This window comes from Nelumbo lutea, chromosome 3 (assembly GCF_056320005.1).
Source record: "Nelumbo lutea isolate HS-2025 chromosome 3, American lotus-T2T, whole genome shotgun sequence".
Taxonomy (NCBI): domain Eukaryota; kingdom Viridiplantae; phylum Streptophyta; class Magnoliopsida; order Proteales; family Nelumbonaceae; genus Nelumbo; species Nelumbo lutea.
Window position 1 is genome coordinate 14292738 of NC_142686.1, and position 72089 is coordinate 14364826.

The 72089-nt window shown below is 34.2% G+C and overlaps 3 protein-coding genes and 1 pseudogene across 8 annotated transcripts; 1 reads left to right on the top strand and 3 right to left on the bottom strand.

Annotated features, from left to right (window-relative positions):
• The first annotated feature begins 1928 nt into the window (after positions 1-1928).
• LOC148863093 (uncharacterized protein At5g39865-like) lies at positions 1929-4758 on the top strand. Its single transcript, XM_088975394.1, has one exon. The coding sequence runs from the start codon at positions 3068-3070 to the stop codon at positions 4424-4426; it is 1359 nt and encodes a 452-aa protein (XP_088831520.1). The 5' UTR covers positions 1929-3067; the 3' UTR covers positions 4427-4758.
• Positions 4759-8358: 3600 nt separating this feature from the next.
• SUT2 (sucrose transporter 2) lies at positions 8359-23584 on the bottom strand. Of its 5 annotated transcripts, none has more exons than XM_088979580.1 (14): positions 22564-23584; positions 17261-17326; positions 15250-15348; positions 15090-15154; positions 14845-14929; positions 14447-14480; positions 14276-14375; positions 13756-13831; positions 11325-11651; positions 10991-11134; positions 10545-10778; positions 10382-10445; positions 9413-9456; positions 8359-8924 (listed from the first exon to the last, which is right to left on the bottom strand). In XM_088979580.1, the coding sequence occupies exons 1-14, from the start codon at positions 22834-22836 to the stop codon at positions 8754-8756; spliced, it is 1782 nt and encodes a 593-aa protein (XP_088835706.1). In that variant the 5' UTR covers positions 22837-23584; the 3' UTR covers positions 8359-8753. The 5 variants fall into 5 exon arrangements, with proteins under 5 accessions (XP_088835706.1, XP_088835704.1, XP_088835705.1 ...); XM_088979578.1 differs by having other exon boundaries at positions 10382-10778; positions 22564-23331; positions 23441-23561; XM_088979579.1 differs by having other exon boundaries at positions 10382-10778; positions 22564-23331; positions 23412-23500.
• Positions 23585-28903: 5319 nt separating this feature from the next.
• Positions 28904-37166, bottom strand: LOC148863095 (binding partner of ACD11 1-like; annotated as a pseudogene). Its single transcript, XR_016109713.1, has 5 exons — positions 37015-37166; positions 34946-35108; positions 33872-33927; positions 32813-32946; positions 28904-29440 (listed from the first exon to the last, which is right to left on the bottom strand). The product of XR_016109713.1 is annotated as a binding partner of ACD11 1-like (transcript).
• A 20293-nt stretch (positions 37167-57459) lies between these two features.
• Positions 57460-58603, bottom strand: LOC148863096 (transcription factor ILI6-like). Its single transcript, XM_088975043.1, has 2 exons — positions 58070-58603; positions 57460-57809 (listed from the first exon to the last, which is right to left on the bottom strand). Exons 1-2 carry the CDS (start codon positions 58193-58195, stop codon positions 57657-57659), a joined length of 279 nt encoding a protein of 92 aa, XP_088831169.1. The 5' UTR covers positions 58196-58603; the 3' UTR covers positions 57460-57656.
• Between the last annotated feature and the right edge of the window lie 13486 nt (positions 58604-72089).

Genomic DNA, 72089 nt, shown 5'->3' on the forward strand with positions numbered 1-72089 from the left:
CAGGTCGGGTATGATTACCCTTGTGCTTGTCAATTCGGCCGTCGTCCTTTCTATTGGGACAGAACCGTCCCTGCCTAACCATCTCTCTAACTGGAGATGGCGGTGTTAGTGGCGGTGGCAGGTGGCCGTTTAGAGTGCGGCCGCCAAACGTCAGATCCCAAGTCAGTCAGGTGCGGCGCCCTCAGGCACGGACTTCCTCAGTGTCAGGTTTGGTTTTGGTGCCCAGAAGGTGATGCGGAGTGCTGAGTGAGGCGAAGTCTTGAGCTCGGAGGTATCTATAGGGCAGGTCAGTTCGGTGAGGTGTATCTCGAACTATTACAAGGTTGGCCAGTTCGGCGAGGTGTATCCCGAACTGTTACAAGGTGGCCAGTTCGGCGAGGTGTATCCCGAATTGTTACAAGGTTGGCCAGTTCGGCGAGGTGTATCCCGAACTGTTACAAGGTGGCCAGTTCGGCAAGGTGTATCCCGAGCTGTTACAAAGTTGGCCAGTTCGGGTTACTCTGGTTTTGGGCCAAGGGTGAATTCGGGCCCCCCGTAGGGAGTTCGGTCCGCTAGTGTTCCCTTGTTCACGCCTTAGGCTTGACCCCTTTTGACGAACTGTTGTTTCTGCCATGTGTTGCGTAACAGTGAGGTCGGGCCATATCTTCCTTCATTAGTTTCATTTTTTAAAATGAAGCAGTAGGGGAAAAGGCACCTCTCATCCAACAAAAACACCATCTATTGTCACAAACACTTGTGGAAAGCAGAGCATATGGTCCCGTTACCTCCCAAACTCCCCTTGTTCCTTTCTTTCTCCATATCTCATTCCAGAAGTCCACAGAATGAGCTGATCAGACTCCACGTTTCTTCTCCGAACTGCATGGGCTCTTCAAGACCTTTTCTTCGGAAACTCCTATGGGGTCAAGAGAAATTCGATCTTTCACTAGTTTTGTCAATATTTTGTTCGGGTCGTTTTAAAAACCCTAGGTTTCGAACATAAATATCTGATCTCGTACCGGAGAGTCCAATCGTTGCATCATGCTGGTTTTTGTATGACAGTCAACCTTCTTCTCTGTTTCTGACTAATTTATGAAAACTTGGTTCCGATTAGGCAATTAGGGCCCAGCGCCTGGGGACCCATGGGAGTCATGTCCCCCCTATGGTTCAGAAAATTCCCACTGTAATACAGCTATGTATCTAAATTTTTTCTTTCCCCCATTTTTCATCTCAATGGTTGGCCCTTATAATTCATCCATACTTCATTTATATTTTGGCCCCCTTTATAACAATTTCTTGGCTCCTCCACTAGTTTCGTTCGGAGAATCAAGATTCAAAGTAACCTGGTCCGGTTTTGTTTTCTTCTATAAAGCAGCGATGAAGCTGGGTTTCAACTCTAACATGACCATACCTGCTCTTTTGGTGCTTTCTCTCTACTCGGGGATCTCACTGTCAAAGAAGTAATTTTAACTTTTCGTAGGTAAATTTGATTTGGCCACTAATATTCGACTTCAAAAAACAAAGGGTAGAGGTATTGGCCACCAGTGTTGCCGTTAATGAATTGGAGCTGAGGTTAACGGTCACTGCTTTAATCAACAGCAACGGAAACAATGTCGGTGGAGGAGGTTATCGCTGCCACTAGATTTGCCGCTGTTGAAAGGAAGAAGAGAGTGAAAGAAGAGAAGAAGGGAGAGGGAGAGGGACAAATGGTAAGCTTGGGTTTAAAAAAAAAAGTATACAGTGTCATGTGTGTACTGCTAATATTAACGAATGTTAAGCATAAGGGTAGAATTTGTCAAAATTCAAAAAAGTAAAGGTACTTTAAAACAATAATCAAACAGTACTGATATAGTTAATAAATTTAATTCTTATGGGTATTTTAAAAAATTTGCCCTAATAAATATAATTATATTTGACTGCTTCCCTGCTAAAAAACGTGTAAGCACCCACCCCCGAGAGAGTAGCACCTCACCGGCCCACCCCCCTTCAACCATCGAATCTTTGAGCTTCGAAGCGCGTCGAGATTTTTTTGTTTTGTTTTGTTTTGTTTTTTTTTTTTCATTCGATACATAAAAGGGTTCTTCTGTTTGAGTTGGGGAGGATGAGTAGTTGAGATGAGAATTTCCGCACTTTTTATTCAATTCTGTGCAGCATCCCGCGACCTTCCTATTCTTTCGATTAATTCTTTGGTGGATAGCAGAGCAGACAAAAGGGATAGATTAGAATTTAGAAAGAATTTTCATTTCTCTTTTGATTGATTTGTTCACCATTTCACGATGATTTTGGCGTGATTTCTTCTTATGACTCGTTATCTTCAGACCTTTTAGATATTGCTTTTTGCTTTATCTTTTGTTTGATTTTTAATCGATTCACCAATCGACCGACCCTCCCTTCTTTACTGGTAACTGGTAAGGTCTTCTTCACCTTCATATCATTCGTTGACTCAGGAATTCCTCTCCCCCCTCATCGCCTTGTCTGTTTCCACTCCTCCAACGTTTCCGTCCTGTTTCTAGTTTCTTCTTTCCAATTGACCACTAAGACGATGGCTAATTTACTCTTCCACTCCTATCTATTATCCCAGCAGATCCACGGGGATTCTTAGAGAACGAGAACTATGCATGGAATTTCGTCTGATTATTAGAGGGAGAGGATTCAGGTAAACGTGGATGCAACCAATGTTTCACATGGATTAGATTGTTTTGATTGGTTTTCCACCAGAACTCGCAGGAATTTCTTCCTGTGCCATCTGCTTGATCTCGGTTTTGTGAGGCATTAGTTCCCGGTCGCCATTTTCTTCTCTTGTTTTTTTTTTTTTTTGTCTCAGCGCAAGGACCAAATTCATTATCCTCGTACGTACAATTTGTTGGATTTGTTTTTAAATAAATTTCATTCCTTTAAGTTCTGCATTTCTCATCTAAGTTTCCAATTCCAATAAAACCCCCCATAATTTATCCTGCTTCCAGCTCATGACTGAAATTTATGATCAAAGAATCAAAGAGAGAATGTCCCTAAATACATTTATTCTCCAAACCCACTAGAAATTCAGAACCCGCTCCCCTGTTCTTTTTTCTACAAAAGAAAATCGACAGTAATGGGTTGCGCAAGCTCCAAACAATCTCATTGGCGGTGCCGCCACTGCGGAAGAAGCTCATCGCCTCTCCCCCGTAGCTACTCGGTGCCCAGCCACCAGCCTTCCCAGGGTAGAAGAGAGAGCTATCAAGTCGTCGCCCTCACCTCCCACACACTGGGTTCTCTCAAGCTCGACGACTCCAACCATCCATACCAGGATGCCTACAACGCTACAAGCACTGAGAATTACATCATCAATGACACGAACTACAATAAGGACAGCATTATCGTCAATGGAAATGGCAACATAAACAGAAAAGATATCGACGATGCCATCTACGACGACAACTGCAAAAGTATGGATTTCGCCACGGGTATCACCAAAGCCAAGACCTGGTCAGAAATGATCAATACGAAAATCCCCAAGATCATCCCTAAGACGCCCACTAGAACACCACCCGGCGAACCAGAGACCATCAACACATGGGAATTGATGGAAGGCTTAGAAGACGCAAGTCCACTCCGCCTCCCCCATCTCGTCGACCGTTCCTTCTCTTTCCACGCCGTCCCCGACAAGACCGATTCGCCCGATGTTTCCAGGTCGACAAAGCTACAGGAAAATGGGAAGACGTCGCCGAAACCGTTGTGGCTTCAGTTATCGGAGGATGCCAATTCTGATTCCAATTCAAATTCCGTCATCTCTGATTTCGATCCGGAAATCATATCCACATTCAGGAAAGCCCTCGAAGAGCTGTCCCCGAAGGACCCTTTTGACCTCCGACTGCCGGAGCCCGAGAAGAAGACTTCCTCCTTCCATAATCGACAGTTGCTGCTGTCAGATGGCAAGGTGGTAACGGCCACGGGCGGGTGCCCGCCAGGTGGAGGTGGGGGGGACAAGGTGGTAGTTTACTTCACGAGCCTGAGAGGGGTGAGGAAGACGTACGAGGACTGCTGCCACGTGAGGGTAATCCTGAAGGGTTTCGGGGTTCGAGTGGACGAGAGGGACGTGTCCATGCACTACGGGTTCAGGGAGGAGCTGAAGGAGTTGTTGGGAGATGGCTTCGAGGGTGGGCTGCCGAGGGTGTTCGTAAAGGGCAGGTACATCGGCGGGGTCGACGAGGTACGGCAGATGCACGATGACGGAGTTTTCGAGAAGATTCTACAAGATTGCGAGGTGGTAGGCGACGGTGGTGGTGGTGTATGCGAGGCTTGTGGTGATATAAGGTTCGTGCCATGTGAGAGGTGTTGGGGAAGCTGTAAGATCTACTACGAGCAAGGGATGGGAGATGGGGAGGAAGGAGAATGTGAGTGTGGGTTTCAACGCTGCCCTGATTGTAACGAGAACGGCATCGTACGTTGTCCTGTTTGCTGCTGCTCTTAGTAGTTAGTTCTCTCTCCATCTCTACCTCTCTGCCTCTCTTTTGTATGTTATAGTTTGTTGTACTCAGGAATTTTGAGAACGGAATGCATATAAAAACTAATTAGATCTACTGATACCACAGGAGATGGAAAAAAAAAAAAAGAAATTACAGAGTAGATTGCATTTTAGTATTCAATCCATGGCTGGCTAGTAAGCATAGGTTTTGTGGCAAAGCAGTCTTTTTTTCCTTTTTCGTTTTTATTTTTATTTTTTGGGCTTTTGGTTTTATATATGTTGGATTGTTGAAGAAGATGAATGAAACAGTAGTACAGTATGCAATATCAATCCATAAAGCATATGAACTTAATTCCTGCTTCTTCATTTAAACTTTCTATGGATTTTGAAACCTTCTGATAAGAGGATATATGATGGTTATCCCAATTTGCGATTAAATTTCAAAATAGGAAATGGATCGATAATATATTACAAGGTTCATGTTTATATTAGACCCCCACCCTCTCCTCTCCCTCTAAAGTCTAAAGCATAAAATTTTAGAAATGGTCCACGACTCCCATGCTTATTGTTTGATGGGATTACGATGTTAAGAGGTGACAGAAACTTATTAGGTTCAGGGGCGCAGGGCCAATAATGATGGGTCTGGGTCCATATAACTTGCATTCTATCTTGTGAGGATGATGAGGACCCGCTCGTTAAACGGGACAACAAAAAACAATCCATAATCTTGCAGGAACATGCGTACCTATATCTGAAACAAATAATTAGACTGCAGTCAAATGTTCTGTTGCATTCTTATCTAATTAAATTCTTCGAAAAGCAGAGAGAGAGAGATGCGTGAATCAAATAGTCTAAGGTCAATTTTGATAATGGTGATTTTGCAATCTGTACGGGTCCTCTCTTACGTGGGACCATTCTGATAATAGGTCCTGAAAATCACCTTCCACGTGGTAAAGTGCAACCAACCAGCGGTCCTGTGTTCCCCAGCCATTTTACACATTAAACCATCTCCATCAATCTACTGAAAGTATTGTTTACATTTCAAGTTTCAACCGGCTCTAATTGAGGCAACGCCAACATCCTGTTAGTGTCAAAGGTGGGTAAAGGCTATCAGCTTCCATTACCTACTTTTTCATTTGAATCTATTTTGAATTTCTTCCCCTTCACAAAGGGAGCCATTTGATACGAAGATGATGGAGATTCTTGGCTACTCATCTCAATTATATATGACAGAAAATCTGATCCCAAAAATCGATACAAGCTAAGGTCAAGTGGCACTGTGTTTCGTTTTGTATAAAACGCAGAAAGAGTAATGTCAGATCGATATCAATTTTTCTTTCTCTTAAGTTTCTAGTTTGATCAAACAAAAATCAACATGGGAACCAACACTGCGAAGTGCAAACCAAGGATGATGCAAAGCAAATCTCGATAAAAGTCAAAACATTATATTATATCGTACACTTTCTCCAACGAAAACGAAAAGATGGCAAATCGCAAGTCGGCCGAATTGGGTAATGTATGAGTGGCAGTGGTTGATTGATATTTCGTTGGAATTTTTTATTTCTTTTTTAAATGCTTTTTATTTGTTTCTAGAACACAACGCAGAGTTGTTGTGCTGGACTGCTGGTAGAGTAGAGGATTCGGAGTAGTCCCCTATTTACAGCCCCCATGTCTTCCAGAGAAGACAAGTGACTCTTTTGGTGGTGTTGAGGAGAAAAAGGAAACTGAATGATCAGAGCCACTGACACGATACACCAACTTTTCAACGTTGGTGGAAATAGCAGGATTTGAATCTGCGTCCCAGCCACCCAGCTAACACATTAGTTAATTTTGGAATCATTTTTTTTTTGGGTAGAATGAAATAAGATTTTTTCATCCACAACTTTCCCTTTTACCCTTTTTTTCCCCTAAATTGCTGGTTGCGGGACTTGATGCTGCGTTAAATGCTGGAACAACCCAGCTAACACACCAACGAGCCAGCCCTCAATTGATTTCAAGGAAGACAGCTAATAAGTTCTGGGGTATATATATATATATATAAGAACTCCGGCTCGTTTTAAGCTCAAGACTGTGAGGTGAATATTATCGCAACTTCCCACCAACAACAACTTGTTCAACGATAACATTTCTCCTACGTTCACAGCCAAAACCAAAAGGGATGTTTTTCCTTGATGAAATGTTAATGTTTACGCCTTTTACTGGAGTGGATGGCTGGATGACATGACTAAGACCAGTGACTAACCATGCGAGGATGCTGGTCAGAGGATACCTGCATAAATAGCAAATAGGTGTACTAGCTAGTTTACAAGAATTTTTGGACACCGGCCCCATGCATATCCCCCATCCCATGTGCTCATGATTCAAAATTCATTAGTCATATTACCATATCTCAGATTCCAGCCAGCATGCCCAAAACTTCAATTCAGCATGGTCCGCGTCCATCTCCAGAGGACAGAGATATCTAGAAATTCATTTTCGCTTTCCATGGATTGCTTACACAAAAATGAGAGAAAGATAAAGTTCACCAATGTGAATTATGATGACATATTGATATGTAGTACAACTATTTACTAATTCTCGATATCAACATACCCAACGCAATCGACACCGTCTACCAGTCATCTAATCGACTAACTGATCCATTTGAGTGCATGGACTTAAAAGTTACCACGTGAGGAGGGCATCTCCTATTATGATGATAGGTACAGGCGTACAGCCATTGCCTAGTACGAATATTCTGCATTTGTTTGTGTTACAACTTACAACGCGTTGCTGTAAGGTTTGACATGAACCCAGATAATGGCAATCGTTAGAGTACGTTTTGCCCATCACGTGGACAAATATGGTCAATGCATCACAGGCAAATGCGAATAAAGACCACAGGTAAGGATGCTAAATTGGGCTACTGGCAGTATGCATGACTGTATGAGTTGTGCTTAGTCTTCCATAATAGCGAGAAATATTAGAGTGCTACACTATTATATTATTCTCTATTTCAGGCATTGTCCAAATTTTCAAAATGTGTCAATCCAGTACCAACCATCAATCAGCCATTAAGTGACATGTGAAAGGATACAAATGCTCTTTACCTGTCTTCTTGAATCACTGCTACAGAAAAGACCAAATGTAATTTGAGCTGATTTTTCTCTGGACTTTGAAGAATGGTTTTGCTCTTCTGTGTTCTCTGTTGTAAGGTTTGGCAGGCATGCATTTCGTGCTCTTGTTTGTGCTTTTAAACCTTCTAGATGATCCATTAGATAGGTGATATTGCTGTCATTTTAAACATGTTTAGTGAAACCCTCAGCTTCTGAGACTAAGAATAACTGGTTGGTGGTTGCAAATAGGGAGTTCAGATTTTGTTTCTTGTTGTGTTTTCAAGAGTTTTCGTTTATTGGATTCCTAACAGGTTTGGAGTTGTTCACCATTGCTTTGGTTTAATCTTAATTCCTGAGGAAGAAGATGATGAACAGTATTTCTAAGGATAATTTTAACATTTTCCAAAAAATAAATAAATAAATCACACGTCATCACTCTCACATAATACACATAACTGATGGCTGATTAACGACAGGTACTGGATTGGCACATTTTGAAAATCAGGATACTGAATTGTCAAGGTACTATTACCACTACTACTACTACTACTAATAATAATAATAATCAACATTACCTTGTAAAGCATGCATGCATGCATCATGATTCCCATCTAAGCCTTGTCCCGTGTAAAGCACGCATAAATTAGTTCGTCCTCCAAATTTTGCCAACTCTCAAGGACAATGCTGTATCCAGTTTTTTTGTATCAGAAATTTGATTCTGTCCATTTCTTGGTTTGACGTTATAGATCCAAAATTTCACCACCATCCATCATAATCGAACAACCTATATGATTAAACACGGTACATAAAATGATAAACGAGTTCATGATGGGAGATGGGATGTGATGAACCACCGCAATGTACAATCACTTGATTGTGCTGATGTATTTACTATATAATTCTTCAAAATTATATCACCATCAATTCCATACACTATCAACTTTATAACATGCGAGGAAGTAGAAGCACGTAAAAGTTAAAACAGATACAAGCGCCAGGTTATGAAGCCAGATATCAAAGTTCGAGTGATTATGTTGGGAGTTGCCGGATATCAATATAATGACATAATATACACTGATCTACAAGTGCAGCAGGACAAGAGAAAAGAATGAATGAATTTGAATGGAACACACTGTGTAGGAACTATTCCTTACACAATAAATGGGTTGAACCTGCTGTCATGGTTGCCTGAATCATACAGACTTGAAGCTGGTGTTTGCCTTGTTTGGGCAGGGAAGTCAGCCAAAATGAACACCTGTTGATTTGTAGGAATTTTTTGAAAGTTTTGGCAGTTTAAGAACTGCAACAATACCTGCTGCAAGGGCAAAAATAGAAGCCAGAACAAAGGCAGGTATGTTTCCTCCTCCAAAAAGAGCATCCCATGGACCCGCTCCAAGAGATACAATCATCTGAGAAAAAATTAAAAAAAAAATAGAAATAAGAAAATTGATGTAAACATACACACGACTATTGTCACAAAAGTGTAGCACAAACTACTTGGCATATATCAACATAAACCAGCAGGTACTTGGACAAGAGGAAGACAGAAGATAACATGGATTAAATACCAATCTGTCAAACATACACTTTCACAGTGACATAGACTATGTGAGTGCCAATCTGAGAATTTGTCCACAATAAATAAATAATCTATACTAAGCATGAAAATTAGTGTCAAATCTAATTAAAAATCAAAACCCTAGGTCATCATATGCTATTATACTTAAAATAATCAAGTTTCAAGTAACAGTAAATGAAAATCAAAGCACTTGAGTACCAACTACAAAGAATACCCCACCATGATTCAAATGAATGATTTGTTCCAAAATAAGGTATTATATTTAGAATTTAATTTGGAAAAAAAAATGGATGCTAACGAAAAAGAAGTTGGACATACCTGAGGAACAACAATTGCAAGATTTAGAACTCCAATGGCCAATCCTGCAAAAAACATACATAATTTTCAGAGTTGCAGATGACTATATTGCACCATCATAATTGAACTCAATTCAATTCAACAAAGTCTTGTCCCAACTATATAAGGGATCATCTACATAAATTCTGCTTCATCATTCCACCATCATGGGCAATCTCCATTGTTAAACTGTAAGACCTCAAATAATTTCTCACTACCTCAACTAATGTCCCTTTTGGCCAGCCTCTGGTTGATCTAGACCCTTGAATCTGCATCAGATCATTCCTGTCTGGAGCAGCAGTTGGTCTTCCATGCAAATTTCCAAACCATCTTAGTGACTTCTCCCTCATTTTTTTTCTCCTACAAGGACTACTAGATATCCATGAATATGCTCTTTTCTAACCTATTTTCTAGTTTTGCCACTCATCCATCTCAACATCCACAACTCTACCACACCCAGTATTTAGATATGTTTCTTGACTGCAATTCTGCAAGTGTTGGCCTTGTCTTAAACATGCTAGTCCCAATCCCTGATATGTGTCAGGTTGCAACTGGCATTAAAACATTTTTCTAAACTCTTATCAACATGGATCTTGGATTGTCATTTTGTGCTCATCTTTGGGATATTGACACTGAATAGTGGTATAGCGGAACAGGACTCGTGTAGCCAACCCCATATACTTGGCACAATGATTAGTTGAGTTGAAGTGCTCCTTGACTACTCAACATTCTGCTGCATACAATGTTGTCAGCCTCGTATTCATCTTGTAAAATTTTCTGTTCAGTGTGATTTTCATTCTCCATTCATAAAACACTCTGGATACGTCCATCTCTTTTGTCCACCCTGCTCTAATTCTACAAGTGGCATCCTCTTCAATCTCTTTACCACTCACCATCAGATAATACAACAGACCAAATTAGAGGACAGTCAAAATAAGATTTTATACAAACCTTGGCCACCACCTGTATCGGCAGTCAACTCTGCGGTGACAGAAAAGGGAACACTATAGGTGATCTGTCCAAAAAAATTGAAGTCATTGCTTATAAATTCAACATCACCATGCAGGCATAAATACAAAGGAATTGAAATTACTGTAGAATGTCTGTAACTTACAGAAAGAGGAAAGCCAAGAAGAGCAAATACAACCAGGGCAGCAATCTTAATTTTTTCATTCCCTCCAATGACATGTTGAATTCCTTTGGAGTATTCACTAACAGAAAACAAACTAATGATGGCAGTGCCTGCCATGCAGGCAAACACAATAAAATTGCTCATAGCCCATACTACTTTTGCACCCATCCGTTGGCACATTGGCTCAATAAGAACAGAGCTGACTCCAAGAACAACCTAACCAGACAAAGTATGAGTCAATATTCAGATCCATTTTCAGTTTCCAATCAAAAAAAAAAAAAAATCAGATCCATTTTTCCAGATGGGAACGGAAAATTTTCACAGCTTCCAAGATGTCATTGCTCTAGTGCTCTCCATATTTGGCTTCAACAAATAATGACTTATATCTTGGAAAATAAAGATATAATTGATCAATCTTGAGTTCTTACTGAATTCAATAGCAAACCAAATGCACCTTCTCTGACACCGTCTTCATAAGCTACCACCTGATTGGCATTCCCTTTTGGATCCCCATGGTAAACTTCCCTCCCCATCCAATCCGTATCAAAGAGAAAAAATGGAAACCAAGAGAGCTGCAGGCAATACATGATCACTTAGAGTAGAAGAAACCAAATAGCCCAAAATGAACCACACCACAAAGCAAAACTCTACGTTAACACTCTCAATAACTGAGTGAACAGAATATTGATCCTAATACAAAATTGGCATAACCAAGTAAGTCTATGTGACCAAAACTTAATGAATATCTAACAAAGCACGTACCCAACTGAGAGCCATGACGACAAGCACTGAATGCATTCCATGTGGCAAATGCCTTAAACTTGTCAAGAGATTTACCATCACTGCTCCAGGTCCATCAGGCAAGCTTTCATCAACTTTCAGGTCAATATGCTGTGTATTTCCATCCATAGTTTTACCTTGATCCTCTTTATTTGGGGTAAAGGAATTTGATTTTCTCAGCTCACTCCCAGATTCTGGGACTTCAACCAATAAAGGAGCAGAATCTGATAGGCGATGGGGCTCATTTCTAACTAGTGGCACTTCTTTAGCAAAATACAGCGTCACAATTGTACAGAATGTCAGAAAAACCTGCATGTATAGTTAGCTACCAGATGAGCTATTTTTAATTAAGGAGAAAATGCAGTTGGATTAATAATATTGATGACATATTCCAACATAGGAGCTCATAAAAGAAATTCTGGGTCAGAAAAATGGAACTAGCATGAAAAAAGAAATGATGAAAGTGGGTGAAACAAGATTAAAGTAAATGTAAACCAGAAAAAATGTTTGAAAAGGACAGCAAACCAATAGAGATTTTCAATCATAGCCCTTCAAAGTTAACTGTTGTTTTCCATTGACAGTTATAAATACATGCATAATATACAATTATCAATCAATCAAATAAATAAACACAATACATTTACCAGCAAAGCAGGATGCCTGTGCAAAGAGCTATCTGTCCTAAGAATTTATACATATTTGAAACTCTAGAACAGTTAAAAGTCAATCCATTCTTGGTTGAAGTAAGAATTAATAGTAATGAGTATTTACTTGAGAGTGTCCATCTTAGTTTAACAGTCATAACAGAAAAGAATACAACTCAGCTTATATAGTGACCATAGTCTTATTTTTTACAAAATAGAATATAATTTTTGAAGTTTGCACTGCATGTTATATTATCACTCCAGCATTACAACATTTTTTTATATATGGTGGTTACAATCTCATTGAGGTAGTCATGTAGGACCACCTTCTCTAATAACAACCAGTGTTGTAAGACTTGGACCAGGTCGGCTGGTCAAGGCGTGAATCCCAGGAATCAGAGACCAATCCAGTTTTTTAATACCCCGATTTTTCAGATTTCTGGAAAACTGGTCAAATTGGTCAAAACCCAGTAGAACCATTGAAAACCAGCCAAGTTTCTGCCTTGGTCACTAAATCATTACACACTTAGTCACATGTGTTAATATTCTACAGTTAATCCATCATGTCCGTTGTGATCATTAATACATATATTAATTAAATGCATACACACACACACAGAATAAAATGCAAGCTGTAAGACTTGAACCCCCTGGTCAATTGTATTAAAAAACAGTAGTTTAACCATCTAATTGCCTCTAACACATGTAATGTAAATTACAAAATTTATTACATATTATTTATATGACTCATGGTCAAACCATTTGACCCATGACCAATAAGCATTCCGATTTTGTGTCCAGTTCTAACCTTACAACACTGATACCAACTAATGTACGATACTTAAGGATCAACTGCAAGAATTACAAATTTGTCCTAATAGTACAAGAATGCACAAGGAAAATAGGTCAAAAAATTTTCAATGGAATTTCTTAAGTAGATTTTGAATGGATAATAATAAAAGGGGACCAAGTTTGGCAAGGTTTAAAGTACATATTCCACAAAAGAATGAAAGTTTCCCTTGTGATGAAAACCTGAAAACTACGGCTGAAGTGGCTGAACCGAAAATCTTATTGCTTTGTCTTTAGTGAATAAGTTTTTAAGGAGGTTGTGGACTCTGTAATGGCTGAAGCTGAAGTTCAATAGCTATACCCTTGATTATTTTATTATTTAATTATTTTGTCCACAAAATAATAAGTCATTCAGTTCAACAACTTCAGCTGTTACCAAATGGCCCCTTAGAGATGGAAGGTTGATCTATGGGAGGCATCCGATTATGGAAGCAAACAGAGATGATTTGCCACAAGAAGACAAAAATGGCTGGAATGGGAAGAAAAAAAATATGAATATAAGTTTCAATCCTTTGGGAATGTCAAATGAATGTTTTTTTTATGAAGAATCTATGGCTATTTATGGCTGCAATGGCTGCACACAAAATTAAGAAGACAGAAAGAGATAAAGAAGAGAGAGAAAACCCGAAATCACCCAATAGGGTGCCTAGCAAATCACTATCACTCATAATATAAGCTGTTAAACTCAAAAGAATTCCATTCATTCATCAAATTTTTTCCACTTTATAGACATATACAAACACTATTGAGGCAGGCAATACTACTAAAGCTAAGAAAAACAAAAATTATAGATAACTCCTAAACCAGTTGACCAATGACTATGAAATTTTAAACACAAGTAAACTCTGACCATAACCTGTTTGGAAAACATGGCTTGAAAAGGAAAGGAACACAGAGAATAATAATTATAAGCAACTCACAACTGCAACTAGGAAGGCTGCTTTCAGATTTCCACAGGCTTCACAGCAAGCTCTAGTTGTTAGAAATGGAAACCAACTGCTCAAAAATAAGAAGTTAGATATACATCAGCTAAGATAAATAAAAAATAAAATCAATATCATGAAAGAAGAATGAAAAGTAGAATTTCAATTGAAACAATGATCTCTATCCATTCATGAAGCTATATCTTATTTAGATTTCAAACAATGACATTTCAGAGTGTGTGAGGCCCAGAACAGAAAGCCATGAGTCCACAACAAACAAATTGGTCAAAATGCTAAAGAGGGATGCTAGTCTTACTGTAAAAAAAATTAGGGAAAAAAAAGAGTCAGCACACTTCACTTGCTAAGGTGATGGTGCTATAACAATTTTTATAGGACTACAAGATAACCAAAACAAACTCTATTATCAAATGCAAGACCCAGAACTATTTGTGTTCAATGACTTCAATATACATTTGTATCCAATTCTCATAAGCTTAGATGCCAGGAGACTTTGTACCTGTGCCAATGTCCACTAGCACCAGCAGAAAATCCTAGGATATTCCCAACAGCCATCCATGAGCAAAATATTGCATTAGCAGAATTTCGTTGATCAGGTCCTGTAAAAATAAAGGTCTGAAGATTAAAGTTCACTAATCCTACAGTCATTTAAATGCAGATAAAAACAAACCTGAAAGATCAGCTAAAAGGGCACGAGCTGGTCCCTGTAAACGAAGAGAAATTTTATAATAAGCCCATATGCAACATTCAGCATGGTCTCAAGGATCAAAATATCAATATGCTCAATACAGGGTATTGATGCATATTGATATTGCCCATAGCCTTTGGCTTTTCATTTTTTTATTTTATAAGTATTAGAGGGATGCTTATAACCCCCCCCCCCTCCCAGAAGTTTTAAAACCCCAGAATCATTATTGTATCGGTGTATCCATGCGTTTCAGGGTCCACCAATATGGGTATCGGGCATATCATATCGGTATTTTGATCCTTGCATGGTCTATGAAAGCACAGTGCTCCTAGAAAACTCAAAGAAGAAAAACACTAAGTATCATTTCAGAAAAACCTTACTTGCACTGTATTGTTAGCAAGATCTAGCATCCAAAAACCAATGATGAAGACAATGGCTGCCCTTGTTCGAGTACCCTTATATTTACTGCATTTATAATAGGGAATTTAGCAAAACATTTTATAAAGATATACATACATGCATATGTATATGTATATGAATGTATATATAAACCAACAAAAGCACACAGACATACACACACACACACACACATGTGTGTGTGCACGCGAGAGAGAGAGGCTTTCACCTGCAATGCTCTTTTGTATCCCCTAAAAGGTATCCTATGTCTGCAGAAAACCCAATGATTGTAACCTAATTGAAAGATACCATTCATATAGTCAAAGAAAGTGAAACAAAGAATAATTAATGAAACCTAGCACAAGATTTATCAATAGTTCAACACTCACAGCAATAGAGATCATAAGAGATCCAATAAAAATAAATGGCCGTCGTCTTCCATATTTTGAATGGCATTTATCACTCCAAATACCAACACAGGGCTGAACCTGAGCATCATGAATAAAGAATACACATTTAACTTGAATAATAAGAACACAAGAACTGCCGAATAGGAAGTAGTGCACACAACCCAATCAAGGATCCATGATCAAATTCATCACAAAAGCCAGATAGGGATGATTTACAGAAACTATGGAAGTTATAGTTTTTGCATTCACAATGCAATGGAGACAAAACAATGAATTGTTCCACTAAGAACTAAAAAAATAACCAATAATCATGCTGGATCCAATTCTACAACCAAGCAAGTAAATAGCTCAGTGGCTACTCTACACTGAATTGTCTCAGCAAGATAACCAACACAGTTTAATTCCAGGCCAGTTGTGTGCTGGACATCTTGAGCCAAGCCCCCCAGTCAATCTCCCTGATCAAAGATCCGTCCTTGCTCTTCTACATTTCAACAATTGAAATGTCCATAGGATACATTATTGATAAAAAAAAAAATGTCCATAGGATACATCTTGGGACAGCATGATGATGACAGGTGGCAAGAAAACATGCCAACAGAACCATTAAAAAAACCTAAGTTGATGAAACCCAATATTTTCATATAGAATAATCTGTACAGCATTCATATTTGCAACCAAGAAGCTAAGACAAACGCAAACCCATCATACTTTAACCCCAATTTCATCATATCGTTACAAAAACCTGACAGAACTTACTTGCTACCAGCCTACCACAGGTTCAGACAGAACATTTACAACTAGACTAAATTAGGGCTGACCCTGAAGCTGGTCCATTCCCAGACTGTAGTTATTAATCCTGCAAGCAAGTGTTCTGCAAAAGCCTCCAAAAACCACAGCAGGACATAACATCACCTAGAAATGTCAAGGGGTATCACCGAAAAAAAAAAAGGATTTTTGGCTCTAACAACCCCTAAACTTTGCAAAAAGGCCAATTTTGACCCTAAAGAATTTAAAGGGTCACTTCCAACCCAAGACTTTGGAGAAAAGGCCAACCATAGGCAAAAACAGACGGCATTGACAGACCCATTAGATAACGTTATGTAGCACTACCAAAGTTTGAAGAAGGTCACTTTTGACCCTAAAGTTTGATAATGAACCAATTTAATAAATTTAATTAAGTAAATTACTTCAGAAACACCCATAGAAAGAACAACATTATGTGACACTAAATTTTGAAAAAGGCCACTTTTGATCCTAAAGTTTGAAAATGGGCCAATTTAATAAAGTTAATTAAGTAAATTACTTCAGAAACACCCATAGAAAGAACAATTACTCTTGAGACTTGGGGGTGGAGGAGAGAGGGAGAGTGTGTGTGTGTGTGTGTGAGAGAGAAAGAGAGAGGATGGAAGCAAGGAGGGAAAGGATTTGGGATCCCAATAAATCAAAAGCAAATCTCAAGTCATATCTTTGTGCAAAGTTGAAATGTTACTTGTTAGGGATTTCCTGAACAGCAATGTTAGTCGTAAGTAAGCTGGTGTGGCTTGAAGAGAGTTTTCTTCGTTTTCCACTTCATTTGCCTGACCTCATTCTTAAATCCTTTAAAACAACAAAAAAAAAAAAAAAAAAAGAAGCTACCTAATTCAGGTTGTGCACAATCATTACCATAATTCCTATAGAAAATATTATCAATGAGCTACCTAATATTGACATTGCTAAAAGAAATGCAAACTCATCAACATAAATGTCCTGAGGATCTTCGGAAGGGTGGACTGGTACAGTCCTAACCTTTGGCAGTTTTTGCACAGTTATCACTCTCAGACTTGAACCTGTATTTCCATGCTTAGTTGCTTACCAGCCCGAGATTTTACCATAATACCAAGCAATGGCCCCTAGCTTCAAACAATTATATGACCAGAAAATTTAAGGTAGCAAACCGTAACAGCGTAAATTTGGAGACTGCATTGGAAACAAGATGGCTGTGATAGCTTACCACAAGGCCTGTAATAGGGCCACAAAGCCAAATGAATGAAGAAAAGGCATGCTCTATTCCAAGAGTCTGTACAAAATAGTGGAAAAGCAAAGTACAAAAAGATAACTGTGTCAATATCACTAAAAACAACAGTTAAACGAGAAATATAAGCAAAATAAAAATAAGAGAAAATAATGATATTTGGATAACAAGCTACCAGGCAAAGACCAGTTGCAATATCTATCTAATAAATTTCATTTATAAAATTATAATCTTTTTCTAGGAAATTTAGGTTTAAGCTCGGCCCCACCAGCTTTCTTTCTTGTGCTATTTCTTATAATAAATTGTTCAACTGATTTAAAAAGTTGAAAATAATGGAAGTACATTAGCATAAAATCACCCCAATGCAAATACATTTACTCAGTTTTAAGCATACCATTATTCAAAAACAAAAAGGTTTGTGTATGCAGTTCTATATAGAAAAAGCTAGAGACACAACTAGGAGGGGGCGGGAGGACATATCATTCTAATGTTAGTGGATATATGGATCAGAAGACGAAAGTGTTCACCAAAAAGGTTTTAATCCTAGCATTATAGGATAAACTACACATACTGAAAAGAGAACCTTTCAATAAACTGCTTAGATCTTAATTTGTAATCATTGATCTGCTACCATACCATGACAACTAAATTGGTGGCATTTCAACATACTCAAAAACTGCAAAAAAATTAATAGTATTCTTCATACCACCAATTGAAATAATAATGAAATAGTATCCCTTAGCAGAATTCTCATCATAAAAGTGACAATGAAATAGCTAAAGTTGCCGTGTACTCAGACATCTACTTCAATACATTACCCTACTTTTCGTTCTTCCTACCTTAGTAAAGGCCCAATGTTGGTCCCAGATATCTGGGGTCTTGGGAGAGGTGGACTGGATATGGACATACAGTCCTAACCTTTGCTACTGTTTTTGCACAAAGTGGCCACTCTCAAACTTGAACCCGTGTTCTCACACCTGACAACCCAAGATTTTACCATTACACCAAGTAATGGCCCCTATTCTTCCTACCTTAGTGAAACAACTAAATTGCTGATTTGTTATTTCAAGGTAAAACTGATAATCAACAGATGGGGCCATTGCTCAGTACAAATGGTAATATCTTGGGCTAACAAGCATGAGAGCATGTGCAAAAAATGCTAGGTTGATATCCGCTTTACCCCTCCCAAGACCCCTGATATCTAGGACCATCTTCAGGTGATGGAGAAAGTTGTGTTAGAGATAATCAAATTTTCAGTCTTGAAGCCATTTGGGAGAAAGCTGTACTAAAGGACTAATTTTTGTTATAAGCAACCTAAAAAAACATGTAACTTCAAAATATACTCTAACAGCAAATACTAGTCTCATGGAGGTAGTCTTACCATAAAAGCAACTAGTCAACCAATGGCTTGGGACAACTAAGCATCAACCATATCTAGTAGTGAAACATCAATTTATTTTAATGCTGTATTTGCTTTTGTTTATGCTTATCTATACCAATATAAAACAGTAGGGTCCTGCTTTGAAAGGGTGGTACCTAAAACATTCATAACCAATTAAATGGGATTTTCATTTAAATTCACGCTAGGTTTTCATTGGTTAAAGTGTTTTAGGTATGGTACCTACCGTACCTTTCTGGTGCCATAGGAATTGCCAAAATAGTTATCGAATAATAGAAATAAGGCATATGATAAAAGAAAAAAGTGGAGGAGTTCTTTTAAGTTTTCTTCCTATCAGTGCTGTGCTAGTATCAAGGTTCAAAGTATCGTTACATATCAGCCCGTATCGGCCGATACGTATCATATCGGGAGCACCCCAATACACCCCTATGGAGGGTGTATCAGGGTTTTGACCGGTTCAGGGGGTGGACGAACTTTAAACCACCCCCCCTGAACCGGATTTGAAAAGAAAGCACCGATACGGCGGTAGAGGGGTATTGAGCGTATCAATATTTAGAACCTTGGCTAGCATGCAGTTACCACAAACAAGGATGCACCAGTTTTTTTTTATAGATAAAATATCATATTTCCATTAAATCAGAAAGAAGTTACATAATCATTCCCTTGGGAAGGCACGAAAGTTTATCATAGAATGGGATTCAAAGCTGGTAGTTACTGGCTGCAGAAAAACGAGACTGACTGGTGAAAATTTGCTAATGAAAAGAGGAAGTTTAAGCTTTTAACTCAGGATATAGAGATCAAGTTGCAGTGGGTTAAAGGAGTGCAAATCCTTTTGCCAATGTCTTGGCAAAGCAAGGGGTGGGAAGGGATCAACTTTTCTAGGCTGCTCTGTAATTGCTGTCCTCTATTGCCATCTTGGAGAGACTTGAGAGAGTTTATCTCTCTCCTGGTTGTTCTCTTGTATCTTGCTCATTTTTAATGAAATTTCTGGTTATTGATCAAAAAAAAAAAAAAAACACTGCATGGAGGTGGGTAAACATCCAATAGAAGCCAATTGGCAACCTGTGTTTTATGCACTCCATTATTTGATTGATCTCTTTTTTTTATGAGTATTATTTGATTGATCTCATAGGGTCTTACCTTTACTTTCTCTCGTTTAAAGCATATAAGGGCAATCTCAAAGTGGTAATTTGAGGAAAAGAAGCATAAAGGAGAGAAGAACAAGATGATTCCAAGCTAAACAGGAAAAGGGTGATAGAGATCAGGTAGGATAATAAGAGACCAGAATGTCACAATCCCTTATAACATACCCAACCCCTGATGAGAAGCCTATAGGATGTAATGAAGAAGAAGAAATTATTAATTTTGATGAGAATCAAGAGACAAATGAAAGGAAGAGTATGCAAACTTTGCCATTGATGACTCAGGAGAAGGCAATGTCCTTGGCATGTCCAGATAAAGTAGGCACAAATGCATGGACAATGCCTGCACACCTTGAGTAAACTGATTATATCCAGTCATAAAGTCATGACTTTCAAATGGGAGGTACAGAACCACTCAAGCATGAAATTAAAATTATTGACACATCAACTTGCCAGTTTGTCAGATTCTGAAGGTTCATACCCTTAACTGGCATGAAATCCACATTCCAAACTCTAGCACCTGAGCACTGAACTGAAATTATGAAATGCTTGCTACAAGAGAATATAATCAAGTGATGTAATAATACAGCAATCAGTAAAGATGGATAGGTTGCATAGAGAGCACCCTGCGAAACTAACTAAACTCAACTAGCATTAATCCCAATTATTTGGGATTATCTGCACAAATAGCATCCCACCATTATGCTCCATCAAGAGACACATGTTCTATCAAATTATAACTCCTGATGTCATTTTTTAGCACTTCAGACCATGTTTTCTTTGCTCCTTCCCTCCCTTGCTTGTTCAGAGCCTTTTCTACTTTCACCAATTCACCCCTTCTCACTAATGCAATTATATGTCATTTATGGGCATGGCTAACCACCAAAGTTGACTTTCCCTCTTGTTAATCCTGAGTCCTCTCTAATGTATTCATTTTTAATTATGTCCTTTCCAGTCCTGCAACTCAACCATCTCAACATCTTTATCTAAGCTACGCTCGTTTTTTTAACATGTTTCTTGATTGCTTAACAATCTGCCTCATATAGCAATGCTAGTCCTATAACTGTTCAGTAGGTTTTCCTTTTTGCCTTATTGGTATACCAGTCATGTAGCATACTGGATGCACCTCTCCACTTCAACCAGTCTGCAGACTCTGCACTAATTATGTGGACAGATTCCTCTTCAATTTCTCCCACATTATAGTTGGTTTATCCAAGGTGCTGAACACAACATACGGCTTTATTTAAATGTCCAGTTAGTTCATCCATAAGTAATGCAAATAAATATATATATATATATATATATATATATATATATATATAAACTAATTGCTGACCCTTGGTGTAAAACCATTATGATTAGAAATTCTCTCATCCTTCCCAAGTTCTTTTATTGGTTATTGTCCCTTCATGTATATTCCTAGAGACCATAATGCCCTTTAGAAGTTGATAAATACCAAACGGAGAACTTTACTCTGTTCCATAAATTTCTCATGATCTCCTAAGTTAAAAAGATAGCTTTAATAACTGATCCCTCAAGAATGAATCCAAATTGGTTTTCTAATACACTAGTTTCATGTCTTAATAATTACACCCTGTGAAAATAAATAATATTAATATGCCGAATTCCTAGGCCTTAAAATCTATCCTATCTTTTAAATAAGAACATAAAGGTTGTATTTGAAAAAGTCCAGCATAAACTGAAAGGCACGCTAAAAAGACTCAATCCTTTGCTTGAACAGAAATCTTCTAAATTCTTTTTCTTTTTGGCAAAATATTCTATATTCATAAGCTGTGATCCCGTAACTTTTTAGAATTAAAATTTTTGTTTAAGTATTAGATAGTTTAATGATAGCATAATACTTCAACTACTTAAGCATGCAAATATAACAACATCAGGAATAGCTACCAAACATCAACCATTTCCCCAATTTGTAAGGAGCTCAAACAATAAAGATGCGTTTTCTTCTTTTTATTTTTTTTCAGTTGGAGGGGTGGTCATAAAGCATTAAAATCAAATTCAGTTTGACAAGATACATTTGGAGCCATTGGGCCCATCTCTCAGCCCAGTCTTACATCAATGGAAGATAGAAGTTTGTTATGCACCAGTGCTTCATCCCCAATTTTTCATCAGACAAGTTCGTTATGCATCTAGAAGCAGACTCCTCTGCACCTTTTTTGAAAGCTATTTCGTCCTGAAGTTATTATTGCCATGGTGCATCCTTGATCGCAAATCAAAACCATTTTCAGTTGATTGTTTAATTACCGGTAGCTTTCCGTATTTGTTCAAATCCAGATGTTGAAACTTCGATCTAATGCAAACATCAAGTATAGCATATAAATGTAAGCAGGATATGCAACCTCCCCAAACACCGAAAAAATTTGGTGCCTACAATTTTCTTATCTTATTTTCCAAAAGCTGATAATTTTTGTTCCTAGTTACCCTTTACCTTTCTCATTTTACGGACTTTCAAATATAAAAGTTACACATGAAGCGTAATTTTATCAATTACTTGAATGACACGAAGCACAGAGATCTTAATGCATTCTCATGAAAAAAAACGAAAAACGCGTAGTTAACAAATTAAGCTCGTCCCTCTTATTCTTGTGATAGGAACCTTTGCAGTTTACTCTAATCTCGATCGTTTCTATCAAATCAACGTAAAGCAAGCAACAAATTGCTGTATTTAAAAAATTAGATAGAGAAAAAAGTAGAGAGAGAGAGAGAGAGAGAGTTCTAACTTGAATGTAAGGAGTCAGAAGAGAAAGCTGCAACGCCCAACCGAATTGAACGCCCGCGGCGACCATACAACTGAGAATCAAAGTCTTCAAATTGCTGTAATTGGGCCCGGGCGCAGAAGGAGAAGAACCTGAAACATTCGAGGTTCCATTGGGAGGCCTAGAATTAAGGTCGATCGGGTGGTGAGCATCGTCCAAACCGACCAGCTCGAGCTCAGCTTGTTTGATATTCTTGTAAGGCACTCGAATCGAAAAGGAGTCCATTTTTCCGGCCATGGTGATGGTTTTTATTGCCTAGCAGATAATTTATAAATTTGAATCTCTGCCCATTAATGCCGATTGCAGATATATCCGGTATGGCGCCACAGATCTGATGCCGGCGTTTTACGTGCCAAAGAGAGAATTCCGTATTACTCAGGGTGTTGAAGGTCTGATCTGCAGAGAGAGAGAGAGAGAGAGAGAGAGAGATTTGCAGGGGAGGAGTCGGGAGGCGAGAGTCGGATCTCAGGCGGGTGTAAAGGTAAAAAGGATAAGAGTGGTAATTCAATTTTCAGGCCGGCGTATTCTATAATGCAGTAGCATGAAACTTGGTGGTTGGATGTTGGATCCTCGTTTACCCCCAAGCTTCCAAGTCCACCAAGACATCAGACGTATGACTGCCTTCACTTCATCTCCTAGCCTATGCCCTACGATATGCGTTTGATCAAGTGGTCGTTCATCGGTTGAGTCTCTCAAGAGTCGGTCGTTGTCCAATATGAACGACCGACATAACTTCAATAGATGGACGGCTTAGATTAGAAACATCATCTTCCACAAAAAGATGTTATTAATAATAGTGAAACAGTGAATACATTTACAATTGTCATTAGTCATTAGTTACCGTCTGGTCGCTGTGACTTTGTGACTTGTGGGAGGGCACTCGAGTTTCGCTGTTGTAGTGTTGTTCCCCTCCCTTTCCATATCCTTTCTGGCTTTTTTCTCGTCAATCGTCAACTCTGATCTCTCGCCAAGAAAAGTGTGACACGAGTCACACACCGATGCCGAAATGAACAAAAAACGGCCTACTTCAATTGACTGACTCTCTATGGCCTCGGACCACCCACATCTCCAAATGAAAATTAAACCAAAAAAAAAATCGATCACCGCCCTATTAGAACATTCCATAAATCAGATGCTTGTCCTTGATCGTCATCAGACTTAAGTTGTGACGAAAGGGTTTCATGCCCTTGCCCTCCTTTTTTGTGAGATTTGACGAAGGTGTTGGTATTTTTGGTTTCTTTTCCTTTGTTAGAATTTCCCATCATAAGGATTTTTCTCTTTTTTTTTGCTTTTTCTTCTGTTAAAATGTTACTATGAATATTAAGTTTTTAACTGAAAAATGGGGATAAGTTGTTAAAATAAGAAATACCAAATGCATCTAATTAAGCTATCTTAAAGATGAAAAGGATAGCAATAGGGCCATTAATGATACCCGAAAATAATCCATGGGCTGATTTAAACATCTAATTCGATTATTTCAGATTCGGGTGATGGATGATATACTATTGTCAAATTTGGATTTTACAATTGGCATCCAATCAATGATCGGATCGGACTAAGATTTTACTCCATCTTATTCAATTGAAATCTGAATATGATTTTACTATAATATTTATTATTTTTAATATATAAATTTTATATAATTATTTTAAATTATAAAAATATATCTTTATATTTATATTATATAAAAATTTATATATATAATAAATTCAGTATGTTATATTTACATTAATTTATTATATAAAAGTTGAAAAATAATTAACTTTAATTTTTTTGTATTTTAAAAATTAAAGCTAAGTCAAATTAAATCCAAATACAATTCTAATCCATTAGGATTTGAATTTGAATCCAAGGTCTTCCAATAAATTTTGGATTGGATTCAAATTTTGCTTAGTCCAATCCAATTACAGCCCTAGGAGAGTTTTGCTACAATATGGAAGAAATCAAAGATGAAAAATATATTTTTTGAAAAATTATTAAATTAACAACACTTAAAATATAATAGTGGAGGAAAGAGTATACTAATAGTGTTAGAAGTAACGTGTCTTCATATAAATTAAAATTACTGTAGTGAATGAGGCACTAGATAAGATAAAGGCAAAGTTAAAATAGGTGTTACGACCAAATGTTATTTCAATGGAAATGTGGAAAGATACAAGGGAGAAAAACTTATTATCACTAAGTTATTTAATAAGATAATGAAAAATGCTTGAAAAATGAAGAAAATAATAATAGAGTAAAGGTTACGATATAGGACAAGTATACCAGAGAATTAATTTGAGTTTATGCCACGGAAGTCAATTATGAAAGCTTTTTTTTCTTTTGAAATAATTAATAGAAAATTTTAGAAAAAAAGAAAAGAAATTTCTATAAGGTATTCACTTACCTAAAAAAAAACATACGGTAGAGTTACAAGATGACTAATATATATATATATAGGTACAATAAGAAATGAATGAAAGGTTCATCACTTACCCTTATTTTTCTGCACTGATCATAAATGAATTGATCAGACATATACAAGAGGAGGCCCCATGGTGTATGTTATTTGTTGATAACACTATCTTAACTGATTAAATGAATGAAAGATTAAATGCAAAATTAAGTTTATAGACAAATAATGCCTTAGAAACAAAGGGTTTTAAAATATATAAGACTAAAACTAGATAGATAATATGTAAAATTAATACTAACAAGAGTGTAAATGAGAATATGCTTAGGATTGGAAATCAAGAAATAACACAATGTGACCTATTTCCAGTACCTTGTTTAGTGGTTCATAACAAGGTAGAGATTAAGGAGGTTGTTGCCCACAGAATTAGAGTAGGTTGGACAAAGTGGAGGGGTGCATCCAGAATCTTGTTTGGTAGATGAATGTCACTTAGATTAAAGGAAAGTTTGGTAAAATAATTGTAAGGCCATCTAAATTTTGCCGAGCAAAATGTTGGGCAATCAAGAAACAGTGGTAGAGATGCATGTGCTAAATAGATGAGTGGAAAAACTAGAAAAATATAGGATCAAAAATGAAATTACTCAAAAGAACCTAGGAGTAGCTCCAATGGGTGATAAAACCAAAGAAAGGAGATGAAGATGGTTTAATCACATGTGTAAAAGACCATCCAACACCTATAAGAAGAAGTTTGTTACAAGTTGAATGAGCTACAAGGGTTAGGTGTAGACCAAAAAGGGTTTGGGTTAAAACAATTAAAAATGACTTTTAAGTGCCTATAATTTAACAATAGATATGAAATTAAAGAGAACTGAATGGTGAAACAAAATTAATGTAGCTGACCTTAAATAATTGAGATAAGACTTGATGATGATGATGCCATTTGTTGAAGCAAAGAGAAACAGATAAAAAGGAGATACAAAACCAAAAACCCAACAACAAAGATAACACTGCACAACACTAATTACTGACACAAAGAACAAAAGAGAAAACAAAACCAAACACTACTAAAACAAGAGAAAAAACCCTTGAACTCCAAAAGTATAACGATTAGCTTCAGCTAAGGCTACCGATCAATCTACAACCACAACAAGCATTGTTGAACCCTTCAAACCTTGATGAACCACCTTGCCATAAATATTTTGAAATTTTGATTATTTAGTTACTCGGGTGGTTTCATGGAGCTGGAACTAATTCACTTTTTTTTTTTTTATAAATTTCAGTTTTTAACTAGGGTATGACCCAGTCACGGTTCAACCAATTTGACTGACCAGTCTGATTTAGAAGAGTTTCTAAACACTATTTGGGACTAACCATCTTCAAATAATGTCCATACTTGCCTCGGCCTCGTGTCTAAAACAACCATTATCGCAATTCCCTGTCGTTGGGTTCCAATTTTTTCTCTTCCACCTACAACTCTTTCATTAAGTAATTCTATCTCTATAAGTACACAATCCATTTACCTTCTGCTATTATCGGTGTTTAGCTAAATAAGTTGTGTCATCCCCCATGTCCAACGTATTCTTCAACTTTAGGGCGGGTTCAATAAAATCTGGATTGACCCCCACACAGCACACTTCACACGTGTCTTATATCACATCTCAGCATGCATTGGAAACATCTCTCTACTTTTTTTAAGACATGATGTATTCCAATGCATGGTTGGTATTTTTTATGGGGCGCTATGTAGGGAGCCAATGCAATCATGCAGAAAATCTATATTTGGTATCAGTTTTTGGAGTTTAAATCTGCTCCAACACTTGATCTCAACAGCCATTAGGCTCCATTTCATTTCCCGCATGGTATGGGAAAATATTGAATATTCCCAAATATTCTTCCTTCTCATATTTGATTTGTGGGATGGCATGAGATGGGATGGGAAAAATCCCACCATTTTGGTGGGAGACAAGTGGCAAAGGAAAGGAAAGGGAAATTTGTTTAACAGAAAAAAAAAAACACCACCATCCTTGTAGAGTTTTTAAAAGTTAATATTAGACCCATGATCCATTAATAAATTATTAGTTATTTAATAAGATAAGAATAAAATAATTTAATTATAATTAATTAATAATTATAAATTAATAAAATGCAATATTAATAATAAAAATATTATAAATAAATTCATAATTAAAAAATAGTTAATAATTAATTAAGTACTTAATTATTCATTAAATAATTTCTTCATTACTAATTTAATAAATAAATAAATAATAAAAATATTGACTAACTAAAATATTTAGTAATACAAAATAAAAAATATTACTAATTTAATCATTATTTATTATTAATTTATTTAATAGAAAAATAATAAAAATGTTGAATTAAAAATAATTTGTAATATAAAATAGAAATGATTAATTAATTCATAATAAACATTAATTACTTAATATTTAATTAATAAACTAAAATAAAAATACTAATTATTAATTAATTACTAATATTAATTAATTAATAATTAAATATAAAATAATATAAAAATATTTCTAATTACCTAATTAATGATTATTTAATTATTGTTATTGGGGTTGATTTTTCCACTAATTCTCCCTTTCACAACCAAGAAAAAAAATCACCCATTTTCCTTTATCATCCCATCCCATCCCACTAAAATCTTCCGTCAAACCAAACAAAGCACTAAGCCTTGAAGCTGTAATAGCTATCAAAGAAATCTTTTGCCAAAAAATTGGAGTTGGGATCTCCCCCAGGCCCCAACACGATTCAAACATGATCAATGTCCACGCATCTCACCATAAAACGATGACTCCTTTTCCACGGATACTTCATTCAGACCCGGAGAAGAATGTTAAGCCACTGACGTGCATGAAGAATGTTAATCACGGGGAAGGAGAAGTGATTAAGGGGGGTAAGGGCTTTTAAGGATTTCAATTTTCAACCTTACTTTTGTCTTCTAGCTGGACGCTACTCGCTAGTTGGTCCACCTTCCCCTTCCAGCCAAGCCAAGGCAATAGTGACTGGTGTTTTGTCTTTCACTCTCCCTCAGTACATACGTGCGCGCGCATGTCTCTGTTTTTGTTTAAGAGAGAAACACACAGGCTCCCGTCCCCTTCTTCACCGCAGCTCGACTAGCACCCCTCATAAAGGCATTTATTTAGAAAGTGTATTTTCCTTAAACATGAATGGGGGCTCTCATTCCTTTGTTGTTTTTCTGTGATGGAAGAAATTAACTTGTTCTATTGGCTCCTATGGTTGTGTTGTGTGGCCTTGGACAAAACTAATGGTAATTTCATTTTTGCTGCAGGAGAATGTGTTTGATCTTTGCTTTGCTAGTGTGATAATATATATAGAGGCAGAAATTTTTACTATGAAGCGGGTGATCCAGATTGCTGTGGAACTAGGATTATATTCGTTGGCTGTTATTTCGGACTTTTTAATATCCACCTCTACTTTGAATGGACTACATAGTCTTCTTTTTTGCTACTCTGGAGTCTGGATGATATTCCAACTCTCTCATCTTCGTTTTCTTCAATTTCCTTTTTACTTGCGAATACATCTTTGAATAGAAATAGAATATTAGTTCACTGTGTAGTGTACCTATTAAGGCTAAACGTAACACTTCTGTGAGGAGAGAGTCTGGTATTCTCCGGTCTCCACCACCTTTTTTGGACCTATATATCTTTATGGTTAATTTTCTTTCTTATAAAAAAGCAAGGGCATGCTCCTTGATATTTCTGTACGACTATAAAAATGCTTCCCCAGCCATATAAGTCAAGAGATGTCTCTATGACATCATCCCCAACTGCCGAAGAAAAGGAATGGTGGTAAGTGGGCCCGGTACCCAGTGTCCAGTGGTTATAAATTATAATTGCTAAACTTCAAAGTTCAAACCAGCAAAGCTGCAAGCCAGAAGAAGTATCCAACTAATGACATAAACCAAGAGAGACCACGCAGTAACACTTGACACATCATCAAATATATTTACTACAATATAAATGCATACATCTTTCAGTTTTTACTACCACGACCACCTAAATCAGCTGCAACTTTGGCTGCCCGACTAAGAGCATCCGACACCCAAAGAGCTCCCTTGGAAAAATAGCTACTGTTGATCACAGTATTAGCAGCTGCTGTAGCCGTTCTCCCTGTTGCAGAAAGGGCTGACCGAGTAGTCTCTGATACATGGTATTTTTCATCCACTGACTTGAGAGCATCAACACCTGCACAAATCTTATCAGTGAGTCCAATTCTCTTACTCAACTCGGAGACCTTGGCTGCCGCTGAAGTTGACACTTGATGGGATTCATCAAAGGCTCTGGCCCTGCTCAATGCATCTTTCCCCAATATATATCCTTTTGCTAGCATGGTTTTCACTACTTCTTGAGCCATCGTTACTGCCTCTGCCGGAGTGGAGACAAAGCGACTTTCATGTGCTGCCTGCTGATATCTAGAAGGTTAAGAGTCCCAAAAATTAAGTACAAAAAGTTACAAATGAGAAAAGAGAAACAAAATGAAAATGATGAAAAAGGATTATAGATAATTAAAAGATAGGTTACTTCTTTTCAGTGTTATTTGAACTACTGATTATTCAATACCATCTCTTACCGAACATAGTCTGGAATCTTTATCTAAAGGTAACATACTGGTGACAAAGAGGGGATAATGATGAAATCCAAGATGCCATCAAGTGATAATACTGACAGTATACAAGGGTGCACTATAAAACAGACAATTAAGAAATCCAAGACTTTCAAATCATTCTATCCCTCATACTACACCATTAAACAGCCCACTTTGATTACTTGCACTTTTTTGGCAGCAAGTGAATCTGTGGCAATTAAATGCAGTCGATACTCTCTCAAAATTAGGATCCTGGGCATGGTCATACGTGGGAAGGTCAATTTATTCCTTTCACAGACCCACTTTAAAGTTTAAACAAGTCTATGAAAACCAAGCACTTACCAATACCCAATTCACCCTCCAAGGTCAAATCATTTCAACCCTACCAAACCTAAATCTCAGCCCCTAAATCCCTAAAATCCGTCGCTGAACCTACCTGATACCTCTAAAACTCCAAAATACCCTTTGACCAAACTTATCCTTCTTTCAAATTACCAAAATACCCCTTGACCAAATTGCCAAAATTACCCTTCCTCCAAAATACCACTTGACCAAATTACCAAAATTACCCTTCCAAATTATCAAAATGCCTCCTTCCAAATTTCCAAAATACCCCTTGACCAGATTAACAAAATTGTCCTTCAAATTACCAAAATACCCCTCTTGACCAAATTCCCAAAATGCCCTTTTAACCAAAATTACCAGCATACCCTTCATGAATCCAAATTACCCAAATACCACTCTAAATGATCCCTTTCAAACCCTAATTTCCAAAGTTACCCTAAACCCCCCCCCATTCACTTTGAAGTTTCTTTGAAAATCCCCTCCCTCCAATTATAAATAGGAGGTACCCATCCCAAGGAGGGGGGGTGTCGAAGAAGAGGAGTTTTAAGAGAAAGAGAGGAAATGTATACAAGGGGACTGAACTGAGAGTAGAGAGAGACTCTCAGACAGTGGATCTTGAGCCTGAGAGAGCTGGAGAGAGAGAGAGAGAGAGAGAGAATTAAATTATTGATATCGGGTATCGTATCGAACAACTTGGATATAGATACAAATACGCTTTTGAAACGCATGGATACAGACAAAAAAGATGGATACGCTAGGGAAATACACACAATTTTTCATAAATACATTAATAACACTAAATTTAAGATCAAAATGATCACAAAATAGTATATAAATACATAGAAAATGTAAATATTAAGGTTATATATGAAGAAATATATTACAATCAATGTACCAAGATGTATAATTTTATTTATAGTGCATTAATCAAGAGTCCAAGACACTAAACATATGCACCTATTATATTTTAATTATTATATCAATTATTTTTTATTTTACTACTTTAATATTTTAACATTAAAAAAAAGTCAACTAAATATTAAATTTTCAAGTGCAAATTAAAATATCAATTAATAATTTATAAAAAATATAATCTTAACTTAAAGTATATCAAATTTGTTAAAATTTCTAAGATACATATCATATACAAATTCATAGTTTTTAATTACTAAAATAATTATTCCATTATTAATATTTTTATTTCTATAAATTTTATGAAATAAAAAAAAATCACTATTTGAAATAAATATAGATTAGTGGATTTGATAAATCCAATTTAATATTATATTCTTCAATACTTTGTATATAATATTTTTATTTTTTGTAAATAATAAATATATCGTTATTACTTATTAATGTAAACTAAAATATTAGTTAACAACTTGTAAAAGTATATAAAAATTTTAAGATTTATATCATGTGCAAATTTATAAATTTCAAGTATTAAAATAATTATTCTATTATTAATATTCTATTTGTATAAATTTCTCAATAGTAAAAATCATATTTTTATATAAATATGAATTTGATATATTATTTATTCTATTAATTTATAAAATATTATTTTTTTAATATTTAATTAAAATTATTAAATATAAATATATATTTTTTTATTTAAATTGCATGTGAATACAAAAGGCTAATATTGATGGTTTAGAATCATAGCGAGTTATAAATGCATTAAATGATATGAATTCAAATAACTTCATTCTCCGTTGTTCGTCTGACGAGAGCAATTGGAGAGGGAGTTCAGGCTCTTTGCAGAATAGAAGAGACGAGAGAGGTCTTTGAGTAGAGAAGAGAGAGAGAGAGAGAGAGAGAGAGAGAGAAAAGATGATGATAGGCCGAGGGAGAAGAGAAATCTGTAGAGGGTTTTCGAACTAGAAGAAGAACGGTTCCAAAGAGGAGAATTGAGCAAAGATCGACGCCAGGGAGAGCCCTCATCCTGTTCGCCGATGTACAAAGGATACATGCGACACTAATCCACAGTCTCCCTGCTATTGCGAACTATGTCAGTGGTATTGTTCATTCGTTCGAAGGTTAAATAAGGTTCCATCGAGTCCTCGACATTCTTAGACCTCCATAGGCATTCATTCAACGACCGTCCAAGCTGATGAAAACTCCTAAATCAGCAAGTTCCAGTGGTTTCAGGTTATAAGTGGTAAAGTACTTAACCTCATTTCTATGAAGCTTTGTCTATTAATGCCGCTGTAGATTGTTCTTTTTTTTTTTTTTTCACTTTCTGCTGGTTTGATGTTGGTGTAAAGTTTGAGTTTGAATGTGAAAGCCTTCATGTTACTCAGCATCCGAGAGGTTGAAGTATTTCTCTTCGCTCTTCAAACCAACCAACTGAGTCCGAATGTGGGGGGTCTGATAGAAAAGGGTAAGAATTCATCCTTTTGCTCAGACCCTTACGTCGAAAAGGGGTTGGTCCGGAGGGAAGAGAGAAGCTCCCAAATCCTCTCAAATCACTGAGAACCCAGATTCTCACATCAAATCCAAGGGCAGATACTGAAACTAGATTCTCACATCAAACCCAGATTCTCGCATCAAATCCAAGGGCAGATACTGACAAGAGAGAGGGGTGCCTAACCCTTTCCCCCTGCTGAAAAGAATGGAGTCTCCAACATTCGATTGATTTTGAAAAATGTAAATTCCGGGAGTCCCATCACTCCCTATTATATATTTTGATGGGTGGCAGCTCCATTTATTCGGCCATTGAACAGCCGGGGATTTTCCCGACGTTCACACTTGAGTTACACAAAGTTTATGGCATGGACCGACATTCTTGGTAGCTAACTAGGCTACCAGATAATCACTGCTATTACAAACAAAGAAGATTACCATTGAACCCATTTCATCTTCTAGCTTCCATGAAGGCCTACTCCAAAGATCAAATTCATCTTCATACTGCCCCCAGCGAGTTATGCATACAGGTTGATCTACAATTGTGGCACCCTGAGATAATCAATTATAAACTCAGTGAACAGAAAGAATTGAGCCAAGTGGAATACTAAAGTGCAGCATGCTGGGAATAACATATTCATGTTCAGCTCCAAATTTGCAATGAATTAGGGCACTTTTAACTTTGAGGAAAGAGCATACCAAGTAATGTAGAAAGAAATAATGCAAAATAATGTTGTAAGTTTCAGACGTATCACTTGGTTTAACTAATACCAAATAGAGATCACCCTTTTCATTGGTTGCCACCGCTGAGATACAGGTGCAGCAAATGATATTGAAGAACTACAGGAGAGTATTGGTGTATAATAAATTTCTCATAAAGACACAAGGATTATCATTACAAACCAGTATAAGTGAATAGAAGATTATCATTTATCACATCTATGGTTCTTAAGGCAACTTGCAAAATCTAAATGAAAGTACATGAATAAGAGACATAACTGGTTAACCTTCAGCTATCACATCAAGAGTTTGATTACATGTGTGTTGCAAGTTTATAGGCGAATACTACTTCAGTTAAAGGGAAAATTCAATAAAACAGTTATAAGGCCAGCTATGTTGTATGGAACAGAGTGTTGGGCTGTGAAGAAATAGCATGTCCAAAAAATGAGTGTGGCAGATATGTGAATGCATAGATGGATAAGTGGTAAAACCAGATAGAACGAGGTTAGAAATGAAGTCATGCAAAGGAACCTAGAAGTAGCTCCAATAGGTGATAAAATGAGAGAAAGTAGATTGAGAGGTTACAGTCATGTGCATAGAAGATTATCTACGGCACCTGTTAGAGAAGTGGCATGTTACAAGTTGAAGGGGCTAGAAGAGCTAATGGCAGACTAAAAAGGACTTTGGTGGATATAATAAGAAACGATTTAAGTGCCAATAACTTAATGATGGATAAGGCACTGAACAGACAGAATGGAAAAACAGGATTCATATAGCTAAGGGCATGAACATCTTTAAATGCCACATACGCAGTGCAAGCATATTGTCCAGATCTGTTTAGAAGGATATCAAAAACAGCACTTGCATATCAGAATGAAATAAAAATTATTGATATAATAACATGCACAATCCATCAGCATTTCAGGTAGTTTGCCACAGGAGATATCATGTCACTCTGTTTCCATTGATTATCAAAACATGAAGAAACAAAGCACATTATCGACCATGCTCACTAGTGATAGTGATATCTTACCATGCAATACCTCTAGTGTTAAATTAGCAGAAAAACATCTATATCACCTTGAAAAGTTACAAGGTGCAAAAATAGGCATAGCCACATTTTTCATGACAGAAAGATTCTAGGTAATCAAATACTTATAAAAGGTTTAACCCAGTCAGGAGAAGCATATATTATTCAAGAAATTAACTGATGTTAACACTCTAGCAGTTTAACCTAATAACTACTTTTTAAAGCTATAACAAACAGAATCACATATTGTTGATCAATTCAATTATTGGAAGCAAGGAATCAAAATTCAGCGGAGTAAAACATGGTGAAAAAGATGTCTAATCCATTTGATCAAAATGGTAGCCACTTAAATCACCACCCAGGGAGATTCACAAGTACTGTCCCATTGGTCTTTCTTGAGGAGGAAAATGATCTATTAAACTAGACCATAGGACTACTTAATTTAATAGGAGGAAAAAACTCCAAAATATCTCATGAATCACCTTATTAAAATAATGCACATCTTCCAACAACATACATCCTACAAGTTATTTATTGTTGAAACCAGCATAGTAAAACACCACGAGAAGTAGGAGTACAGGACACATTATGGTGACATACAATTGTAGTTATTATAAAAACACTAAAGGAGAGACTAAGATAAAAAAATCAATCAAATTCCCAACAACAATTGAATAGAAAATTAAGAAGGCAAATGATCACTTCTTACTTTGAAGCAACAAATTAGGAACAAATTTGAATATATTCAGATAAAGAATTAGAGGTTAAAATGAAGAATGAATGAAAGCTAGTAACCAAAATATCAATGCAACTTACAGTACCTGACAATTTCAACATGTTCTATTGTACCAGAGAAAGCAAAGAAATCATAAACATCTTTCTCTGTTGCATTGGGAGACAAACTTGTAACTTCCACTGTATACCCACTTGGACTCATGGTTGCATAATTTTATGAAATAGAAGTTTGAATCGAGTTCTTAAGACCTGGTAGGCACAGTCAACAAGGAAAAGAAAAAAAAAAACATGTCAGAAGCTGACAACAAGGTAGTTTAGTTATTCTAAAGCAGGGGAGCACTTCAGTCGTATCAACAATTTCCTGGAATACTGATTTGGGTAGTGATATCAATTTTTTTAAAACACAGAGATGTAAGGTGAGGCACTTGGATCTTCTAATGCATGAGGCAAAACCTTCATGAGATATCATTATTTCAATAAAAATGAACTAAAATGAGAAAAAAGTGTAAAACTATGCAAAAAAAAGATCATATTTTTATGTAAGAAAAATGTATGGATGAATTACTGATAATATAAACAAGGACTACAAGGTATTACAAATTTTTTGACAATTCCTTCTAGACAATCAGCTCTTGGTGTAAATCAAAACCTGAAATGGGTGTTGAAAGCCCTAAATATTTATACAAATAAAAAATATACGCCTAAAATCTTATAATGAGTATGAAGCCATTCTTATATGGGAATCCTACTCCAATCAAAAACGTCTTCTTACACAAAGCACCTAAAAGTGTGATGCATATGCATTATACTTTCAGGCATGATCCTTAAGATTGAGCTTCTGGGGAATTTTCCTTAAGGCCCAGTTTGGAAAGAGTGAAAATACAAATATGTAGAGTGCAAAACCTGTATATTATATTATATTTTTAAACCTTGTATTTGCACTGTACCTATTTCTAAACCTCAAAGGTTCATACCTTCCATGTAAGGAACAAGGCATAGTCAAACAATGAGAGCTCGTTTCTTACCACGAAAACTGAAAACTTTAACTTAAAGTTCACCTTGCCCGGAAGGGCTCTTTTGCCAATGCACTTTCCAACAATAGTTGGTTTGAACTTTGAAGCACAGGAGCAAAACCATAACCATGTCTCAGATTTCAAATGGTAGGAAAAGCGTCTCAACAGATCCAACTGTCCTGAATAAGGACTATTTCGATGAGTTAACTGTGTAGGGGTTCCTAAATGTCCATACTTACGCATATATAATTAAACTTAATGTAAATCTTTTTGGATGGCAGCCTTAAAACGAATTTCTACCCAATCTGGTTTAGTAATATACCATTACCATTAAGTTAACTTTGGCTGATAAACTAATTATTCTGATTCATAAACTAAGATTTAAGAACTTAATTGCTTTCTGCCTTTCGGCCTTTCTAACATTAGAATATAAACTCGAAGAAGAAGAAAGGGAAAAATAAATCATATGGATGTGTAACATATAAAATAAAGGGATTTTTACAGTTCAGTCCACCTCCACCTCAAAATAAAAAGATATTAAAATCTTAAAAACTACATTAATATTTTTCCCCGGTATATGCCCCGCAAGCTTTTCTTTCAAAGGTGCCAACTAAAGGAAAGCATCCAGTCGTCATGTCAGCTCGCCCATTCCCAGACTGAGGGTGGAACGAGCAAGGTAATTCACTAGGTTCTTCTAGAAATTGAAGACGGAACTAGGGTTGAGGGCCCATTCCCACAGTGGAAGTTTAGTAACTCTTTATGTCGGCAATGATTAATCACCTTCAACAGTGAAAAAAGCATACAAAGAAACAGAGGAAAAAGGAAAAACCAATGGATAGTGATGCATAAAAATCAGATATTACATTACTACATGCTATATCTCATTTCCCCCTCCCCCGCCCTCAGATTTTGAAAAATGAAATTGAGTTTCGATAACTCTAAGAGAGAGAGAGAGAGAGAGAGAGAGAGAGAGAGAGAGAGAGATCCGCCCGGTATGACCAAGGAAACTTTGATAAAACGAATAAACAGAGACCAAATAATAATTGGTGAAACGCAGAAACTTTAGTACTCTTGCGGGAGGAGAACTGAGAAGCAAGCAAGATGAGGGCACTTCGGTCTTTAAACAATTACGCTCTACATACCTAAATTTGGTGTTTGATGATTGGAGAGCGATCCCCTGCCCCAGAATCCCAGATGGCCAGATCCATACTTCTGCCAGATATGGATGGATGCCTGAACCCTCAAGCTTCCAATTTCAAGTTTTCTACTTCCGATTCGAAGTCCCAAATAGTTTGTTTGAGCATCTAATATATGACACGTGACTAATGCACCTTCCTCCAGCCCCCCCCCCCCCCCCTCTTTTCTGTTCATTTGTAACTAGTGAATGACCCGTACTAGTTACGGGGAAGTTAATTTTATATATAGGTGAATAAATATTAATGATTTTTATCATTATTTATAAATTATCATTTTTTAAGACATTCATACACTCTATGGGTTCACATAAATTGATCCTTATATGTCAAATCTATAAAATTATACGAGTCATTAAATTCAACTTGAACCATTCATTACATTAATTTAACCATTCTTATTCTTATTATTAATTTATTTTAATATTTAATTTAAAATTTTTGTTATATAATAATGATAACTAAATTTGTAATTATTTAAACTTAAAATATTTTTTCCAACCGGGTATAATTATTATATAATAGATTTGTCAATTCATTTTTTACACTTAAGAATAAACATTAATGATTTAGCTTAACAATTTTAGTGACTGTTAATAAATATTGATTCTTATTTAAGGTTTAATTACTGTATTCAGTAATTATTATGGGGCATGCTTTGAATAAACATTAATGATAACTGATGTTTGTTATTTCATTTTTTATTATTTACTTAATTAAGTACTTGATAATTGTTATTATTATTAATTATTTCTATAAATAATTGATTGTTGTTATTATTTACTTAATCCAGTAATTTTTAGCAAGTAATTATTTGATTTAATTTGAACTATTTCATTTTTTTAATTATTTATAATAGACATTTAGGGTGGGCTACTTACCATGTTTTATCTAGACAATGACCCCATACTAAGTAAGGGGCAACTACAGTATCATTTAATTTGAATTTTACTATTTAACAATAAAAAATCAATATCCTATTAAGCAACCTACCCCAAAAAAAGAATTAATAACTTTGAAATCATTAATCTATTTATAAAATAGTAAAATTAGATGGATGTTTACAACAATATCACCAATACTGCTTAATATTTAGGGACATATGAATAGATAAAAAGCATTTAGGTGATATCCATTCAAAGAGGCAAAGAAGGAAGAAAATCATTCAAAGAGCTGCTAATAAAAACAATCCATGCCAAACAACATTTGCAAATGCATCCATCCTCTGGAATAAGAGATGAAAAATATATGATTACAATCAAATCATCATCATGTATGGCTACAATCAACTGATAATATAATCAGGACTCCAAAGCCCATCCAATAGAGGAAACATGAAAGGAATGAGAATAATGGGACCATCCTGAGTATGGAAGTCACCTCCAAATTAGGTGGCAACGCTTTTTTTTTTGTTAATCATGGTTATGGATTTTAAGTCTAAGCTCCCCAAAGTGCATGTAGATTGACTAGAATTTATCTTTAGGAAAGAGGTAGGGAAACCTGTACATAACCTAATGGTATGTTTGCATTATAAGAATTGGGAGATAGAAATATGAAATGTAGGATAAAATTATAATTTTGGGCATGTTGATGTGTCAAATTCAAGTCAATTAGAATACTCATAGATTTTAGTTCATTCATTTAGTGTTAATTTGAATATTTTTTTATTTCATGTCTTTATTGAGTAATATAGATTAATAATATATTAATAATTATGGAACCAATAATAATAATAAGTGTGTATTGATTTTGAAATAAGTAATATTAAATTATTATTATTATTATTATTATTATTATTATTATTATTATTATTATTATTATTATTATTATTATTATTATTATTATGAAGTAATTAATTTGTTATAATTACTATTTTTAGTTAATTCCTGAAATAATAATTGATTTTATAATTCTTTTAGATTAACAATAATGAATAATTGAAAGTTTATAATTTAACTTTCACTAAATGAAATATTTATTGGAGAATAATAGTAGTATTAATTATAATTACTACTAATAATAATAATGTAAATAAGTAACACTAATTATATATTTCTAAAAAAATTAATATGAATTAATATAAATATAAAGTGATCATATCCCAACTAATAATTAACATTATTAAAATACTTATTAATTATCATTAACTAATTAACATTCTGAAGTAATAATTAATTAATTATCATTTTTATAATTAAGGAGTTAATTATTAGTAAGTAATTATAACCTATAATTAATTTTTATAAAAAATAATTATTGTTAGTAATAATTAATTATAAGTATTGATAATAATAATATAAATAATTATTTCATATAAATGTATGAATTATAATTTATGATAATAATTCTAATATAAATAATTAACATTAAATATTTATTTTCAAAATAATTAATATGAATTAATATAAATATAAAATGATTATTTCCAAATTATTAATTTCCATTTTGAAAATTATTATTAATTGTCATTTCGAATTAATAATGAGAAATATTATCAGTAATTAGTTAATATCAGTAATTAAGTATTAGCAGTAATTATTATAAGAAATTATTATCAGTGAGTTATTATTATTAGTAATTAATAGCTGAAATTAATTAATTAGAAGTCATTAATATTATTATTACCCCTCTCTTTCAAAAAGTTGACTCATTATCATCGTCATCATCAATGACAACAACTTGATAAATACATAATTTGATAAAAATAGGTAAATATCATTAATTCTTTTTTTATCTTTTGGAAAACTGAATAAGAGAAAAATAAAATGGTTAGCATTGCAAGTGAAAGTTTTTTTTTGGATTTTTGGAAAAAAAATGATTGAACAAAAAAAACCAATTATATATTAAAAAATAATGTCATTAAATCAAAGAGTAATTAAAGTTATTCAGTAAATAGTAATTTTAAGAAATTCAAATTAATAATTAATTATCTGTCTGAATTAAAATGGGTTATTTCAGCAAATAATTTTAAGTAAATAAAATTTTCTATTAACATTTTTTAATAATAATTAGTATTATTAATAGATTAATAATATATTAATAATTATGAAATCGTAATAATAATAAGTATATTATTATTATTAACTAATATTATATTCTTATTATGTGTGTATTGGTTTTGAGATCAGTAATATTACAGTATTATTATTACTACTACTACTACTATTATTATTATTTTGTTTTTATTAAGTAATTAATTTGTTATAATTACGATTTTCAGTTAATTCATAAAATAATATTTGCTTTTATAGTTCTATAAGTTTAACAATATTGAATAATTGAAAGTTTTATAATTTAACTTTCACTAAATGAAGTATTTATTGGAGAATAATAATATCATTAATTATAATTACTTGTAATAATAATAATGTAAATAAGTAACACTAATTATATATTTATAAAGTATTTAATATGAATTAATATTAATATAAAATGATTATATCCCAATTAATAATTAACATTATTAAAATGCTTACTAATTTTCTTTAATTAATTAACATTCCGAAGTAATAATTATCATCATTAGTATTAGTAATAATTAATTGTAATTATTGGTAATAATAATATAATTATATTAATTAATATAATATTATTAACTATAATTAGTTATAATAATATAATTAATTATTTCATATAAATGTATGAATTCTAATTTTACAATAATTATAATATAAATAATTAACATTAAATATTTATTTTCAAAATAATTAATGTGAGTTAATATAAATATAAAATGATTATTTCCGAATTATTAATTACCATTATGAAAATATTTATTAATTATCATTTCGAATTAATAATGAGCAATATTGTCAATAATTAAGTATTATCAGTAATTATTATAAGAAATTATTTTCCGAATTAATAATGAGCAATACTATCACTAATTAATTATTATCACCAATTAAGTAGTAGCAGTAATTATTATAAGAAATTATTTTCAGTAATTAATTATTATCAGTGAGTAATCATTATTAGTAATTAATAGCTGGAATCAATTAATTAGAAGTATTTAACAGTAATTAATTACTAATTAATAACTGTAATTAATTAATTATAGAAGTAGTTAACAGTAATTATTATTAGTAATCAATAGCTGGAATTAATTAATTAGTTTAGTAATTAATAGCACAGTTTCCTTTTTTTAGGAAATGATTGAAAGTGGGAGCTTCCCACTGGTTGTGGGCTCCACTCTGCATGTTAGTGGGCTCTTTTTTTGAACTATCACTAATCAGAATTTGACACATGTCTAATGGGCTCTGTTCTTGAAATACCATTAATCAGAATTTGACACGTGTCCATTTTGTTTGAATCTTTGGAATGACAGGTGTATGAATGTAGATGGGCCACATGTCTGATTGTAAGGGGGCTTTGGCCTAAAATCATTCCTTTACTATATATATATATATATATATATTAGATGTAAACAAAAAATCAAAAGAAAGTAAATTGGATGGAAAAAAATTGTAAGAGCAAGATGTTAGGAAGGTTGGGTTTCAGAGATCCATATTTTTTTAACTTAGCTCTTTTGACCAAATTAGCAAATTTAGCTCTTCTGACCAAATAAGTCCAAGGGTTTTGTGGGTCCAAATAGTGCAAAGTAGATACTTGAGAAATAAAAATTTTTCCACTGCACCAATCTCAAAAAATAGCTCAAGGGGTTTTCGAAGCTTGTTGGCTTGGAAGAGATATTTTGAGAGAAGGGGCTTGTTGGTCCATAGCAAATGTGGATAATTTGCAGATATGGGATGACCCATGGATAATGGGATCCCCAAATTTTAAACCCATTGGTCCAAGACCTAGAAATGGAACTTTTGAGTGTGTAAGTGACTTAATAGACCACTAGAACAATTGCTGGAGTGAGGTAAACTACAGTCTATTTGACCAAGCCACTGTTAACCTCATATGTAGCATGACCTTGCCTAGAAATGGTGGTGAAAACAAATTGGTTTGGACTCCGGACAGCAAAGGAAAATTCTTTGTTAAGTCTGCATATCACCTGACTACGACCCTTCAATATAACCAAAGTGCTTGTTCAAGTTATGAAGGGTTGACCCCAAAGCTATGGAGGAAGACCTGGGCTTTAAAAGTCCCCCCTAAGATCAAGCACTTCATCTGGAGTATTGTCACAATAAATATATAGTATTGATGTGAACCAGATTTTAGTAAAAGGTTATATATATATATATATATATATATATTGCATTCTCTTTTCGCTTGCGAGCACGTAAGATCAACTTGCTTTGGAAGCAGCCTAAGTCTTACCTGTTTAAATTTGAACTCTTTTCGAAGCTTTGTAGAATGGTGGACTTGGTGGCTGAATCAAGGAAGTCATGCTGCTGAAAACCAAAACTACGTTCTTGATGCATCTACTATCATAATTTGGAATATTTGGATTGTAAGAATCAAGTTTGTTTTTGAGAATGCTCAGCCTAATCCTTTTGTAACTCTAATGATGGAAGTATGGAGAACTTCCCATCAAGGATCAACCGATTCTTCACTGGCTGAAGTAGAGAGGTTATCAGAATTTGGGGCGGAAAAGCAAGGTCTAGCGTGGGGTGTAAAGCAAAAACAGATGGTAGCTTTTGCAGAAGTGGTCCAGGGGGTTATGGTTTTTGGATTTCAAGTGATTCAGGTTCCTTTTTGTTAGCTGGTTGTGGTGTATGCAACTCAGCTGAATTCTCAGAATTGATTGCTATTTTGGAGTGTTGCATGGTTGCTAAATCTGTGGGTATTACTAGTTTAAGTTTGGAATGCGACTCGACCACTTTAGTAAATATTCTGAATCAAAAATCTTTTGAATGTGCATGGCCTCTGCTTCAAGACTTGTATGCTTTAGAAGATTCCCATCTTTGTTTCAATTACATCAACAGATCCCATTATGGTTTTCAAAACTAAACTGAATCGGATGGTTAGACCAAAAAAACTGGGAACGGTCAGGTGATTGGTTCCGTTTTACCCCAGAACCATTATTTCCCCAAAAACTATTGATTTGGTCAACAAATTATTAACTTGGGTGGTCGAATCATTCAAACCGTTCAACGGTTTGACTGGTTTTTATTTTTTAATTTTTATTTTTCTTTTAGTCAAGTCACTCATTCGGTTCAAATGATTGGACTGTTCAACCCAGAAACCAGACCCCTGACCGATTTGTTTCCCGGTTCAATTTTAAAAACCTTGAATCCCAGAATTCTGTTGCTCATGGTTATCTTTATTGTCTTTGTAAAAGCCAATCTTCGTGGTTATCTTTGTTTTTGAAAGAGGATGTTGAGATGTCAATCTTGGCTGTATGGAAGCCGCCGTAGTGTATTTGGAGTTGTGCTTTCAGTTTGTTCTGTTTTCTGCTTTGTTTATTTGTGTTTTGTTTCTGCTTGTGTCTGTGTATAGTTTTCTGTATGGTTTTATTTACCCAAAAAATAAATATCCATGAGGTGAGGCGTATGGCCTACAACTAAAATTTCATGTCTCACGCCTCGAAGTCAAGTAGTTTGTTACACCAAATAAATTGCGATTTATTAGAAACTATTTGGTTTGGATGAGGAATTGAAATAATTTATTATTAGCAAGGACACGTGCGATGTATGGGAAAATCTGAAAATTTTAATAACTTTATTTTTTATTTAATGTTGATTTATAAAAAATAATTATTGTTAATTGAATATGAATAAATATTTTTTAATAAATTTAGCTTTATTAATATTTTGTAATAATTTTAATAATTTTTATTCTTTTTAGTATTTCAAATGAAATTTTGATTAACTTCAAATAAATAAAAATAATTATAAAAGTTAACATTGTTATTAATTCTACTAATAATTAACAATTATATATGAATGACAACGACATGGGTTCAGGGCAGGGCACCCCATCCCTTTCCCTGCCCCATAGTCAAGACACTCTACCCCATCCCCAACCCGTCCCCAATGTCATGCGGGTTCAGGGCAAGGTGGTTCCTCAATGCCGGGTGAGTTCAGGGGCAAGGCACCGCACTCCTCATCAAGGATGGAGAATCCTCAAATTTTCCTACCCCGTCCCCAATATTAGGCGGGTTGAAGTAGAAGTGTAAATTGGGTCATGCTGGGTTGGAACGACATGACTCGCATGTGGCCCGCACAAAGTGCGAGTCGTGTCTTGCTGGTCCACGAGGCATCCCAAGCCGTGCCTCCCTCCTCTAGGATAATTTGGGGGGTCGGTTTGATACAACCCATGGCCCGAGACTGCACGGGCCCATGTTGTGCCGTGGGTTGGGCTAGTCCATGGGTCGGGCCTTGGGCTAAACCATGCCATACACCAAGCCAAGCTCAAGACAATGCACCCACTCCCCGTCCAAGGTTTTTAAAATTGGACCGAATAGGGAATCGTTCTAGGGTCGAATGGTCCGACTGTTCAGTCCAAAAGGATGACCCGCTAACCAAATATTGTTGTCCGGGTTGACAGTTTGACCGCCCAGGTCAGCGGTTCACGAACCAAATAAACGGTTATTGGACAAAAAGTGGTTTTGAGGTGAAACGATGTTCGATTCCCAATTTTTCTAGTCTAACCATTTGGTTTGATCCAATTTTGAAAACACTATCCCCGTCAAGCCAATATTCAATTTGATGATAGAAATGACCAAAAGGATATATTGAGTATCAACCACATGGTAAATTTCTAAAAGTACACTAAATTGTCTTTAATATTCAAAAAAGTAATTTTATGAAAAAATTCAAAAATTTATTGTACTTGTGTACTTTTGAAAATTTATTCAAATTTTTATTAAATAATTTATTTTCTTTTTAAATGGTTTACTTACAAAATTATACTAATTTATCTTATAATTTCTAATATAAACTAACCAATAATTTTCTTTTTCCAATATATACTAATTTATCTTAATAATTTGTGTAATTATTTGTTCGAATTATAGTTTTCCATTTCCCATAGTCATTTATCTTTAATAATTTTCAACAATTTGCAATGAAAATTACATAATTTTTCAATGGTTTTCCAAAATCTATCAGATATAATAAAATTTCATAAAATTTCCAAAATATTCTAATAATTTTCAATAATTATTTAATACATTTTAAATAAACTTTCAAATACTTTATATCTTTTAATTTAAAAAATGTTATTTTATGAAAATGTAGTTTTATGAAAATTTTTGAAAATTTTATTACATTTGTGTAACTATGGGGATTTATTGAAAATTTTTAAAATTATTATTAAATATATATTTTTATTTGGTAAACTACTAACAAAATTACACTAATTTATCTTTTATTTTTCAATATAAATTAATTAATAGTTTCATTTTCTAACATTATAATATTTTGTTCCCCCATTTGTATTTGGTTATTAATTATAATAATAACAATAACTAAAATTTTATCTTTTTGATAATTGTTAAATATAATTCTCAATTTTATAGAAATTAGATAAAGATTTGTCAATTTCTATAAAATGTTGTTAATGAGTTAATTAAAAACAATATTTATTAATTTTTGATAATTTACTAACCGTACTAATAAGAATATTTAATTTTTGGTAATTTACTAACCATATTTATTAACTTTTGGTAATAACACTATTTAATACTCATTGAATATGGGTGGGATTAAATATTAACCATATTTAACTATTTTATTAATTGATATGGATATTTTAAATGAGGGGGAGTGGATACAAATTGGGGGCGATGCATTTTAGAAATTGATTAGGGAGTGGGGCAACATGATACTTTCCTATTGGTTTAAAAGAGATACTTTAGGAAAGAGATTATAGGAATATTTTTGGGTAATTGGGTGATATGGCTTAATATGAGTGGTGGGTAGGGGAGAGGAGAGAAAGTCAAAGAGAATGCAAGGTGGTGTGGGGATAATGGAGCAAGGGTAGGCATGGAGACGGACCCATGTGATGCAGGGGATTTGTTAAGCTAAGCTAAACAATAGAAATACATACAAGTATATAATTGTTTTATATTTTAACGTTTTAATAAAAAATCCGATCAAACTCAACTAGAGTTGGTTGATTTTCTAGTATTTCAGATCAGCTTTGGTTTAATAAATATATATTAATATTTTATATTTTAAATTTAATTTCTTAATATGGGAAAGTAGGAAAATTCCCATTTTTCTTGGTCTAAAATATTTTATATCATAGATTTAATTTTTGTAATTCATTTTTTTAATAATATCATTGTAATTTATGAAATTTAAAGTTATTTTTTAAATTTAAATCTTTTGAACAAACAAACTAAACAAAAAATAGCTCCAAATCGATACAACCCAAGTTGGTAGGCTTTCAATAATGGTCAACCAGTTTCGAGTGACAAACTACGAAGTTGATCAGATCGATTTGGTTGGCAAAACAACTTGCAACAAAACTGAACCAATCATTGAACACTCCTAATTTCAACTAAATTTATAGTCTAATCTTTAATAAATAACAATAGTTTAATCTCCAATAATTATTAAAAATTTATAGCAAACGTACACAATCATTGAAAATAAATTTATAATGAAAATATAATAGATACATAATAAAAATCCAATAATTACAAAAAATATACTAAATTAGTCAATAAATAGTGTAATCTCAAAAAATAGTTTAATCTCTAATAAGTATTAATCTATAAATTATAAAAAATATATAATTTACTAAAAATAAATTTATAACAAAAATACAATAAATACAATAAATTAAACATCAAAAGTTAAATAATAGTTGTTTAATCTCCAATAATTATTGATAATTTTCTATTAAATAACAAAATAAAAATAGATTTATAAATAATTATTGAAAGCATATTTTTAAAAAACAATAAATAATTACTGAAAATAAAATAAATATTAATTATGGTATATATAAATATATAATGAATATAAACTTTTATTGTAAAATTATTACTAATAAATATAATTTTTTATAGTTATTTTCTATAATTATTAATTGATATGACTGAAATTAGTTATTTTCAATATTATTTAGTTGTTGAAATAATATTGTTATTTAAATTCTTAAAAATTTAATTATTTATTGAATTTAATAATCCATAAAATTATACTTGTACTATAATTACATAATTCGTTATTAATTTTATAAAATACTAAATTATTATTAATATGAATATTATGAATTCTATTATTTTTATTTTTCTACTTTTAAGATTTTTTTTAATTTATTACATAATTTCGTTATTTTAACTATTTAAAATTTTGTCATGTTATATATTTTGCTATTTAAATATTTAAATAATATGTAAAATATTTATAATTTTTCATTATTTGAATTTTATTTATTTTAGTGCTATTACATAATATTATTTTTATATTTTTAAATGTTTTTATTTAATATTTTTAGTTATTAAAATATTTAAATGATGTTTTAATTTTTATGTTAAATTTTTATTATTTGAATAACATTTAAATTGAATAATTTGTAAAATTATAATTTATATTGTTACTACATAATTTCATGATGAATTTTGTAAAAATATTGTGTTATTAATAATATGAATATTGTTAAATATTTTAATTTTTTTGTGTTTTGAATAAATATTTTAAATTTAGTATTTAATTTCGTTATAATATTTAAATAGTTCTGAATTTTTTTAATTGAAACTTTCTTTAGATAGATATAGATAAAAAGTGGGGGAGGGGATAAATAGGAACTATAGATAGTTTAGGAGAGAGTCTCTCTACTAAATTAGAGATAATTTAGGAGATAAATAGGAGTTATAGATAATTTAGGAGATAAATAGGAATTAGAGACAATTTAGGAGGAAGTGGGAGAAAGTGATGCCACTTGGCTAAACAATAGAAAAGCTTTATGGGTGTTAGAAATAGCTAGGTACCAAAGTGATATACAAAATTGTAATAATCATAGGGGAATTGAATTTATACAATATATAATTTTAAGAAAAAACAATTGAACAAAGATTAAGGCTTAAAAAGCAAGTGTAATAGAGAATTAGTTTGGCTTAATGCCTAGAAAATCAACCATGGAATCTATATTTCTTTTGAAACAATTGAGAGAAAACTTCAAAGAGAAAAATATATTTCATATGGTATTCATTAATTTAGAAAAAGGCTCCTAGAGAGATAATATGGTGGGCCTTGAAAAAGAAAGGGGTTCAAAAATATGTATATAGACATAATTAAAGATATGCATAAGGGGCAATAACTAATATTAGAACACCATTGAGAAAGACTTCAAATTTTACGGTTACTATGTATTTTCATCAAGATTAATACTTAGCCCTTATCCATTTACAATTGTCATAGATGAATTAACTAAACATATTCAAGGGCAAGTTCCATGGCACATGCTATTTGCAAATGGCATTGTTTTAATTAGTGAAACTAATGAATAATTAAATGTAAAATTAAGCTTATGGACAAATGATGCAAAACTATATATGACAATGCCAATGATTTTAGTGGAAATTCTAACCTATTTTTGTTTCAAAATTTAGCTTATTTTGTTTGATTGCGGTACAAATGAATTAACTTAATACATGAAGTAAGACAAAGTAAAACCAAAAACTAAATTAAATGAGAAATTGCATTTTGTTTCATTTGTACTCTTATATATTTGTAGTAGTGCAAATAAAATTGCATTGCAACCAAACACAACATTTTGGTTTTAAGTATATAGAGCACAAGACTTTGTATTTAGTATGTATTTGTATGATACACATTTATTTTTGTACTCTTTCCAAACAAAGTCTTAGAAAGAGGTTTTAAAATAAGTGGGTTTAAAACAAAGTATACGACGTGAAAATTCAATAATAATAGGAGTGTAATCAATGCACTTGGTATTGGAGACCAAGAGATAAATCAATATGACCATTTTTAGTACCTTGGTTCAATAATTCAAAACAAGGAGAAATTGAGGAGGATGTAACCCAAATAATTAGAGTAGGATGGGCAAAATGGAAGAATGCATTTGGACTTTTATGTGATAGGTGAATACCACTTAGATTAAGGTCCCATTCACTTTTCGGTAAGTTACTTACCTAGGTAAATGCAATTACCTAGGTAAGTTTTTCCTGGGAACACTTACCCGGGTAAGTGCATTTACCCATATTCTTTTATATCTCAGGTAAATAAAGTACCTGGGTAAGTTTTTCCTGGGAACACTTACCCGGGTAAGTGCATTTACCCATATTCTTTTATATCTCAGGTAAATAAGGTAATGACCATTTTAGTCATAAAAATTCATTACTAAAAAGGGCATTTTTGTCCCATTCAAGTGTTTACAACTTTCCTCATAGGTAGGAAAGTTATTTACCCACCTAGGAGATGGGTGTCACTTACCTGGGTAAGTGATGTGTAGGAAAATAAACTTTCCTTGGTCCCCACATTAATCTGAAAAATGAACATAGAATTCATGGTCAATGGGAACTAAAATCCCAATGGTTCAGAGGAATAAGGGTCTAGAGTCGGAATCGGAATGGGCTATTCCGATTTCAACTGTTTGGTTGGGCAGAATTGGAATCCCATTCCCATTCCTGGTGGAATGGCATTCCCCCATTTGAGGGAATGGCCATTCCCTGCCCCTCCATTGGGAATGAAATCTTATTCCTGCTGATTTCTATTTCTATTCCTATTCCTGTTTGAACTAAACATGCTATGGGAATAAGCCATTCTGATTCTAATTCCAATTCCGACTATGAACCAAACGAATCTTTAGATTTTTATAGAAAGTGAGAGACGTAAATTATGGGGGGAGAGAGAAAACCCAATGGAAAGGGAGATGAATAAAGAGAAAGGATGCTGAGATGACAAATTGGGAGTGGTGGAATCTAGAAAGGAAGAGATGAGAGAGAGAAAGAAAATCAAAGAACAGAATTGGGGTAATGGATTAGGGAGAAGCAAAGTGACATGGACCCTCTTATTATTTGATCTTTGATTCAGACGGATATTAACATTTTTTTTTTTTCACTTGTCGATAATAATGATATTTTCTTTAGAAAGAACAAGAAGGATACGAAATACGAAGACATACATGTTGTGATATAAATAGGGTATCTTATACCATTACCAGCACAGGGGATGTTCGCCATTTTTTTTAACCAACCGTTTTGGTTGGAGTGTTGGACCTTAACATCCCTAATGGCTAATGCTACCGTAATATCAAAAAAGGAAAAAGAAAAAACTTTTGGACCTTACCATCACTAAAACAACCGTAATATAAGAAAAAAAAAAAAAAAACCTTTTGGAGCTTAATAGTTATATCACTAAAACAACTGTATAATCATACAGATTTTTTTTTCTTATTTTTAAAACAAATAATTATTAAAAGGGAGGGGCATTCCGAGAATCGAACTCGGGACTGGTGCGAGAATCATACCACTAGACCAAATGCTCATGTTGATCACCTAGAGGTTATTTAATAGCCATGTAATTTGTTTTAGAAGGCCATGCATGCAATGATAACTAATGGCATTTTTTTTCACATAAAAGACTAATGCTCAAACCTTAGGTTTAAGGTTTTCCATGCTATGACCAAGAGAGAATTACTAATCTTTGTCAAGCCTCAGGCTTGGCTAATGTCAGTCTAGCCTAAAGAAATCAAATTTAGGCCGAAAATTCGACCCAAGCCCAGCCGTAGATACACCCATCTGTGCTAGCCCTGACAAATCTCGGGCTTAGCTAGACAAGTCAGGCTTCACACACAGATTCTCTTGCTCTGTAAAAACATCAACCTCGGGGTCAAAATGCAAGTTCCAAGTACTGACAATTTAGAATAAGGACATATTTACCATAGGCTTTGACATGATAAAACATAATGACAATCATAAATGCTTAAGATTAAGGAATATAATCCATGCTCACATGCTTTTAAATCTCTTAGTTGATTCTTTTTAAACAAAGGGCAGCAAGCAACGAATAATAGAGATAGGCTATCTCTTCCTTTCTGAAGAAATGCTAAGTTGATATTTATCACGAAACCTTTTTGATAGTTTATTTATTTATATATTTGAAAATAGAATATAATATGTATAGTAAAATATTTGACATTGTTAGTGAATAGATGTTAGACGATATTAGTTGCAAACCATAAAACCCCGCCAGGCGCCAGTTCCTCCAAACTTGACTAGATTTTATAGGAATTATTTGTTTATAGAATATTAATACACTACAAAGGGAAAGGGATCTGTTGTAATTCCAAATTAAGAACAAGTTACGATTAACGGGAGAAAACAGAAGAAATATAATTTAAGTTTCAATGCTAACAACTTTAACAACAATATATTTGGGAAGGCCTAGCCCATTTTAGCGCACTATTGGTGAGCCAAGTGAATTAGGCCCAATCTTATAAGTAATTATGGACCAGGTTAATGTAGTTAAATTATTAATTTTTTCAGGCCCACAATAGATCAAGCCAGGCAGCCAGGTTTAGGACTAAGATCTTAGGTCGGAGCGTCGGAGGTCGAAGTTAGCCTCCTAGTTTAGATTCGGGAATGCGGGAAGGGAAGCTTGCAATTGCAAATTGAAGTAGAAGGCTTGACAAATCCGACATATCACGAGAATGAAGGGGACCCACGTGTTCCCCGCCTACCCTAAATTCAAGGACTAAGTTTCAGCCCCAAGGCCCTTTCCACATGACCAAATAAATTTCCCCCCGAAACATGAAAAAAGGGAAAATGGAAAATTATAAGTTGGGTTATGGACAGCTAGAATCACTTGGGGGAAAGCCAAGTCCAACATGAAATGGGAATTGGGAGATGACGAACACATGACAAATCCAAATTGTCCCCCGTCCGGTGGGTGGTCAAGAGTCTGGACTGGACAGGTCATCTAACCCAGACCCTGCCAACAATCCCGCTTTGGCCCCGCTGCCACTTGCCAAAAGGTCCCCCGTCCCTCCTACTACTCTTATGGGCATCCGTCATATCACTGCTGGGGTACTAATTAACTTTGATACAAAGTGGGAGTAGGTTATAGGCAACATGCATGGCAAGTGTCCTTCATGTGATGGGTGGAATGAATTAAACACATCCTTCTTCCATGTGGCAAACAGCAACAACAATAAAAAGAAAATCGGGCTGATTTTATAATTTATAATATAGTCATTGGTCTCATTATGCAGGACAAACTGCCCCCTTGTTTATATGTTGCTACCACCAGTCCACCAGTCCACCAGTTCACGAGTCCACCAGTCCACCAGTCCACCAGGGTTCTGCCAGACCACAGTTGCACTCATTGGTTTTGAATCCTCAAATTTGCATTAAATTGTCTTGTTGGGTTCTAGGATCCATTTGCTTGAGGACACAGCAACGAACCATGGGACCCAGCTTCTTGGGACTGGCATACTCAAGTTATAAGGTGGGCCTCAAAGATCAACCGAAAACACTCTGATGTTATATAGATGTATTCTGAGCATGGGCACATGGTAGTTCTTCACAGAGCCCATTATAATGGCCCAAGTTGTTAAGACCTTGTTGTGGTCCAACCAACCAATGAGAAGCCAAGCTAACGATACTAGAAAAGGAGATATGTAGAAGGGCTTTCAAGTTTCAATTGCGGTGTATTTTGTGTTTCTAAGACTCCGTTTGGGATTGCCAAGAGTATAAATAGAAATACGTACAGTTTTTAGAAATACAGTGTATCAGGTTAGGTTTTGCATTATACTTATTTGCATTTGTGTCTTCCCAAATTGAGTCTAATTAGTATTGTCAGATAGATTATCCCCATCAAAGAAAGGGAATAAATTTAAGTATAAGACCCAGAGCTATAGTCAAAAAGATTTGATCAATTCGGAAACTGATATTTAATTAGTACACAATCTGATAAAGTTGATTGAATATTGATTACTAACATGAGCTTTGATCCAAAATAGGGCATAAAAATACGGCTCGCTGTTGCATTCAAAATCCAAATCCGAAGGGCATCATTAGCTCGCTCGCTCTCTCTCTCTCTCTAACAAGATTTGGTGGGTCATCTCACCTATTGTTAAATGCAACTCCTGAAATAAGTAATATTATTTATTGTCATATTTCTTTTTAGAGAACACAAGGCAATAAGTAGTCTTCTCCATAGATTTTGAGTGATCTTAGCTTTCTAGATTACTATAGAATTATTATTTTGATACAAATGGGAACATTTTCAACATTTTTGTGGAAAAGCATGTGAGAATTTTCATTTTGCAAAATCAAATTGCGCTTTTTCTCCGCTTAAAGAACAGATTAGGCAGCCAACTTCATTTCGTTTGACAACTTAATGGGAGATTCAAAGTCATGAACATTCAGCAGATGGAGACCACCTACCTAATATATATATGTTGGGTGCATACATAAAATCCAATGGAGCTACTCTAAATCTGCAAAGAAAGCTATAGCGCTCCTAAATTTGTCTTACTTCTTATAAATAGTGCCTTCTGGCCCTCTAAATCCAGATGAAAATGATCTCTCTCTCTCTATATATATATAATTCTTGCGCTAGAGAGTTGCACATACAAGCCGCGATATGAGCTTTAAAAATTAATGATCCTAGGAGCAGCAATTAGTATGCAAGGGCCGAGGGCGTATCTGGTTGCAATTTGCAACTTCATCTACATGTTTCGTTCCTTTACCCAACAAATTAAAAGCTTTTGATCAGGTGTCGAACCTTCAATTATATTTTGGACTGATCCACACTGTCGATCTAAAACCCCTTGATTTAGGACCATTAATTTTCTGACTGTGTTCACAGTTAAAATATATAGTTGCTGCATTAGTTAAAATTAATTGAGTAGATATTAGTTTTAAGTCAAGTCTCTGATCTACTTTCCAGCAGAAATCTATTATTTTTAAGGATACATGCAAGTCTTGGACTGCATTTTCTAGTACCAAGACTTGTCAAGATGGACAAATGTTTTACTGCTTTTGACAAGTTGCAGTGTTATCCCTTGAGAAGCGAGTCTGCTGATCAAGTTGAACAAACAGGAGATCAGATTCAGTCCTCACAAAACATGTTCACAGTATTGTAATCACAGCCACAATTGCACCTTGTGTATTGGGAATATCTCCTCATGAATAAAAGCATATAAGTGCAGAGATGTTAAAGATTGTAAGGATAGTGTGAGCACCATATTGTGCGGACTGAGGACTGAACCCAAGTTCAACAAACAGACCATGGTTTTGGTTTAACGTTTAAACCAGCCAATTAGGTTGCAGCAAACATTCACTACATGTATCCCGAATTCTACCTATGTATGTCTTTTGTGAGATATATGTAGAGTTTGGAAAAATTTTACAACCACATTATTATTCTTTTAATTGCACACATCCTTTAAAAAAGGTACTATTATATTTTGCTGAAAACAAAATAATTAGATACAATAGGATTGGATGAGCGGGGCAGAATGATCCCATATTTAGGTGTATAGAATTTAATACATAAATTAGATTCGTGTGGTGCTTAATTTTCTAACACCAAGGGGATGTTTTCCGGACAAGATATATATTGTGTGATGTATTTCAAAACTTTATGAGAATGATAATGCTTTTAAATTGTGAAGATTTAACCATGAATGAAAAACTGATTCCTCTGTCAGATGAATCAAAAAAGAAACCGATTCCCATCAAGGTGTTGACCGATGGAGTGCCAATAAGCAGGGATCGAAACGAGTCATTCACGATCTTGTCCACTGGACACTGGTAAGATGGGAAGACTACCAAATATATATAAATATTAATTATTTCATTTCATGTATGTTCATAAATTATTCTTTTTGTCAAACATAAAAAAAAAATAATATTTATATAAATGGGCAAGTTGGTAAAAAATTTAATGATAAAAAAAAATAAAAGCAAAAAATCTACAAATACGACGTTGATTGGGCATCACAGGCCTATTAGACATAATGAATTGAATTGAAAGTTTGGAATAACCTTAAATTTCTAAATGATGCTTTGCAATTGCATGGTGTATAAATATAAATGCTCGATCGGCATTGAATCGAGGCGGCCACATCCCACATGCATGTTTGCAAATTCTCATTCTCATTAATTATATATGGTCATAGTGCTATGTGCATCCATCATTCACTATTAATTAATCAAAATCCAAAATTCAGGATCGATGCAAGGGATGGGAGTTATCTTATCTATCTATCTATCTATCGTTATATAATCTAATGTAGATAATAGAATACGAGAGACCCAATCCAAAATCAGTTATTCAATCTCCGCATCAAATACCCTGCTTTACATGGACAGCTAATTAAGCCTGGAATTGCAGCGAATAGGATTGATGCATTGTACAATGATAATTAAATCATTCGATGGATGGATGGATCAAAGGGATATTTCGTCATTAGATGTGTCTGCAGTAGGAGGAGGAGAAGGGCCGGGTCCAGTGATTGGACACTTGAGGTACCATCAAACGTTAACGGGAGGGCTGCAGTGTGGGGCAATCTAATGTTTCCTGTTAAATATGTATATATCGTGTCAATGTGACATGCACCAACTTGCGATTTCATGAAGGCAATAAAATGAAGTGGATGGAATTTATTCAGCAAATTAAAATTGTAAGTGACATGATATAATGAGGGTCATGTGCCTTAGTACGACGATTCACTTGTGCTATATTAATTAGGATTCCATTCAGATCCAATTCCTCTCTACTCTCTCTGCTGATGATGCTTTTTCTATTATCATCATCATTATTATAGGATTGGAATCTCCGTATACATTATTTGTAATTCATCAAATCCATACAATAATAGAAATTATTGAGTAAGAATATCTACGTTGATGTAATCTCTTTTTATGTTTAAATTGGTATATATACATGAACTAGCTCTTTTAGTTTGATCTTTAATTTTGTTTGATGATGAGGAGTGGGTTACAGTACTTTTTTTTTTCTTATTAATAATATAATTTCGCCCCCCCCCCCCCTCTCTCTCTCTCTACATAGGATCCAGATCCAATTAAAAAGTAAAAACCCGTACCCCACTCTGAATTGTTATGAATTTTCTCTGACACCAGCCCAACGATTAGAAAGGGGTCTCTCGCACATGATAGATCATTCATTGAATCACGAACCTCAGTCTGGGTTAGTTGAGAGAAGATTATTATTATGTAGAACATATATATCAATGCACGTTACAAATTCTGTTTCTTTCTTATCAGATTAGTTCTAAGCATGGGCGACAATCAGTAACTCCTAGTCGCCAAATGGTTACTCTGTGTTGTGTGGGGGTGTATGTGACAGAGACACACATAAAAGAAATTAAAATTAAAAAAATAAAAATAAAAAGAATAAAAACAAACACAGAAAGAAAAGGACCCAATTGCTCTTTCTTATGTGCATTATGCATGCCTGCTCCAATGGGGACACCTTGTGTGAGAACCCATGGAAGTTTGTGGGGTAGAAATCAATTATTAGTTGTTAGAGGTCTTTGTATTTTGGAACAGGCAAACCGCGAAACAGTAGAATTCACAGAAAAGTTGCAGAAGAAGGCAGAATCGCTTAAATTATTATGTGCATACGTTTCAGTCTGATGGGAAATTAAGACCGGCCCATTTAGCATGTAATAAGGAGGATTTCTCTGTGTGGATCGCTTGTGAATGTACGACCACTATTGCCTTATAGATCAGCTGCCAAAAGAAGATGGATAGATTTTGAACATCAGAGTACTGTAATTGCATGTTATCCTTGTTTATTGAAACACTAGTTTACCCTGTCTTACCCATGAAAATGGAAAAAGGAAAAGTTGTTTTCGAATCCAGGAGGAAGTACTGATTTCCTTTTTTCTTCTCTAACAGTATGTTCACTGTTAATCGATCGGTTCCCAGTGATAATATCATATAAATATATATATATATATATATATATATATATATATATATATATATAGTGATCAACCTCCTCCTCCTCCTCCTCCTCCTCCTCCTTCTTCTTCTTCTTCTTCTTTAATAAATATAATGTAAATTCCTTATCAAACGCTAGCTGAAGATAAGCAAATGGCGGTTAAGTTAAGATCTTGTGATCGTCAATTTTGAAGGCAAATAGCTCAGTGATGTTAACATCACGGGCTCCATCCCCTCCTAACTCACACTCCAAATTTTGGTATATATGGGGTCGACTCCACGTCACGTGTTGAACTACATGACTTATGGCTTAAATTAACGTAGTCGTCTACCTCACGGATTCTACTTTAATTGTTTCATATGAGTTCCCCATACGTTAATAAAAAAGCATAGCATTAATCAACTTGATTAAACCTCCGCTACTGTTCTTTGATAACCTGAAGATGTGAATTAGCCTATGCAGAGTGTCACAAGCAACGCGTAAGATAATCTTAAAATTAGGGCACAAACCATTAATTTTAATGTAGCTTAATGTATCGAAATTGACGACGACGTCGTTGGAGGAGTTGTTGTAAAAGTAAAAGGATGGAGAGATTTACGAGAGAAGAAGCTTTTTGGTGAGTGCAAATAGTAGTTTATTATATAGCTAGACTTAAAAATTACTACACCTCTTTGCATTAATGGGATGTCCTTGAAGCTCAATTCCATCTCCCCGGCGTACTAACAAACCCTAGAAAAAGGGAAGAAAGAAGGGGGGAAAAGAGAGAGAGAGAGAGAGAAATAGAGAGAGAATACAGAGGTGGATCGGTTACATGAGTAGACTCCTAATAATAGCTGCTTGGGCACTACTGGCGTCTGTTGTGGCCAATAACTCCGATAATCGCTCACTCAGGTCATCTACCTCTCTGTGTAAACTCCTAATGTAGTTGCATGTCTCCTGTAGGACCATGGAGGCGGATACCTGCAATAAAACAAGATTGAATCTTAATTAGCAACTAATCAGGAGCATTAGACTGGATAAAGCTTGCTAAACTATGTAACAGCTGGCACAGTCCAACAACAACATTTCTAGTCCCACAGCTCAACTGTAGCTGATTAGGTACACCACAAACAAATAAAGATTAAAAAGGAGGATGGATTCGTGGGCATGATTCAAGGCTTAAATGCATAAGCAAAGGTAGACCACACAAATGTAGATAAGAAGAGGGAACCCCAAATCACCTTGTCCGATCGCCTATCACGAATTTCTGGAAGAAGTTGTTGCAACTTGGATACAAGGTCGTTGATCTGATCATCAGTGATCCTCGAATTCCCTGACTGTCTGGAGCGCGACCTTCTGCTCGACATTTTCTCAGTGTGCTGTGTGTATCTGTGTCACTCTATTTAAAAGAGATTGAAGATGGGCAACACAACCCAGAGAGAGAAAATGTGGAATAGGTTTGTCAGACAGAAAGATTATTAGGAAGAGGGGTATGGAAGAATTGTGCCAGTTTGAGTGAGAGATAGAGGGAGACGGGAGGAGAGGAGAGTCAGTGAGAGAGTGTGAGAGAGAGAGGAGAGAGCGAAAAGAATGTAAGAAAGCAGGTTATAGAGAGGGAGATATAAAAGAGATACGAAGAAGAAGAGGAAAAAGAATGAGCTGAGGAAGAGAGTGGTGGGGGGGAAGGGAAGAAGAGCACAATAACACAGCACAAGTAGTGTTGGGGGTGAAGAAGACAAGTGCATGGGAGAAAGCAGTGGGCTAGTCTTGTTTTTAAATAGAGTTAGAAAGAGAGAGAGAGAGAAAGAGGGAATCAGTTGTAGAGATACGCCATGCTGTCCCCGCCTCTTCTCCTCATGTCCTCCAAGTTGAAGATTGATTTCAAGTGGGCCAATGGAAATGTGCTTGTTTTTGAGCCAACGACCTGGGCCTCCTTTATGTGTCAGACTCAACACGCCAGACCATGTTATTTTATTATTTTGAAATTTTGAATATCAAATACGTAAGAAAATTGAAATTCGGTCCATTTCAAGATGTCGAGAAAAATCTCAGCAATCGCTCTCCCTTTTCTTGTTTGGGTTTGAGACACAACTACGTGATCCAGTGTGGGCTGCATAGTTGACCTCTCAAAAACTCATATCCACACTCTTCCCAGCTCGGCCTACAACTTGACACGTGGAGCCTAGTAAGCTACTATGTTACATCAAACCTATTTTCGGCCAACGATTTCTATTTCTTTTAAAGCGATGTTGAACAAAGCACTTATCCATAAGGATAAGAGCTCTCAACCGTCAGATCTATGTGAGAGTGGGGTTTAGTGTTGGTGGGCCGGATTACCAATACACCGGGGTTGGGTTGATGTTATTAATATTTTACAACCGGCAAAAAATTAACAGAGTGGTCCTCAATCATCTTCGTACTTCATTCATGGCTCATAGGGTTCAATCCTGATCTGATGCGGTTATCATTGCTTTCCATTATCTTGCTCACGGTTGAAGTACGACACAAAAATGTCACTAAAGTTGTGTTTGGTTGCAATGCAAATAAATTTTCATTAATGCAAAACTATGAAGTAGAATAAAGTAAATTAATACAAATGATTCAAGTGTAAATTTTGATCTATTTTTGTTTTAAATTTTAATATATTTTATTTTATTGCAGTGTAAATAAAGTAAATTAATACATGAAGTAGAATAAAATAAAATTCAAAACAAAATTAAATGATAATTTGCATTTTTTCCATTTGTACTCCCATACTACAAATAAAACTGCACTGCAACCAAACACAACTTAAAAAAAACAACAACAACAATGTCTAGCCTTTAAGGCTTCAGAAATTAAAAAAAAAAAAGTCTAATCTTAGACCACAAAAATGACCATATGAACAGCTTCAGGTTTAAGTACTTTCACATCTCAGTGAAATCTTTTTCAGTAGGTCTGGTACTTTCGGCCGGACTCAACCCTGAACTTGAACCGGCACCAGTTGAACGGTAGTACTCAATTTCAATTTTCAAACTTCAATTTGGGCTTGGGTTGAAAGCAAATTATAATTGAATTCCCAAACCGAGTTCTTCTTGGTTTAGTTATGTGGAGAATGAGCAACCTAACCTTACTACGGAAATATGTTTTTGAGTATTAGTATGTAATTAAAATTTATTATTGTAAGATCATAATTAAGCTTTTGGTTTGATTGTGATGAGAATTTTGTTCTTTTTTTTTTTTAAGGCGATGAGAATCTTGTTCTTTAATCTAAAAAAACACTTGATTCACATCTTAACAATCTTAATTTAATTACATTTGTTAAGCTATACATTACTGTCATACATAGAGCTAAACAAATAGATTAGATTCAAGAAGTTGCAGTGCCGTTGTGATTTGTGAAGCCGGGTGTGGATTAGGATTAGCTAATCACGGGAGGACTATTGAAATCTTAGGGTCAATCTTTATTAGATTGGTCCTGAACCTGACTGACTGATTAACTAGTCAGGTTCAGGACCAATCTATTTAGAACTGATCATTTGGATTAATATAATCATTAGCGCATTTATGAAAGTTCGTATATAGGTTGGAAGGAGGATTCAGAAACTTGGTATATAGACATATATATAGAAGAGAGGATTATTATTAGTTAAGGTGTATATTTTTTAATTAAATTAAATAAGATAAAACAATACATACAAGTAGGGGTGTCAATTGGACTGGATTTGGTCCAATCCGGTTCAGCCCAATGAATATTTTGGACCATTTTGGACCAGCCCAGAGATTGTTCAATTTGCTCAAATTCTTGTTAATTTAGATTGGTTTCAACTCAAATCTGGACCATTGACACTTATGTTCTTATCTTTTTTTAATTAATGGACCAAATATTGGCTCAATCCAATATAAATTCATTATGGATAGACCAGGCCCAATCCAATATGTCATATTGGTCTGTCCAGTCTATCCAAATTCAAAGGAAATCTTTATATCCCTATACCCTTGCCCTCTTTTCTAGTCCTGCCAGATTTGAAGATAAAAAGTTTGTTACAGCTTACACGTACGCTCAAGAATTTAAATGGAGGTGGAAACAAAGTAGTTTTAGCAATAAATTATAAATAGTGTTAATAATTAAACTTTTACAGGTTGAACGGGGTTCACAGCTGACGAGTTGCCACATGTACACATATCATTACCAAATGTACCGTCTCAATGATATCTACTCGTAGCACTAGTACTTTAGTGTTTGTACATTTGATAAAATCTTTGTGCCTTTCAACGTAAGAACTTGTATCAAATCTTCTTATTCTATAGTTTATATCAATATTTTCAATTTATTGTACTAATTGAATCATTGTTTGTCTAGAGACCTATTACACTAATTGAATTGTTATTTGGGTTGGATTTTATGTTCATTTTCCATCAAAGTGCTTGTTTGTAAAAAACCATTGACTTGGCCAACAACATGGTGACCTAGCTAACCACACCATTGAATCATTTGATTTGTTTAGTAGGGCAATGGAATAAACATTAATTTTCTCTTTTCATAATTTTTGTATATCCATTTCCATCATTTAACAAACATGAAAGTGGTTTCATTGCTAAGACTGTTTTAAATTTTGTATTCCCTTTCTATCATTAATGAAAATTCTTCTTATTTATCATACTTAAAAACCGGTTTTGTTTCCAAGTCGATTTTCAATATACAAGTTTTTATACTATTGAAATTGTTATTCATGAATTTAATTAGTGAAATTTAATGATGAGAAATAAAATACATTAAACATATGATTCAATGAGAGAGAACGAAATCAAATAAAATATAGTATTCAATTTACAATTTACATCTTCATAATATATATATATTATGAAGAGATGGATATTTTAAGTCAAGAAAAAGTTTAAAAGCCCTATAGATCTATTGCCACTTTGTGTAGATTCCAAGTAAATTGTAATTTCATCTACAAATCAACATGTTTCTTAAAGTGTCTAGAGTAGTTAAAGCTATCCAACTAAATACTTCATGCAATTTCTATTCCAATTTATTAAGTTATGTGATTTATATATGTTTATTTAGACACATTGTGAGTTATAAAAAAAAGTAGACATGTTGTGTAGTTATTTAAGATGCATAGAAGAATTCCATTTATGCCGTCTTATACAATTCAGCAAGAAATTAATAATGGAGGGCTCAATTTGTCCTGTTTTTAATCTCATTTTAAACAATCAACAAAATATTTGATTTTTCCTCAAATTCAAATAAAAAAGCATTAACACATGGGAAAAATACTTCTTATAGATTTTCTAAAAACTCCAAAGGTTTTTAATGATTTTTTCAAAAATAAAAGTCACTAATTTGTAAATCCTTTTCTAACTTGTCCTATAATTGCTCCTTTACCTTCTCTTGTGACTCAAAAGAATTGACTTTGAATTTTATAAATCTTTTTTAGGGTATATTCATTTGAGCAACATTTGAAATAGAGGAATTACATTTTCTTTTTCCCTTTTTTTTGCTCCATGAGGCTACACAACAGGGGTGGTCCATCCCCTAAACCCATAACACTCTAACCTAGGTGTAGGTGGGATTTGATTCTAAGTCTTTCAACTACAACCACCAAGAGACCTCACTGACTAGCCAATTGTGCCTTGTATATAGAAGAACCACATTTAAAACTTATTTGATAAGGAAAACTCTTTCATCTTTAAAAAGATTTTTCAATTTCCAACCCTATTTTTTGTTCTTAATTTTAGTTCTCATGTTATTCAGAGCCTTCTTATCAATTATGCCATGAATAATTGGAACACTCAAAAATGGGATGCCCATAATGTTAGAAATCAATTTTTAAAGCCTATATGGCAATATTTTTTTAGAAAAAAATGACTTTTTGAAATGGATGCTTCGTATGAGGCAAACTTAAACATCTTGAGATTAGGTAGAAACTACTTATAAACCAATGAAAAAAGCTAACCCAAAAACCCCTATTTTAAAAACTGGGCCAAATCGGACGATCGGATTGTTTGACTTGGGAACCGGTCATAATTTTGGGTCCAAACTATGTCTACTAACTCGGGTGGTGAATCGTTAAACTATTCGCCCAAGCAGTGGTTTGCGGGTTTTTGGTCAATTAACTCCTCTCTCTCTCTCTCTCTCTACCCCTATTCTATTTTACTATTTCGACACACTTTCTCTTTATCACCTCTCACCTTTTATCTCTCCCCCGTCTCCTATCTCCTAATACAATAAATGTGTTAGCATAGGCTTTTAAGTTTTAAACATTGATTTTAATGGAACGACTAGAACAAAAATTATAGATTAGAATATGAATCTAATATGGACATTACGAGGTTTATTTCTAAAAAAAAATAATGTTGTGGGCCAAATGTTCAACCTGGATGGTTGAACCACTAACCTTGAAATTGATGGTCAAAGTGGTTCCGTTTTTTGTTAGTTTTTAAAACCTTTCCAAAAACCAAAATCAAAATTATGGAGCTACACTCAAAATCCACATTTTAAAATCACTAGAAATTAAGCATATGCATTGCATGTGAGAAATTTTTCTTCATATTAATTACTTGAATTTTAGATATATCATAGTTAAGATAGAAATAAAAAATTAACAAAAGTAATAGTATGATTAAAAATAAAATTAAATATTTATTATTTAATTATGACATCATGGGTTTTTTTGAAAAGTTGGATCATTGACCCACCATTTAGATAAGAAATATCTTTGCTTTTGGATTAGTTTTAAATTAGGAAAAATTATAGTTGGAGCCAGTTGTACATTTAAAATTAGGTTACAAGTTGGTCCATAAACTAACAAAACTCTCTCTCTCTCTCTCTCTCTCTCTCTCTCTCTCTCTCAATCTCCCTTACTCTCTCACTCACAGTCATCTTTATCTGCTTAACAAGTATGTGATCTGAAAATAAATAAAATGGTTTTTGGTTTCTATATTACGTTCTCTATATCAATTTCCCTCATTCTCTCTCTACCTATCATTCTCCCTCAATCTCTCCCATTCTCTTTTTCGATCAATCTCCCATTCTCCCTCAATTTCTATCGTTCTCTCTCAGTTTCTCTCCCACTCCCTCTCTCATTTTTTTTCTTATACTTATATGACATTAATCAGACCATATAAAAAAGTATGAGACCAACTTGGTATGGTTAAAAAATTATTACACCAATTTGATAAAAATTCACAAGAAGCTATTGGTTATGAAATTTACACGAATTGGAGAATGATAGAGATTGATGGAAAATGAGATATTGACTGAGAGGGAGAGTGAGGAAGAAGAATGAGAGAGAGAGAGAGATGTTTTGATTTGGCTACAGACCGAAGTTGAGATAGTGGGAGAGACAGAGGGAGCGGGAGATCGAGAGATGACTGTGAAAGTGAGAAGGGAGGGAGATCGAGAGACAGAAGGAGTTGAATAGAAACTAAAAACTATTTTCAATATAGGTTTTTTGCAATGTCCAACAAGGACTAAGAGTTCCATGTTGGCAACAACCACATAAGCCTCCGATGACATGGCAGGGTTTTTTATAATTTGAAATGTAAAGCTGGTTGTCAAAGTTTTATTGGTTTCTGGACCAACCTACAACCTAATTTTAAATATACAACTGAATTTGACTATAATTTTTTCTTTAAATTATATACTTCATTTACATTATATAAAATACTTTTTACTTATCACACTTAATTTTTGTTCGTCCATGGTATCATTTGACCCAAACCACTAATCCGCCATTTAAAAATAAAAATTAGATATGCATTGAATTTTGTCTTACATTTTGTTTGTCCATGGTATCATTTGACCCAAACCACTAATCACATTGAATTTTGTCTTACATTTCCATCATTGATAACATTATTTCTTATGTATAAAACTTATTTTTGTTCAACATAATGAATGCACAATATTAGATATGCACCCAATATTTTATTTTTTATAAACATACAACATTAGATATGTGCCCAAAATTTTTTCTCTCTTTTTTATTTTTGTGATTCTTTTTATTTTCTACTATTAAAAATTTTATTATTTTACTATGATACCATTTCATTCCTAGGTAGATTTTGACTTTGACATTCCATTTTCATCATTAATAAAAATACTTCTTACATTTCATAATTATTTATTTTAATTTTTTATTATTTAATTATGACATTATTTATTAATCCATTTGACCCTAAATGGTCGGATTTCTTACCCACCACCAGGAGGGAAGAAAATAGTTATGTTTTCAAATTACTTTTCAAAATATTTATTTTTGTTATTGGATTTAATTTTGTAAATATTTATTTTCCCAAATGGTCGGATTTAATTTTCAAAAAAAAACAACAACAAAATATTTATTTCAAAATAGTTTTGGAAATAAAAATAGTTTTGCAATAGAAAATATTTTTGTTATTTAAAATTTGTATGATTTTTTCAAATTATTGATTTAATTACAAGAATTTAATGATGAGAAAAATATATCTTAAATATAGGATTTAATGAGAGAGAATAGGAAAATATTTTTATTTCCAATTGGTTTTAAATTTTACACTCCATTTCCATCATTAATAATTTTTTTTTATTTATCATACTTATCATTGTTTAATATATATGTTAAAAATGTTTCCAATTTTCTTTTTAATTTATATATTTTTTTTCATTTTATCTATTTTTTATTTAATTTAATTATGGAAAAATGGATTAACCCATTTGACCCAAAATGATTTAATTTCTTACCACCACCTAGTTGAAAACACTATTTTTTCTAGGTAGATTTTAAAGGTATAAGCTTTTATGTTATTTGAATTATTAATTTATTAAGTATTGATTTAATTAATAGAACTTAATGATGAGAAGAAACAAAAATGACTTAAATATATGATTCAGTGAACATGAATGCAAGTTAATAACTTAAATGTTGGAGTTAATGAGTGAGAATTGAATATTTTTAAACTACATTTTTTCAACTCATTTAATATCAAGAACCGATTGCTCTATTTGCCCTCATTTTTTATCAATAAATTTAAATATAGAGGGATAAATTTTGTCCTGAAAAAATTCTAGAAATATTATTGAGGCCATTTGTGCTATTTAAAGTAGTAAATATTAAATAGTGACAATTAGACCTTCTTTTAAAGGTGATTAAATAAGAATGATTTTGATCAGTATTAATTGAAAGGAAGAAATACATGCGTGAAATTTCAATTACAAATCACTTAAATAACTCACTAAAAAACAATATATCAAATTTATCTTCAACTTCAAAATTTGTCCAACTAAAATTTCAGAAAATTTTAAAGACTTTATATTTTTGGTGACATGGGCAAGAAATATTGTTAGTGAATAATCAACCCGAAGGTTGACTCAGTAGAATGGGAATGGGGTTGATCAGAACTGGGGACTGGGGCCTTCAGTTTTGTCTTATTGTGATTGAAAGGCTCTCCTTGAGATGGATCGCATCGTATGGGTAGCATTTAACTCTTCTACAGACTAGACATGAAGGACCTAATTCTGTATTTTGGAATGACTGCTAACCACCTATTAATTTCTACACTCAATTTTCTTGGAATGTTTTCAAAAAAGTTCTCCATCGTTAATTGTTTTTTTTTTTTTTCTTTTTAAATATTTTGGGCCAACCCATTACTTGGTCATACCCAAGAAGATGCTAACTTAACCCCATCAGAGAGGCTAGAATGTTACCATTTGTTGCTGTCATGAAATAATAGTCATCAGAATTTGATTCCCGTTCTATAAAAGAAGCCAAACTGAAACCTACCATTGTAATAACTTGGGCTAGGTCTTGGTCACTTATATAAAAGAAGCCAATAATCAATACAGCAAGCAAGGAGTAAATTGAGGTACGTACTTGGTCTTCAATTTCTTTTTATTTACGGTGGAATAACACAGGATGACTGCTTGGATCTTCTATACATCAGTATCAAGAAGCAGCTGACCAAGGAGGTACTCCCGTCCCCGTCCCCGTCCCCGTCCCGTGTTTGGGCTCGACTATCTGAGTTCTGGCCAGGATCCCAAGACATTGAGTCTCGATCGATCTGAGAATTAAAAATATGATGCGACCACTTGTACATTTTACATTTCCTTCCATTTCAAATTAAGCAATTTCAATAAAAAATTCCTTCCATGTAAGTTGAGCTTCATGTTGGGCAGTTGGGGTAGGGGTTCCAAAGTACAATCGGATTTACTTTCATATTTATGGATGGACTTGTTTATATATAAATACGCATGTGGTGTATATGTATACCGGTATATTAATTAATGCACGGATTTACTCTGCCCTCCAGTAAAGTCTCAAAGTATTAATACACTTATACGCATTAACATGTGCGTCGGCGTCGGATGTTTTTTACACTATAAAGGCCTTTTTTTCTATTCAGATTTTCACAGGGGATCAGTGTTTGTGTTATTTAACAATTAAGAAAAGAAAAGAAAAAACAAATATATTTTCTAGAAAAGCCTAAAAAAAAAAATGTATGGAAGACCTCTTCACGATGGGTGTCAAAATTTTAAACCAAAAGTTTAGAAAACAACTTTTGTGACAAAAAAGTTTTATAGTATATATGCCTAACAAGTAACAACTAATGGAGGCCCCCAGCTCCATGAAGACTTAACCAGTAACCCAGACACATTTGTTTGATTATGCCAAATTTTGGTAGTATAGGTGTTACGGACTGGGTCGTCGTCATAAATTACCACATGGAACAAAGTATATTTATATTTGACCCCATCATTGCTTGTATCACAAGCATTACCTTAATTCCATTCTTTACTCCATGTCGAGACATCATTTTCAGAGCTTTTAATGAATTTTTAATGGACTTTTTTTTTTAGGGAAAAGTACGAAAATAGACGATGCAGAATTCTGAATTCCAGCCCCTCTACCACTAGCCCTCTCTCCCTATAAATCACATCCTCTCCATAAATTTGACATCAATTAACGGTCAGGATGCATTTCCCTTGTACTTTGCGCCTATTAAATTTTGATCTGGCCTGATTGGTACTTCTCCCATTTTTTTTATGACCATCCAGCTATTCGATTCAAACACACATTGTTCGATGAAGATTTTTAAGTGATTTTTCCACGGTTAATGTTGAAAATAGGACCAACTCATTTATTGAGGAACGTGCCCAACCACCCTAATTTTGGACACTTGGCAACTTATAACCCCAAACTCCTTACGTGCATTTGGTCCCAAACACTGTTATATCTACTCCATCATAACGACTATTCGAGTGATACATGCATTTGCGCGTACTATGTATAGAGAGAGGGGAAGAATGGATAAATGACTTTGATTTTTTCGTCCGGTGATCCTAACGTGAAGTGAAAAAAAAAGAAAAAAAGTCTCGATCGACATCGACATTGCACAGTAAGGATGATGTTTCTCGATCTATTGAGTGCAATATGTAGAATTTGTAATAATTTTTATTTGATTTTATCTAAGAAAACTTTGAGAGAACAGGCCTATTCTTTTCCCCTTAGGGGCGTTATTTTTTGGAATTTGGAGAGGGAAAAGTTGGTCAATGGGATTTTGATTTCCATTAGCCAAGAATTCCATATTCTCTTTTTAGTTTCATGTGGGGATCAGAAAAAGTTTATTTTTCTAAAGTAGTACCCATCTTCTAAGTGGGTAAATAACTTTCCCATATAGGGGAAAAGTTGCCAAAACTTGAATGTAACTAAAATTCCACTTTTAATAATGGATTTCTATGGCTAAAATGGCCATTGCCATATTTACCCCAAAATTAAAAGAACACGGGTAAATGCACTTACCTAGGTAAGTGTTTCCTTACCTAGATAATTCCATTTACCTGAGTTAATAGCATACCGAAAAGCAACCGGGGTCTTAACTCTTATCTCTTAAGAGGAATTTTTTGACTTTAAGGGGGTGTTCTATTTTCTGGATTTTGAGAGGGGGAAAAGTTGATCAATGAATATTTGATTCCCATTGATCAAGAATCCCATGTTCTTTTTTTAGATTTATGTGGGGATCAGGGAAATTTATTTTCTTGGGTATCACTACACTTACTCGAATAACTGATACCCATCTCCAAAATGGGTAAATAACTTTCTCACCTGTGAGAAAATTGCCAACACTTGAATGGGACAAAAAATGCCCCTCTTAATAATGTACTTCTATAGCGAAAATGGTCATTGCTTTATTTACATGGGTAAATGCACTTACCCGGGCAAGGACGTTTACCTAGGTAAGTATCTTATCGAAAAGTGAACGGAGCCTAACAGAAAATTGGGTGTTTTTTTCTCTTATCTCTTATTTCTTAAAGTGCAACTATACAACGTTTTCTACATTTAGAATTCAAAAGAATACACAAATGTCTGAAGTCAACAGGGAAGGACCTTCTTTTGCTTAAAAATATTCTTTATGAAAAATAATTTGCTAACATTGGTATTAAGAATTAAAGTTGTACACCCTTTTTTCATTATTAGGAGATCATACTAATCTTTTATTATTTAGGCACTGTTTGGTGCTTCTTTTTGCATTGTCTTTTGGTTGTTTACAAGCCGGGAAGACCAAAAATTAGTCTATTCCCGTTTTCCACGCAAAAGACCTAACCGCCAAAAGATGCAGCGCCGAAAAGACACACAAAGTCCATTTTGGGCTGATTTCGGGAAGCTTCAAATGAAGCTTCTCGCGTCTTTCACATTTTAATCTCATGTGGAAAGACCCGAAACGATGCACCGAAAGGCACACATTTGCCAAACGATCTTCAGGCTGCTCAGATCTCATGTCAAAAGCTCAATGCGTCTATTAACTATCAGAACTATGAGAAGATCTTCTCAAAAAAACTTGTCAAATGGGCCCTTAACTATTGCATAGATAATATGCATTTTTCTTTGTATGCATCGATTACTGGCCTAAACAAAAATAAATAAAAAAATTAAATATTTTATGGGCATCAAGTTAATGGAATACTAACTAATTAATATATGGAGGGCTTGGCCAAATGGGGACGTTTGAAAATGTTGCCAATAATTATCGGAAGTTTCAAATACTAGCATAGACTTGTTTAAAGTTGGTTTCTATATGTTATCAGTAGTGAAACGACCACAACTAAATGGGTTATTTTCCCGCCATATTTACCTTGAAAAAGTTGCACATGATAATCTTCCTTGGGAGCAAGATCATCAATTCTTGCATAACTCTTCTTTTAGAGTAAAAAGGAAAAAAAAATTAATGTTTTAGAGAATAAATCATGTAGATATTTGTTTTTACTTTCCTAGTATATATTTTGTACAAACTTAGCTTAAACTAAGATTGACAATATCCTTTAGGCTGTGTAAAATTTCTAAAAAACTTTCCCCCAACCAAGCCAATGTGAGGTAATGAGTCTGTCCTATTATATGTGATACATCAATAAAGAGTCAAACTTGGAATGGGGCAAATGCAAAAACGACCGGAACGGGCCTTCCAAGATCCTGCTAGATTAATGTTTACTAAGGTAAAGGTGGTTGTGATTTGGATTTTATATATATATATATATATAGAATATTCCAACCAATAGAATCCCGACGCAATTTTAAAAGGGGGATGAAGGTAAAATATTGCAAAAGACACCCAGTTTTGGTGGAAAGTTGGATAGCTTCAACCCAAGTTGTTTGCTCAAAATGAATAAGTAGTTAATTTAAAAACAGAACAATGACAACTTCGCTAGCTGATGAGAGTAATTCAGAATGAATGACATCTGTGACCACTGCCGTGATAATTTTAAAATTAGGGGGATACACATGCATATACATACCGTACAGTTGAAGCACATGGAGGAAGGCCCAACTGTTCACTGCCAGGGTTTCCACTTGGAGATTTACTACATCAACAATAACACTAATCAGGTAATTATACCCATTCCATAATTGGGTGTAAGCCCATGAACTTTGTATGGTTTGTTTGGGTTTATGATTTGATTAATGCAAGATGCAGTTTAGTTAATTTATTAGAGAGTAGCATTTAACTTGTATAATCAAAAGCTAATTTGATTAATGCAACGTGAATCCAACCCAACCCAACTCGAAAAAATAGGGTTAGGGTTTTATATTTAACTACCTTAATGTGAAAATGACCTGATCGGAGCTAATCCGAAAAAACTGAGTTGGGTCATGGGTCAATCCACTGGCCCAATTGTCAAGTCTAATTGGGATTATTTATGCATTGTTATATGTTTCCACTCTTTAATTTTTTCTATTTAGTCTTTACCTTTTACTGTATACTCTTTAAATTGTTAAATGTTCAAGTTTTTTATTTTAAATTTAGAATTTTAAGGTTAATTCTTTTAATTTTGACATTTTCCATGCAATTTTTCTTTACTTTTTTTAAATTTCAATTATTTTTGGGATGACCTGAATTGACCCATGGGTCAACCCTAACCCGAACATTTAGGGTTAGGGTCTAGCATTTGACAACCCAACCCGAAATCCACCCAAAGTACCTTGACCTAACCCGAACTGATCCACCCAACCCAATTGCCAAGTCCACTGGTACGAGTAAAGATGGAGCAAGGATCTACACATAGTACTAGAATACAGCAGTTTGAGCTGTGATGAGATAACAAATCCATAGTGTTGCACAGACTGATTTGATTGAATTTGAGCACTGTGTAAACTTCTTAGGTTGTCTTCGCTTTGATAGAAAACTAGTAAATATGTACGTGCATTTGCACGTGATAATATCTCCAAGACAAAACTATTTACAATTCATGGGCAGTTTTTGAATAGTTAGAAATGGGTACTTTATTTACTGTTATAAGTGGTAGGGGTGTCCATGGTTTGGTTAACCGAACCATGGCCCCTTTTTTGTAAACCAAACCGGTGGTACCGGTTTTTTCATTTCGCCAATCTGAAACCCAACCAGTACCACCGATTAACCGGTCTGCCAGTTTCGGTTTTTTATCGGTTCGGTTCTTCAGTTTTTTATATTTATAATATATATTATATAAATATATGTATGATATTAATAAATAATAAATTATATATAATATATTATAGATATTTTAAAAATATATAATATATTTGTAAATAGATCATTATAAATATAATATAAGTATATATTTATACATAATGAATATATATTTATATAAAATACATAGAAAATATGTGGCGTATATTAAAAATATATATAAAATATACATATAAATATATATACCAGTCGGTTCGGTTAACCATCGGTTTTTTTATAGGTTAACTGAAAACCGAACCGGTCCTTTGGTTTTTCAAAAATTCTGAACCGACCGATTTGGTTCGGTTTTTCATG

Bases quoted from the DNA above. Each gene is read 5' to 3' on its own strand.
- LOC148863093 (XM_088975394.1), top strand. From the start codon at position 3,068: ATGGGTTGCGCAAGCTCCAAACAATCTCATTGGCGGTGCCGCCACTGC.
- SUT2 (XM_088979577.1), bottom strand. From the start codon at position 22,836: ATGGCCGGAAAAATGGACTCCTTTTCGATTCGAGTGCCTTACAAGAAT. The intron at 15,155-15,249 runs GTGAGTGTTGAA...TCTTTCAATTAG, and splicing joins CTCTTATGATCTCTATTGCT to GTTACAATCATTGGGTTTTC. The intron at 13,832-14,275 runs GTACAAAGTCTC...ATTTTTGAGCAG, and splicing joins GCTAGTGGACATTGGCACAG to TTGGTTTCCATTTCTAACAA.
- LOC148863096 (XM_088975043.1), bottom strand. From the start codon at position 58,195: ATGTCGAGCAGAAGGTCGCGCTCCAGACAGTCAGGGAATTCGAGGATC. The intron at 57,810-58,069 runs GTGATTTGGGGT...GTTTTATTGCAG, and splicing joins GTGATAGGCGATCGGACAAG to GTATCCGCCTCCATGGTCCT.